This window comes from Oncorhynchus mykiss, chromosome 23, assembly GCF_013265735.2.
Source record: "Oncorhynchus mykiss isolate Arlee chromosome 23, USDA_OmykA_1.1, whole genome shotgun sequence".
NCBI classification, from domain to species: Eukaryota; Metazoa; Chordata; class Actinopteri; order Salmoniformes; family Salmonidae; genus Oncorhynchus; species Oncorhynchus mykiss.
This window is the reverse complement of record NC_048587.1, coordinates 10150552-10207322: the sequence shown is the minus strand read 5'-3', so window position 1 is coordinate 10207322 and position 56771 is coordinate 10150552. Positions and strand designations below refer to the sequence as shown.

General features: G+C 41.9%; 2 protein-coding genes across 7 annotated transcripts in view; both read left to right on the top strand.

Annotated features, from left to right (window-relative positions):
• Positions 1-1123: 1123 nt before the first annotated feature.
• Positions 1124-46844, top strand: LOC110502266 (phosphatidylinositide phosphatase SAC2). Of its 3 annotated transcripts, XM_036959703.1 has the most exons (21): positions 1450-1500; positions 4098-4178; positions 17941-18003; positions 18460-18596; positions 20071-20199; positions 20384-20569; positions 20788-20844; positions 24151-24349; positions 24483-24662; positions 24878-24945; positions 25086-25210; positions 26173-26250; positions 26407-26527; positions 26741-26869; positions 31232-31349; positions 36819-37017; positions 37559-37630; positions 37720-37793; positions 38042-38170; positions 38300-38387; positions 38586-46844. In XM_036959703.1, exons 4-21 carry the CDS (start codon positions 18510-18512, stop codon positions 39694-39696), a joined length of 3150 nt encoding a protein of 1049 aa, XP_036815598.1. In that variant the 5' UTR covers positions 1450-1500; positions 4098-4178; positions 17941-18003; positions 18460-18509; the 3' UTR covers positions 39697-46844. The 3 variants fall into 3 exon arrangements, with proteins under 3 accessions (XP_021435843.2, XP_021435842.2, XP_036815598.1); XM_021580168.2 differs by lacking the exon at positions 17941-18003 and having other exon boundaries at positions 1124-1500; positions 20402-20569; XM_021580167.2 differs by lacking the exon at positions 17941-18003 and having other exon boundaries at positions 1124-1500.
• A 6189-nt stretch (positions 46845-53033) lies between these two features.
• Positions 53034-56771, top strand: part of LOC110502268 (SEC23-interacting protein) — a 14193-nt gene continuing 10455 nt past the window's right edge. Inside the window, exon 1 of one of the 4 annotated variants that reach the window (XM_021580171.2) lies at positions 53034-53384. In XM_021580171.2, the coding sequence (XP_021435846.2) occupies positions 53252-53384 (133 nt within the window). In that variant the 5' untranslated portion in view covers positions 53034-53251. Of the gene's footprint in view, positions 53385-53717; positions 53866-55055; positions 55223-56771 lie in introns of those variants that run through there. The other 3 variants (XM_021580170.2, XM_036960056.1, XM_036960055.1) reach the window with 3 other exon arrangements.

Here is a 56771-nt window from a genome sequence, read left to right as displayed (position 1 = left end):
TACGGACTGATGTAAATGGACATGTGTTGGAGGAACTACTTGATGAGAAAAGTCTTGTGAGACTTCATGAAATCCGGGGAACCGGAGGGTGGAAGATTCAGTAGGAAATGGATTGAGGCGATATTTGAGAAAGCAGAGAGGGGTCAGTTTCAGGAGTTGAGTGAACAAGAGCTGTCTCAGGTTGATCTCAATTCAGATATAGAAACAGTCAATGATGAAGTAAGAGGAGCAATAGTAGGGGCCGCAGGGCAGGATATTCCTATGGGTACAGGGGGGACAAAGAGCAAGGCAGGTGAGTCCTATGGGTACAGGGAGGACAAAGAGTAACGCAGTCCCCTGGTTGAGTGTGGAGAAGCTGTGAAGAGCAGGAACAGGGCATTCAGAATGTTGAATAGGTCCCATAATTACCAGCACCTGATTCAGTATAAACAAGCACAATCAGTAGTAAGGAGGATCATTAGGACAGCTAAGAGGGAGTGTTGGTGCCGGTTCTGTGGAAACATAAAAAGGACCACTCCTGTGGGAGAGGTATGGTAGGTGATAAAGAGGATGAGTGGGGTCAGACGAGATTGGGATCTCCCTGTGCTGGATTAGCCCCCTGGGCTAAATTTTTTTAAAAATGTTATCTATGCCCAAGCCCTAAGAATATGTTGTGGAGCAATCAGGAGCTCCCCGGTGGCAGCGATGCAGGTAGAGTTGGTAGAGATGCCATTAGAATTAAGAAGACAACAGCTAACCATGATATAATGGGTAAATCTAAAAGGACATAAGGTTGCACATCCTACAAAAAAGGTACTCCTAGAGAGCTGGAAACACGAACGAAATCTGAACACAAGTTTTGGGTAGATAGGCAATGGCATGGCGAGAGAGATGGGGTTGTTTGGGAGGGAGTTTCGACCCTCTGTTGTTCTTCCTGCTATCCCACCTTGGTTGCTCCCTCAGCCAGTGATAGATCTAGGGTTGCCTGAGCAGGTAAGGAGTAGTTGTATTCACAAATAGATCAGGGGAAGACAGGTGGGGAGGACAGGTGCAGTTTGACCTTATGGCTTTGGTCCACACTCCAATCCAGTTGGTGGCGGTAATGCACATTAAAGGTGGTTGCCAACCGCGATCAAACATCCATAGAAGAAGTCACGTGTGATTGTTTCTGCAGGAAATCGACAGTCAGTTGGTCTTTCGACTGGAAATGAATAACCAGCTACATTTTCACACATTGAATAAGTGTCTCATTATGTCTACGTTTTGAATTAAGAAAGAATATTTAAAATAAGCAAAGCAAACGTTAGCCAACTTGCCAGGGCAACGCCCTGTCAGTAACGTTAGATAGGCGTGCTAGCTATAGCTAGCTAACCGGTTTGGACCACAGAATATTTACATGGTTTGACATACTGTACACCGATAAAATGGAGCTGTTTCAAGCCAAAGACCATTATATTCTCCAGAGTGGCGACCATGCTCTTTGGTGTAGCCGAATAGATGGGACCATGAGCGCCAGACCTGGTAGGCAAAATACATTTGTCATTTTTAAAATTCAGTTTCTCATAGCCATCAATTAGCTAGCTAACGTAACATCAGTAAGCTCGGACATCAAACCCATAACTAAATGGCTAGCTATAATGACGTCAAGCCCATAGCATGAGCATTTCCTCTTGTCTTAGCTATGTCTTCATTATCCAAGCAAGTATTGTTTTACACGTTGACAATGACAACTATATAGGACGCTGTGGATCCAACAACAGCGCACCTTACTAAAATTCGAGTGCCATTCCATTTTTGGTTGCAATAATTTAGCTATCTAAACAAACATCCTCATGTTAACTGCCAGTCCATTAAATGTGTATTATTACCATACTTTCATGTCCAGTGTGGCACTGCCCAGTTGACCTGATAGGGATATTTGGAATAAACAGACTGCGATGCTCGAGGGGCACAGTACAAATTATGTAGCAGGGTTCCATTCAAACAATGAGCCAGAAAACATACGGTGACATTGCTCCATATGTTTCCATGTTTAATTGTCTTTAAATTGTTTTGTATTGAACAAAACAGTTATTAGGGTTCATAATTCCTGCATCCTCCATCCATTTTTCTTCTTACATGAGCTTGCTTTATTGGATTCCTTTGGCTACATGGTTAACTGTTCATTTCCTGAAATGCCACTCAAGCATCTGTTGTGGTTCCTTATTTCCTTACACTGAATTCCACATATTTACAGACTAGTTACGGGCTCTCTGCTACACAACACACTACCTTGCGTGACTTGTTCTGCTTCTTGGGAGACGAGCATACTTAGGCCAGATTAATTGAGACAGATGGGTCCAGCCCAAAGTACCAAATGTCATAATGACACCTGTCTCGAACAATGAGAAGATTTTAAATAGACAAGATAGCGGTGTACACATTGTTGGATTACTTAATGGAGAACAAATAATTATTTTAATAACAGAGCATTTTCTAAATTCAAATGCACCGCACCTTGTAAGTCCCAGTAATGGATACCAAAAATCTTTGGTTAAATCAAATGATCTGGTGTAACAATCTGTAGCTACCTTAGGCTAGATCGTTAGCTCTTGTGCTCCTGTCTGACCTGCACCCGTGTCTTGCCAAAACACCTCCCCCTTCTCTGTGACAGAGTGGCGAGCTAAGCCGGGACAATTCACAGCAAAGCCAGTAGCTGAGCCGATGAACCGTTGTAACCAAAAAGCTGTTGAGAGGGAGCAGCCACTGTATGGATGTAAATGACTACCCTGTGGGCTAGCTGAGGTCACATGGGTGTGCAGCCAGCCTGAACAGGTTTAGGTTGCACTGCTCTTCCATTATTTAATTGGAAAAGGGTTTCCATTCCTCATTGGACTTGTTGACACTAGCACCGACACGAATTTCCACAATATTTCACATTTCTGAACAAATCTATGGTTGAGTTTGTATCATGGACAAACAGAGAGATGTGTGTGTGTATATAGGGGCAGCCCCTATTTTCCACCTCCCTGCCCGGGCTCCAGCGCTGAGGTCGGTACAGAGTTCTCTGGTCCATGGAACAGGAAGAGTTATTGTCTCAGCTACCTAGATGTTCTCCAATCTCCACCCTCTTTGTTGCCCATTCATGACTCAACTCTTCAACTGCTTGACATACCCTTCACGTCTAGTTTTCTGTTATACCAAAGTTGTTTTAGTTATCAGCATCAGTTAGCTAGTTGTGATGTAGTAATTTGGCATTGATGTAGTCATGCCTCAGTGCATCATGTTACTACACAATTATTTAAGAATGAAAACTGACATTAGCTAGGTTTCCATCCACTTGTTGAATAAAAAAAGTGTAATGATGTCACATCCTGAAAGTTCCATGTGTTTATTTTCTCATTCTAAACTCTATCGATGATGGGTTTGCCATAAAAAGTGTTGCCAGAAACATGGCTACTGTCTGTGACCCTCTGACCTGGTTTTTGTACCTCCGCTTCAGTCAAAGAAATTGTCATCATGTATTCTTTACATCCCTCAAACTCAACTCTGGACCACAAACCAGTTACACTGTGTTTTTTCATTATTCCCCTTTAATCGGGGACTGAATGGGACTCCAGGTGGGTGCAATTAATTATCAAGTAGAAAAGAAAACCAGCAGGCTCCGGACCTCGTAGGGTAAGAGTTGAATACTCTACCTCTACATGTATTCTTCCCAAGTGATAACACTTGTCTATTTGAACTGTGAAAAGAATCTCTTGATGTTTTAAGCACTGGATGCATTAAATACTTCTGAACTTGGCTGCTTGGTATCTAGATACTACTGTAATGTAATGCTTCATGATGATCCCTAACAGTATAATCAGAAACCCTCAGTCCAAACCTTGCATGGAAAGTGCAGCAAATGGTCCACAATGTAAATATTATTGGGATGGCATAAGACTGGCACAACCAGGGATAGCCTACAATCCATCAACTTGGTGCTCTGTTTTGAAAATAGGCTTATATGCATGTGCTGTTTATCATTAAATAACTTAATTGCTCTTAGTTTGTGGGGCGATTTTCTTAAATGTTTTTACTTTGTGTCCACTCCATAAGTCTTTATTTTCTCTGATTTGTCTCTTCTCTCTTTATTTCAGCAACAGACCTTCTGTTAGCTTGGAACCCAGTGTGCTTGGGCCTGGTTGAGGGTCTCATCGGGAAAATACAACTTCATACAGGTAAGTGAAATGGTGTAGGCATTGTGCTACAAGTACTGGCTTATTGGCTGACTGGAGAGGTACCATCGATCTTCAAAACAGCTGCAGTCTTCCTTACTGAGAAACACAACCTTGACCAGGACATCCTATCCAACTACAGGCCCATCTCCAACCTCCCCTTCCTATCAAAAGTACGGGAAAAAGTGTTTGCAACCAGCCTCAATCCCATCTATCATCTAATCAGTTGTAAAAGGGTTTCCAGTCTGGTTTCTGGCCTTTGCACAGCACCAAATAGGGATGGGCATGAGTACTCAAACAGACGTCAAAGCTCGATCTTTAACCAGAGATAACAAAAAAAAATCTGTATTCGGTGGAATGCGCTTTGTGGCTGCCCAAATGGGAAAGTAAAACGTTCTCTTGACAACAACATTAATTTGCTTTGACTCTAGTGTTCCATTTGTACATATGATTTGCGGGGCACCACAAAAAAGAAGCCAAGCATCACAATGTTTATCTCCCTAAATTCCTTTTCCCCTCCTTGTCTCATTCACTCAATTGTGTTCTGACCGCTCCCTCCACACACGCAGTGTGCAAACAGTCCTAAGTCCTATTAAAAAGGTATCTAAATGATTGGATACACAAGCTAAATGACGACAGTTTATCACAAATTCAAAATGGACTGGTTGATTGAAGTAGGAAAATAAGTGTTCTAACAACCATCTGCAGTTTCAGAATAATTGCGTCCCGTCTATTTTCTGTTTAAGGTACTTTGCCCACTGATAGTGCCATTTAGAATTGGTTACCCTAGGTCGCTGGTCATTTTAACTCTGGATTCTGCATTTTTCACACCAAAAAGGAAATAACTATCTTGCTGTGTTTTGTAAACGCAGATCTAAAATGCTTCTTATTGTAAATCCCGCTCAGCTTCAGTCAGTGTTTGCTCCAAATCATGAATGTAAAATATTTGTTTCAGTTGCACTTTTCCACTCGGATGAAATATATTTGCTCAGGTCATTGAATCACCAGATAGCGCTCTGATTTATGCGTAGGCTACTTTTCCCCCGGTACTTTCCTCCGGTAGCAAGTTAAAAGGCAAGATTAACTTAAAACAAAACAGAAAGAATGTACAGTGCCTTGCGAAAGTATTCGGCCCCCTTGAACTTTGCGACCTTTTGCCACATTTCAGGCTTCAAACATAAAGATATAAAACTGTATTTTTTTTTGTGAAGAATCAACAACGAGTGGGACACAATCATGAAGTGGAATGACATTTATTGGATATTTCAAACTTTTTTAACAAATCAAAAACTGAAAAATTGGGCGTGCAAAATTATTCAGCCCCCTTAAGTTAATACTTTGTAGCGCCACCTTTTGCTGCGATTACAGCTGTAAGTCGCTTGGGGTATGTCTCTATCAGTTTTGGACATCGAGAGACTGAATTTTTTTCCCATTCCTCCTTGCAAAACAGCTCGAGCTCAGTGAGGTTGGATGGAGAGCATTTGTGAACAGCAGTTTTCAGTTCTTTCCACAGATTCTCGATTGGATTCAGGTCTGGACTTTGACTTGGCCATTCTAACACCTGGATATGTTTATTTTTGAACCATTCCATTGTAGATTTTGCTTTATGTTTTGGATCATTGTCTTGTTGGAAGACAAATCTCCGTCCCAGTCTCAGGTCTTTTGCAGACTCCATCAGGTTTTCTTCCAGAATGGTCCTGTATTTGGCTCCATCCATCTTCCCATCAATTTTAACCATCTTCCCTGTCCCTGCTGAAGAAAAGCAGGCCCAAACCATGATGCTGCCACCACCATGTTTGACAGTGGGCATGGTGTGTTCAGGGTGATGAGCTGTGTTGCTTTTACGCCAAACATAACGTTTTGCATTGTTGCCAAAAAGTTCAATTTTGGTTTCATCTGACCAGAGCACCTTCTTCCACATGTTTGGTGTGTCTCCCAGGTGGCTTGTGGCAAACTTTAAACAACACTTTTTATGGATATCTTTAAGAAATGGCTTTCTTCTTGCCACTCTTCCATAAAGGCCAGATTTGTGCAATATACGACTGATTGTTGTCCTATGGACAGAGTCTCCCACCTCAGCTGTAGATCTCTGCAGTTCATCCAGAGTAATCATGGGCCTCTTGGCTGCATCTCTGATCAGTCTTCTCCTTGTATGAGCTGAAAGTTTAGAGGGACGGCCAGGTCTTGGTAGATTTGCAGTGGTCTGATACTCCTTCCATTTCAATATTATCGCTTGCACAGTGCTCCTTGGGATGTTTAAAGCTTGGGAAATCTTTTTGTATCCAAATCCGGCTTTAAACTTCTTCACAACAGTATCTCGGACCTGCCTGGTGTGTTCCTTGTTCTTCATGATGCTCTCTGCGCTTTTAACGGACCTCTGAGACTATCACAGTGCAGGTGCATTTATACGGAGACTTGATTACACACAGGTGGATTGTATTTATCATCATTAGTCATTTAGGTCAACATTGGATCATTCAGAGATACTCACTGAACTTCTGGAGAGAGTTTGCTGCACTGAAAGTAAAGGGGCTGAATAATTTTGCACGCCCAATTTTTCAGTTTTTGATTTGTTAAAAAAGTTTGAAATATCCAATAAATGTCGTTCCACTTCATGATTGTGTCCCACTTGTTGTTGATTCTTCACAAAAAAATACAGTTTCATATCTTTGTTTGAAGCCTGAAATGTGGCAAAAGGTCGCAAAGTTCAAGGGGGCCGAATACTTTCGCAAGGCACTGTACCTGCTCGTTGAACATCCCATTCCAAAATCATGGGCATTAATATGGAGTTGGTCCCACCTTTGCTGCTATTACAGCCTCTACTCTTCTTTTGAAGGCTTTTCACTAGATGTTGGAACATTGCTGTGGGGACTTTGTTCCATTTAGCCACAAGGGCATTATTGAGGTCAGGCACTGCCTCGCAGTCATTGTTCCAATTCATCCCAAAGGTGTTCAATGGGTTTGAGGTCAGGCCTCTGAAGGCCAGTCAATTTCTTCCACACCGACCTCGACAAACCATTTCTTTATGGACCTCACTTTGCACAGGGGTATTGTCTTGCTGAAACAGGAAAGGGCCTTCCCCAAACTGTTGCTACAAAGTTGGAAGCACAGAATTGTCTAGAACATCAGTGAATGCTGTAGTGTTAAGATTTTCCTTTACTGTGTTAGGTTCTGAACAGAGTAAAAACTCTAACGGACGACTAGAAAAAGCTCAAACCAAGTTTTTATTCACCCCCTGGGTCATACAGCTGCAAAGACAATGTATATATATATTTAGAACCTCCTACTAAGCGGGGTTAACTCCTTACACATCTAGACAGCCAATACATCTCTGTTGTTAGGCAGGAACTTCTTTGGTTTCTCTCACTGATGTAGTCATGGCCCTGCCTGATGCTAGACCCTTCATAGCCGTGGAAGTGTATGCATTTGACATAAGACTAGTAGGATGGTCGTTGGGGTGGGTCCCTCTGGCCCCACCCCGGAGGTTTCTTCTCACTTCATCTGACTTGACCTCGAGCCAAAATCCTCCCTAGTTCCGCAGCTCGCCTGCCTTATCAGGAACTGAAACTAGACTGTTGCCCTTTGCCTCCCTCCTTAGGAACATTGATATTCAACAATAACATGTTTGAACAGAATATGAACTTTCTGCACTTCACCTCGTCTCACTCAGTAACTTTCCATACATCAAGTTCATATCCACCCTTCATTGACCCCAACATACTTTCCTTATACATGTAAAGTAATTAATAACTTCTAGTATGGTAACATTAACAAGTATATTTCAAGCTAGAATCCAACTGAAACTAAGGGGCCAGCCCGAACCTATGAAAAACCGCTCCAGACCATTATTCCTTCTCCAACAAACTTTACAGTTGGCACAATGCATTCGGCCGGTAGCATTTCCACTGCTCCAGAGTCCAATGGCAGTGAGCTTTAAACCACACCAGCCGATGCTTAGCATTGTGCATGGGTATCTTAGGCTTGTGTGCAGCTGCTCGGCCATGGAAACCCATTTCAGGAAACTCCTGACGAACAGTTCTTGTGCTGATGTTGCTTCCAGAGGCAGTTTTGAACTTGGTAGCAAGTAATGCAACCAACTACAGAAGATTGTTATGCACTTCAGCACTCAGCGCTCCTGTTCTATGAGCTTGTGTGGCCTACCACTTCGTGGCTGAGCTGTTGTTGCCAGTGTTTGGTGGATACATTGGCACGGATGTGGTTAGGCCTGAGACAGACCGTGCCAATATATCCTCCAAACACCGGCTTCAAGGGCATTATCACTTTTATATAGCGGGTCTTTTTGTTCTGTATCTATGGACCCAGTTGTTCATTCTAAATGTTCCATTGCCACACTGGCTGGCAACGTTCTTATCCTTGGCTTGCTAGCTATCCAACTACGACTAGCTTACAGTCACGTCAAAAAGTGGAGCCAGAATAACCGCAAAGTAGCTGCATTTGCGTTTAAGCTATTTTCTAGTTACATTTAATTTGGATACATCCATAACAATAAGCTAATGATGCACGATTCCTCCTGGTATAGAATATGTGCTCTTGTCAGGACACTGTTGTTCAGAGCAGCTAGCCAACAACACAACTAACACAATCACTTCAAGCTGAAGCTGGAAAGACAGTAGACTAGCTGCAATTTGTTTATTTTGACCTGTTTTTCTATTGATAATTTTTAAGGATATATACAAAACTATACTGATTCAGGATTTTGACTGGCTGAGAAAAGCTGCCGCCTGCCTGTCTATCTCGTCCCAACTCCTGACATGTTCATTACTATGGGACAGCTGGAGATCGAATTTGAATGTTGAAACAATGTTGCAAATGTTAGACAGACGGCAAGGTTTATACAAATCTCCACTGTTAAACTAAATGTTAGTCTAAAATAAATGTGAGAATGTCTCGATGTGTTTTATAGTGGAGATCAAGTTTATAAATTGCCTGGCTGGGCTGATGAGACAGTGGATTGCGCAGTCAGATGGAACAGAGTAAATAGGCATTTTTAACATCATAGATTTAGCCGGTGGTAACTTGTGGAATTCACACCAGCTGGAATGCACTTTTAACCAATCAGCATTCAGGATTAGACCCAACCGTTTTATAATTCACAAAAACAGCACTTGCAGCTCTAACAGAGCAGACATTTTACGAAGTGACGTGTTGCAAAGGTGGCATCCTTTGACGGTGCCACGTTGAAAGTCACTGGGCTCTTCAGTAAGGCCATTCTACTGCCAATGCTTGTCCATGGAGATTGCATGGCTGTGTGCTCGATTTATACACCTGGCAGCAACGAATGTGCCTGAAATAGCCGAATCCACAAATTTGAAGGGGTGTCCACATACTTGTGTGTGTGTTTGTGTATATATAGTATATATTGGCCATATACCACAAACCTCCTAGGTGCCTTATTGCAATTATAGACTGGTTACCAACATAAAAATACATGTTTATTCATGCCTATGGTATACGGTCTGATATACCACGGCTTTCAGCCAATCCGCATTAAGGGCTCGAACCACAGAATTTTATAAATATATTTATACTCTGGACTCCTACATTTCTGAACCTAATATTTCTTAATTCCATTATTTTACTTTTTAGATGTGTCTATTGTTAGATATTCCTGCACTGTTGGAGCTAGGAACACGTGCATTTCCCTACACCCGCGACAACATTAATAAAATACTAATACTAAATATGTGTATGCGACCAATAAAATTTTATTTCATTTTGATTTGACCTACGGGGCATCAGAGGGCCAACCAACTTTTTGGTAGAGAATGCCGTGATGAGTATTAACACTGTCGCCCGTAATAAAGCACAGTGCATTGATGATGAACTGCATCGAACGTCTTTAATGAAGTGGCAGCTGCATTCAAATCTCCATAATCTAGGAACGATAGGAACCTCGACTGAATAATCTGCTTTCTGCTATTTAGTGAGAGGCAGGACCTATTTCTATAGAAGAAGCCAGTTTTTTTATTTTATTCTCAGCTTCTTAACTAACTCGTTAATATGCTTTTTAAAAGATGCCCAGGTATTTGTAAGCAGGGACACCAAAGTACGTACAGTGGGGCAAAAAGTATTTAGTCAGCCACCAATTGTGCAAGTTCTCCCACTTAAAAAGATGAGGCCTGTAATTTTCATCATAGGTACACTTCAACTATGACAGACAAAATGATTTTAAAAAATCCAGAAAATCACATTGTAGGATTTGTAATGAATTTATTTTCAAATTATGGTGGAAAATAAGTATTTGGTCACCTACAAACAAGCAAGATTTCTGGCTCTCACAGACCTGTAACTTCTTCTTTAAGAGGCTCCTCCGTTCTCCCCTCGTTACCTGTATTAATGGCACCTGTTTGAACTTGTTATCAGTATAAAAGACACCTGTCCACAACCTCAAACAGTCACACTCCAAACTCCACTATAGCCAAGACCAAAGAGCTGTCAAAGGACACCAGAAACAAAATTGTAGACCTGCACCAGGCTGGGAAGACTGAATCTGCAATAGGTAAGCAGCTTGGTTTGAAGAAATCAACTGTGGGAGCAATTATTAGGAAATGGAAGACATACAAGACCACTGATAATCTCCCTCGATCTGGGGCTCCACGCAAGATCTCACCCCGTGGGGTCTAAATGATCACAAGAACGGTGAGCAAAAATCCAAGAACCACACGGTGGGACCTAGTGAATGACCTGCAGAGAGCTGGGACCAAAGTAACAAAGCCTACCATCAGTAACACACTACGCCGCCAGGGACTCAAATCCTGCAGTGCCAGACGTGTCCCCCTGCTTAAGCCAGTACATGTCCAGGCCCGTCTGAAGTTTGCTAGAGAGCATTTGGATGATCCAGAAGAAGATTGGGAGAATGTCATATGGTCAGATGAAACCAAAACATACCTTTTTGGTAAAAACTCAACTCGCCGTGTTTGGAGGACAAAGAATGCTGAGTTGCATCCAAAGAACACCATACCTACTGTGAAGCATGGGGGTGGAAACATCATGATTTGGGGCTGTTTTTCTGCAAAGGGACCAGGACGACTGATCCGTGTAAAGGAAAGAATGAATGGGGCCATGTATCGTGAGATTTTGAGTGAAAACCTCCTTCCATCAGCAAGGGCATTGAAGATGAAACGTGGCTGGGTCTTTCAGCATGACAATGATCCCAAACACACCGCCCGGGCAACGAAGGAGTGGCTTCGTAAGAAGCATTTCAAGGTCCTGGAGTGGCCTAGCCAGTCTCCAGATCTCAACCCCATAGAAAATCTTTGGAGGGAGTTGAAAGTCCGTGTTGCCCAGCAACAGCCGCAAAACATCACTCTAGAGGAGATCTGCATGGAGGAATGGGCCAAAATACCAATACACTGTTCTTAACAGTGTGTGAAAACCTTAAGCTAGTTATTGATGGGGGCGGCAGGGTAGCCTAGTGGTTAGAGCGTTGGACTAGTAACCGGAAGGTTGCAAGTTCAAACCCCTGAGCTGACAAGGTACAAATCTGTCGTTCTGCCCCTGAACAGGTAGTTAACCCATTGTTCCTCATTGTTCCATCATTGAAAATAAGAATTTGTTCTTAACTGACTTGCCTAGTTAAATAAAGGTAAAATAAAAATAGCAACTGGCTAACTCATGTAGCGCTAATGTAACGTTAACAGGCTAGTTGGCTAGCAACCTTGCAAGTTACTTTAGGACTTGATTGTTATAAATCATTTACTTGTAAGTTGGCTGAAAATGCTATTGAGACCAGTAGTCATGATGATTGATTGAACGGTGATTTGTGGTGCTCATGCTTCCTATCACTCAAAGTTATGTAACAAGCTAAGGTGACAATGCCTGCCATGGAAAATGTCCAAGTTGCTTTGAATGTTCATAGTGTAAGAACACTTTTTTTTAAACCCTCAAAGGATAACATCATCCAACTTTCAAAACAAGTCATTTTTGGCTAGCTACAGCATTCATCGAGTTAGCTAGGTTGCTGTTTAGCTTTCTAGCACGTTCACTAATTTGTTTGTAAACAATTAACAAGATAGTTACCTACCACGTCTTGTCCAACTGTCTTTACACATCTATATGCACATAGTCTGGGTAGCCATTTGATTAGATGTTCAGGAGTCTTATGGCTTGGGGGTAGAAGCTGTTTAGAACCTTCTTGGACCTAGACTTGGCGCTCCGGTACAGCTTGCCGTCCGCGTAGCAGAGAGAACAGTCTATGACTAGGGTGGCTGGAGTCTTGGACAATTTTAGTCCTGGATGGCAGGAAGCTTGGCCCCAGTGATGTACTGGGCTATACGCACTAGAGGTCGACCGATTAATCGGAATCGCCGATTAATTAGGGCCGATTTCAAGTTTTCATAACAATCGGTAATTTTGGACGCCGATTTTTTTAAAATTTATTATTTATTTATTTATTATTTTTAATTATTTATTTGATATATATACACTGCTCAAAAAAATAAAGGGAACACTTAAACAACACAATGTAACTCCAAGTCAATCACACTTCTGTGAAATCAAACTGTCCACTTAGGAAGCAACACTGACAATAAATTTCACATGCTGTTGTGCAAATGGAATAGACAACAGGTGGAAATTATAGGCAATTAGCAAGACACCCCCAATAAAGGAGTGGTTCTGCAGGTGATAACCACAGACCACTTCTCAGTTCCTATGCTTCCTGGCTGATGTTTTGGTCACTTTTGAATGCTGGCGGTGCTTTCACTCTAGTGGTAGCATGAGACGGAGTCTACAACCCACACAAGTGGCTCAAGTAGTGCAGCTCATCCAGGATGGCACATCAATGCGAGCTGTGGCAAGAATATTTGCTGTGTCTGTCAGCGTAGTGTCCAGAGCATGGAGGCGCTACCAGTAGACAGGCCAGTACATCAGGAGACGTGGAGGAGGCCGTAGGAGAGCAACAACCCAGCAGCAGGACCGCTACCTCCTTGTGCAAGGAGGAGCACTGCCAGAGCCCTGCAAAATGACCTCCAGCAGGCCACAAATGTGCATGTGTCTGCTCAAACGGTCAAACACTCCATGAGGGTGGTATGAGGGCCTGACGTCCACAGGTGGGGGTTGTGCTTACAGCCCAACACCGTGCAGGACGTTTGGCATTTGCCAGGGAACACCAAGATTGGCAAATTCGCCACTGGCGCCCTGTGCTCTTCACAGATGAAAGCAGGTTCACACTGAGCACATGTGACAGTCTGGAGACGCTGTGGAGAACGTTCTGCTGCCTGCAACATCCTCCAGCATGACCGGTTTGGCGGTGGGTCAGTCATGGTGTGGGGTGGCATTTCTTTGGGGGGCCGCACAGCCCTCCATGTGCTCGCCAGAGGTAGCCTGACTGCCATTAGGTACCGAGATGAGATCCTCAGACCCCTTGTGAGACCATATGCTGGTGCGGTTGGCCCTGGGTTCCTCCTAATGCAAGACAATGCTAGACCTCATGTGGCTGGAGTGTGTCAGCAGTTCCTGCAAGAGGAAGGCATTGATGCTATGGACTGGCCCGCCCGTTCCCCAGACCTGAATCCAATTGAGCACATCTGGGACATCATGTCTCGCTCCATCCACCAACGCCACGCTGCACCACAGACTGTCCAGGAGTTGGCAGATGCTTTAGTCCAGGTCTGGGAGGAGATCCCTCAGGAGACCACCTGCCACCTCATCAGGAGCATGCCCAGGCGTTGTAGGGAGGTCATACAGGCACGTGGAGGCCACACACACTACTGAGCCTCATTTTGACTTGTTTTAAGGACATTACGTCAAAGTTGGTTCAGCCTGTAGTGTGGTTTTCCACTTTAATTTTGAGTGTGACTCCAAATCCAGACCTCCATGGGTTGATAAATTTGATTTCCATTGATAATTTGTGTGATTTGTTGTCAGCACATTCAACTATGTAAAGAAAAAAGTATTTAATAAGAATATTTCATTCATTCAGATCTAGGATGTGTTATTTTAGTGTTCCCTTAATTTTTTTGAGCTGTGTGTGTGTGTGTATATATATATATGTATGTGTGTGTGTATATGTATGTGTGTATATATATATATATATATATATTATTATTATTATTATTATTATTATTATTATTATTATTATTATTATTATTATTATTATTTTTTTTTTTTACTTTTTTTTTTTTTTTTACACCTTTTATTTAATCTTTATTTAACTAGGCAAGTCAGTTAAGAACACATTCTTATTTTCAATGAAGGCCTAGGAACAGTGGGTTAACTGCCTTGTTAAGGGGCAGAATGACAGATTTTTACCTTGTCACCTCAGGGATTCAAACTTGCAACCTTACGGTTAACTAGTCCAAAGCTCTAACCACCTGCCTCACGAGGAGCCCGCCTGTTACGCGAATGCAGTAAGAAGCCAAGGTAAGTTGCTAGCTAGCATTAAACTTAATCAATCATAATCACTAGTTATAGCTACACATGGTTGATGATATTACTAGTTTATCTAGCGTGTCCTGCGTTGCATATAATCGATGCATTGCGCATTCGCGTGAAAGGACTGTCGTTGCTCCAACGTGTACCTAACCATAAACACCAATGCCTTTCTTAAAATCAATATACAGAAGTATATATTTAGTTACTAGAAATCCAGGTTAGCAGGTAATATTAACCAGGTGAAATTGTCACTTTTTAAAAACCTTTATTTAACTAGGCAAGTCAGTTTAGAACAAATTCTTATTTTCAATGACAGCCGTGCAGTCATGAGTGAACAGGGAGTACAGGATGGGACTGAGCACGCACCCCTGAGGGGCCCCCGTGTTGAGGATCAGCGTGCCGGATGTGTTGTTACCTAACCTTACCACCTGGGGGCGGCCCGTCAGGAAGTCCTCGATCCAGTTGCAGAGGGAGGTGTTTAGTCCCAGGGTTCTTAGCTTAGTGATGAGCTTTGAGGTCATTATGGTGTTGAAAGCAGAGCTGTAGTCCATGAATAATACATTGGTTTTACCAGAGAAGAGCATGTATATACCTCTGATTCTAACGAATCAATTGAATTTGAATGCTTGAAATTTCAGTTCGTTTAGCTAGATGCTGTGTTTCACCACAGACAGACAGTGAGAGAGAGAAAAGGTGAATAAGTCACGACTTGGGTGGTTTATGTACCATATACGGCCATTTGGAAATGGCCCTGGGAGGGTTTTTTCAATACCATGTTAATATTAGCTACATTAAGTAAATACCTTCAGTCAACTTGTGCAATATGTTAGGCGATCCGCTTCATTTCACCTGTTCCATTATTTTACATTGTGAAGCTTACCGTAGTTCCCCAGAACATTTGACCCAGTCACATGTTTGTTTGTTTGTTTGTTTGTAAATAGCACAACAGGAGAAAGCGAGAGCAGGTTGAGTTCAGCTGTGTATTGACTGAGGTCACGTTTTATATTGAAGTGTATTCAAGTGTTTTTCTTCAATCGAGTGATCAGGGACGGGCACGTGCAACTACACTCAATTAGTATTTGGTAGCATTGTCTTTTAAATTGTTTAACTTGGGTCAAATGTTTCGGGTAGCCTTTCACAAGCTTCCTACAATAAGTTGGGTGAGTTTTGACCCATTCCACCTGACAGAGCTGGTGTAACTGAGTCAGGTTTAAAGGCCTCCTTGCTCGCACATGCTTTTTCAGTTCTGCCCACACATTTTCTATAGGATTGAGGTCAGGGCTTTGTGATGGCCACTCCAATACCTTGACTTTGTTGTCCTTAAGCCATTTTGCCACAACTTTGGAAGTATGCTTGGGGTCATTGTCCATTTGAAAGACCCATTTGCGACCAAGTTTTAACTTCCTGACTGATGTCTTGATGTTGCATCAATATATCCACATAATTGTCCTACCTCATGATGTCATCTATTTTGTGAAGTGCACCAGTCCCTCCTGCAGCAAAGCACCCCCACAAGATTATGCTGCCACCCCCGTGCTTCACGGTTGGGATGGGTTCTTTGGCTTGCAAGTCTTCCCCTTTTCCCTCCAAACATAACAATGGTCATTATGGCCAAACAGTTCTATTTTTGTTTCATCAGACCAGAGGACATTTCTCCAAAAAGTACGATCTTTGTCCCCATGTGCAGTTGTAAACTGTAGTCTGGCTTTTTTATGGCAGTTTTGGAGCAGTTACTTCTTCCTTACTGAGCAGCCTTTCAGGTTATCTTGATAAAGGACTCGTTTTACTGTGGAGATTTTACTGTACTTTTGTACCGGTTTCCTCCAGCATCTTCACAAAGTCCTTTTCTGTTGTTCTGGGATTGATTTGCACTTTTTGCACCAAAGTACATTCATCTCTAGGAGACAGAACACAACTTCTTCCTGAGTGGTATGATGGCTGCGTGGTTCCATGGTGTTTATACTTGCGTACTATTGTTTGTTTGTACAGATGAATGTGGTACCTTCAGGCATTTGGAAATTGCTCCCAAGGATGAACCAGACTTGTGATTAAATGTTTTTTTTTAATCTGCGGTCTTAGCTGATTTCTTTAGATTTTCCCATGATCAAGCAAGCAAAGAGGCACTGAGTTTGAAGGTAGGCCTTGAAATACATCCTCAGGTACACCTCCAATTGATTCAAATGATGTCAATTAGCCTATCAGAAGCTTCTAAAGCCATGACATCATTTTCTGGAATTTTCCAAGCTGTTTAAAGGCACAGTGAACTTAGTGTATGTAAACTTCTGACCCACTGGAATTGTGATACAGTGAATTATAAGTGAAATAATCTGTCTGTAAACAATTGTTGGAAATCTTACCTGTGTCATTCACAAAGTAGATGTCCTAACCAACTTTTCAAAACTATAGTTTGTTAACAAGAAATTTGTGGAGTGGTTGAAAAATGAGCTTTTATGACTCCAACCTATGTGTATGTAAACTTCCGACTTCATCTGTATGTATTAATTTGTAGATGGCCTCACCCATTTCGTATGATATGAATTACGATTCGTATTGTATGTTATGAATTTGCAACAATTACAATGTTACGAATTTGCATAACGTATAATATGTTAAATTCTAGCTTGGTGACTAACGTTAGCTAGCTCGTTAAATGTTAACTCCTTGCCTAGCTATGTTAAAGGTTTAAGGTTATGTTTAGGGGAATTGTTAGCTAACATACTAAGTAGTTGCAAAGTAGCTAAAAAGTAGTTCAAAAGTTGCTAAAGTTGTCCGTGATGAGATTCAAACTCGCAACCTTTGGGTTGCAAGACGTTCACGTTATACGCCCATCCATCCCGACTTTAGTTTTTGCCTTAACTAACCATCTGTCTTATGTAACCATACGAGTGTCTCGGATTTACATGCAGAATAATATGAAATGCTCTGAGACCAGGTTGAAACAATGCATGGCCATCATATTTCTAATGTTTATCATAGAAAGAATGTAGCTCCATTTCCTAATTTTTTGTTTAAAGTTAATCTTTCATTTTACCCGGAGAGAAGTAGGCTGGCTACACTGAGAAAAGCACAGGAGAAGTAGCTACACATTAGTCAGAGCACTGTCTGCTGATAAAATATTTGTGTTATCTTTTTTTTTGCTTGAAAAACACTGAATTCTGCGTTAATGCGACCCCCAAGTTTAACTTGCTAGTTATCTAAGTGGCTCAGTTAATGACGGGGCATCATATTGTGTTAGCTTTCTGCCATGTTTGAAAAGTCAACTCATCCAAAGGGCTTTATCTGTACAGTTGCCACTGCTAACTTCATTTTCTTGTTTTTTTCTCCTCTCCATACTCTGCCTGTTTGCTACTCCCCCATGTTCTCTGAGCAGGCCTGTTGCCCTAGCGACTTCACACAGACACAGCCTGTACATACACATGCTGCTACAGAGCCAGTACTGTTTTTCCATCAGATAAGCATGCCTCAACTTAATTATTTTGCACAATGTCTCTCGTTCACATTCACTTGTAAATGTCCAAACTCACCAAAATTGATATTAGGTAGCTCCTACCTATATATGTGTAACTTTATGATTTGGATTGCCTGTCATTTGCAATTCGTTTATTTTAGTTTACGCTCGTTAGCATATTTAGCTAGCAACCTCCATGGAATTTCGCCATAACTTGTGCTATAATAATGGTAATAAACGCCAAGTGGGCTGTTTTTTTTTTGGGGGGGGGGGGGGCGCACCCTTGGGTACTAAACCGGTAATACTGTAAATTCCTGTGAGAGAAGGATGATATGACAATATGAAAGTCTGGATACCGCCCAACCCTAGAAGTCAAACCTTATGGAATGTGTGGAATTGTGTGCCTTTGATGATGTCCCCCTTACCCCTTCTTGTTGGCAGATCTTCCTCTGGGTCTCATACTGATCCGCCAAAAAGCGCTGGTTGGCCAGATGCCAGGTGACCACAAAGTCTACAAGATCACCAAGATAGCTGTCATTCCTCTGTCTGAGGAAGAGCCAGTGGATCTGGAGCTGGAGGTGAGAGATTGTCTGTGAGGCACGTTTTATCTTTGAGGTTAATGGAGCTCTGAGCATTCAAGCAGTACTGTGACTTTAAGTGTGAAAATGCAGCGGTAATCACATTAAAGTAGCCACTGATGTGCTATTGTCTCCTTTTTTAAAGGTGCAATATGTAGCTTTTTTGGCGACCCGACCAAATTCATATCGAAATGTCTTATAGAGCTGTCATTCTCATTGAAAGAAACGGTAGATATGTTCTATGTGCTCTATTTCTATGCTTCCTGTTCTTAAGTTTCGTTTTTATGGCTTTTACCTTTGGTTATGTACACCAGCTTCAAACAGCTGAAAATAAAATAGATGGTACAATGCTTCTCTACACTATACTTGCTTGTTTTGTCACAAACTAAAATTTGTCAAACTATTAGAATTTTAGCAACCAGGAAATGGCGTAGAGATTTCTGCATAGTGCATCTTTCTTTAATCTAGGATGCAGCCATGATGAGATGAAAACCATAGTTTGCCGCTATAATCTAGGCTACCCTTAGTGTTTTTCAATTTTACGATTTAATTTCAATGTTTCTAGTAAGTATCTCAATTGCCCTGTTTTGATTGACACCTTGATGAGTCCAATTAATCACCTTGTAAGATGAACATCCAAGGTACACTACATTAGTGTTATTTTTCTGCATTGCCAATGTTAATCAGAATTGTTTAATTAGAAACCAAAGTAATGTGATTTTGCTAAATGATCTCAGAGAAATCGGGATTTTGCTTAGATGCCAGTCTTACAGGTGAGCCATGATGATGATACAGATGATACTGATCATGAGAAAGTAAGTGAAACATTTCCAGTAAACGGGATGTGTTGGATAATCATGTCTCTGGTATGTTTCTAGAACCTAGCCCTACATACTGTCCATACCACAGAATTATTATTCCATCCCGTCTAGGAATTCAGTAGCCCTGTGAAGTTGTTTTAGAGTTTTCTGAACCACTTGTTTTGGATGTTTTTGACTGTTGGTAGCGAGTAGCTTTGAATTGATGTAATTAGCTAGCAATCACATTGAGACTGAACCAATTAACTCAGACACCATAGTGATTAGCTGTCAATCAACCTCGTAGACATGTCCACCAGTATGATCCCAATTGTCTATCATTCCCTTTAAATATATTTGGAAAACTTTAATCATGAACTAAATTATGAGGAAGTCTTATAGAGTTGGGGTCAATTCAGAATGCTTTGGTATACTCAATTAGCCTAAACTGATCTGAATTAAGGGTAATTTTTAAATTTTTAATTGAACCTTTATTTAACTAGGCAAGTCAGTTAAGAACAATTTTATTCAAATTCTGCTTTCAGATGGGTTGGAAAAGTGAGCGTATTTCTCAGAGTTAATTTTTAAATTCCTGTTACACATCACTACAGGGGATGATGATGTTGGTATGTTAGCAGTGTACAATTTTGATAGAAAGTCTGTCCTTTTTCTTTTAGCTTTGTAAGAAGCATCACTTTGGGATCGACAAGCCAGAGAAGCTTGCACCGTCTCCAGATGAGTCGAAGTACCTGATGAAAACTCTGAGTCAGATCAAGTCCAATGTTGGGGCTCCCACTAAGAAAAAGGTTATAGAATTTGTAGTTCTGTGCTCAGATATCCCATGTAATTATCATCTTACATGCCTCTTGTACATTTTTTAAATTGGTACATTTGCTTTTATTTATTTATTTATTTTCATTTATAGTTTATTTGTTAGTTATTTTTCTATATTATTTTGACAATTTAATACCATCCCTGTCCACCACCCAGTATTCCCCTGCCTTTCAGGTTAAGGAAAACAAAGAGAAGGAACGTCTCGAGAGGCGGTTGCTCGACGAGCTGTACAAGATATTCATGGACTCCGATTCCTTCTACTACAGCATGACTTATGACCTCACCAACACTGTGCAGCGGCAGGGAGACACAGAAAAGTCCAACTTACCCCAATGGAAACAGGTAAGTGGTTATTACTACGCTCAAAGCACACAGGTCGCATTTACTAAATTAGATCGCTGGTAACGTTTGGCCTGGGGTTCGCCGGTTTGAGATGCCTGGTTTAAGTACAGTAGTATTTTACCACACATTTCCTGTCTTTTAAGATAAGTTTAACCAAGCTTAAATAATTAAAATAAAGTAATTGTGTTTGACTGATAATAGTTATTTTCCTCTTCAAGGTGGATGACAGATTCTTCTGGAACAAACACATGGTCCAGGAGCTAATTGATCTGCAGGTAACTGATGCATTTCAAGACTGGTTTGACAGGAATGGATAGACTAGATATTAATTTGTGAATTGTCAGATACAGTGCATTCGGAAAGTATTCATACCCCTTATCTTTTTCCACATTTTGTTACATTACAGCCTTATTTTTTTTTTTAAATCCTCAAAGCAGGACTAGCTTCGCGATAATAACCCATAATGACAAAGCGAAAACAGGTTTTTAGAAATGTTGGCAAATTTATATATATTTTTAAACAGAAATACCTTAGTTACATAAGTATTCAGACCCTTTGCTATGAGACTTGAAATTGAGCTCAGGTGCATCCTGTTCCCATTAATCATCCTTGATGTTTCTACAACTTGGAGTCCACCTGTGGTAAATTTAATTGATTGGACATGATTTGGAATGGCACATACCTGTCCATATGAGGTCCCACAGTTGACAGTGCACGTCAGAGCAAAAACCAAACCATGAGGTCAAAGGAATTGTCCATAGAGCTCCGAGACAGGATAGTTTCGAGGTACAGATCTGAAGGGTACCAAATAATGTCTGCAGCATTGAAGGTCCCCAAGAACACCGTGGCCTCCACCATTCTTAAATGGAAGAAGTTTGACTCTTAGAGCAGTCCGCCCGGCCAAACTGAGCAACTGGGGGAGAAGGGCCTTGGTAAGGGAGATGACCAAGAACCTGATGGCCAATGTGACAGAGCTCCAGAGATACCCTGTGATACCCTGTGGAGATGGGAGACCCTGGGGAGACCCTACCATCTTTGCAGCACTCCACAAATCAGGCCTTTATAGTAGAGTGGCCCAACAGAAACAACTCCTCAGTAAAAGGCACATGAAAACCCGCTTGGGGTTTGCCAAAAGGCAACTAAAGGACACTCAGACCATAAGAAACCAGATGTTCTGGTCTGATGAAACCAAGATTGAACTCTTTGACCTGAATGCCAAGAGGCACGTCTGGAGGAAACCAGGCGCCGCTCATCACCTGGCCAATACCATCCCTACTGTGAAGCGTGGTGTCAGCAACATGCTGTGGGCATGTTTTTCAGCGGCAGGTACTTTGATACTAGTCAGGATCAAGGGAAAATGAACGGAGCAAAGTACAGAGAGATCCTTGATGAAAACCTGCTCCAGGGTGCTCAGGACCTCAGACAAAGGTTCACGTTCCAACAGGACAATGACCCTAAGCACACAGCCAAGGCAATTAAGGAGTGGCTTCGGGACAAGTCTCTGAATGTCCTTGACTGGCCCAGCCAGAGCCCGGACTTGAACCTGATCGAACATCTCTAGCGAGACCTGAAAATAGCTGTGCAGCGACGCTCCACATCCAATCTGACAGAGCTTGCGAGGATCTGCAGAGATGAATGGGAGAAACTCCCGAAATACAGGTGTGCCAAGCTTATAGTGTCATACCCAAGACTCGAGTCTAATCGCTGCTTAAGGTGCTTCAACAAAGTACTGAGTAAACTGTCTGAATACTTATGAAAATGTAATATTTCTGTTTTTTTATTTTTAATAAAATATCCAAACATTTTAAACCTATTTTTTTGCTTTGTTATGAGTTATTGTGTGTAGATTGGTGAGGGGAATAATAAAATAAAAAAAATTCAGAGTAAGGCTGTAACGTAACAAAATTCGGAAAAAGTCAAGGGATCTGAATACTTTCCGAAGGATCTGTATAAGAGTACAGATGGTCATGGTGCACTGGTGTGACACTGAACGCTTCTGCAGAACCCTATCTGAACAATAGGGAAATGTTCTAGCAAGGAAACACTTAGTGGCAGGTATTTTTGGAGTGATTTGAACGGATAGCAATCATACTCCTTTTAATCGATGTTAAATATACAGTACCAGCCAAAGGTTTGGACACACCTACTTATTTAAGGTTTTTCTTTATTTTTCCTTTTTTTTTTTTTTTTCCTTCTACTATTTTCTAGAATAATAATGAAGACATCAAAACTATGAAATAACACATGGAATCATGTTGTAACCCAAAAAGTGTTAAACAAATCAAAATAGATTTTAGATTCTTAAAAGTAGCCACCGTTTGCCTTGATTACAGCTTTGCACACTCTTGGCATTCTCTCAACCAGCTTCATGAGGAATGATTTTCCAACAGTCTTGAATGAGTTTCCACATATGCTGAGCATGTGGCTGCTTTTCCTTCACTCTGCGGTCCAACTCAACCCAAACCATCTGTTGGGTTGACGTCGGGTGATTGTGGAGGCCAGGTAATCTGATGCAGCACTCATCACTATCCTTGGTCAAATAGCCCTTACACAGCCTGGAGGTGTGTTTTGGGTCATTGTCCTGTTGAAAAACAAATGATAGTCCCACTAAGCGCAAATGAGATGGGATGGTGTATAGCTGCAGAATGCTGTGGTATCCATGCTGGTTAAGTGTGCCTTGAATTCTAAATAAATCCCAGACCATGTTACCAGCAAAGCACCCCCACACCATCACTCCTTCTCCATGCGTCACGGTGTGAACCACACATGCGGAGATCCTCTGTTCACCTACTCTGCGTATCACAAAGACACAATGGTTGAAACCAAAAGTCTCAAATTTGGAATCAGACCAAAGGACAGAATTCTTGGCCCAAGCAAGTCTCTTCTTCTTATTGGTGTCCTTTAGTAGTGGTTTCTTTGCAGCAATTTGACCATGAAAGCCTGATTCATGCAGTGTCCTCTGAACAGTTGATGTTGAGATGTGTCTATTACTTGAACTCTGAAGCATTTATTTGGGCTGCAATCTGAGGTGCAGTTAACTCTAATGAACTTGATGGACTGTCATTTCTCTTTGCTTATTTTACCTGATCTTGCCATTATATGGACTTCGTCTTTTACCAAATAGGGCTATCTTCTGTAAACCACCCCTACCTTGTCACAACACAACTGATTGGCTCAAACACATTAAGGAAAGAAATTCCACAAATTAACTTTTAACAAGGCACACCTGTTAATTGAAATGCATTCCATACCTCATGAAGCTGGTTGAGATAATTACAAGTGTTCAAAGCTGTCATCAAGGCAAAGGGTGACTACTTTGAAGAATCTCAAATATAAAATATATTTTAATTTGTATAACACTTTTTTTGTGGTTACTACATGATTCCATATGTGTTATTTCATAGTTTTGATGTCTCCACTATTCTACAATGTAGAAAATAGTAAAAATAAAGAAAAACCCTTGAATGAGTAGGTGTGTCAACTTTTGACTGGTACTGTATACTGAACTACTGCATTCCATCTTTATACATCTCAAGTTAGCATCACTGTACAGAGTTGTAACTTTTCTTGTTGTGTTGCAGGTTCCAGAGGTGGACTTCTGGGTGACACCCATCATTCAGGGCTTTGTGCAGGTGCAGGAGCTGGTAGTGAATTACAACGAGAGCCCAGAGGAGGAGAAGAGCAGCCCCGATACGCCGCTCCAGGAGCTCACCTGCGTGGACGACATCCACCCGCGCTTCACCGTGGCCCTCATCTCCCGCCGCAGTCGCCACCGTGCAGGTACAGTTTAGAGGTCATGGACACCCAGGCCAAATTGCTAGGGTCTATTTGCAACACTTTGATTAAGTCATAGTTACATTCTGATCATTATTGGAGGGTGAATTTAATGATCATAGTTTTCTTCTCCCCAAAGGGATGCGGTACAAACGCAGAGGGGTAGACACAGATGGACACGTGGCTAACTTTGTGGAGACCGAGCAGCTGATACACGTGCACAACCACTCACTGTCCTTTGTGCAGAGCCGCGGTTCGGTGCCTGTCTTCTGGAGCCAAGCAGGCTACCGCTACAACCCCAGGCCTCGGCTGGAGAAAGGTCAGTGGGATATTTACAATCCAAAATACTGCCTTGGGAATAATGGGTGCATTCGTTTAAGCATGTCCAGTGCCCCGGGTGGGCCGAATGTATTTTTGTGACTAATGCAATGGGCTTAAATATGCATACTCCACCCACCCAGGGCACTGGGCAAGCTAAAATGAATACGACCCCATCATATACTTTTTCCCGTTATGTTATAATCATCTTTTCAGGAGAAAAGGAGACCATTCCTTACTTTGCGGCTCACTTTGACGAGCAGCTCAACCTTTACAAGAAGCAGGTGAGAATCGTATGCCAGACAGCATTGGCATTACTTTGATATCACTACCAAAGCTTGAGTTTTCGTTTAACTTAGACTTGTCTATGTAAAGACTTATCATTATAGTAAAGTTGATACAATTTGCAACTATGTTTTGACAGGTCATCATAAACTTAGTGGACCAAAGTGGGCGTGAGAAGATTATTGTCGACGCATATCTCAAACAAGTCCTTCTGTACAACAATCCTAACCTTACATATGTCTCTTTTGACTTCCATGAGCACTGGTAAGAAAATTGATACACAGAAACAATCAGCTCTTGGCTGCACAGGTCATTTAATACTGAACAAAAATATAAACACAACATGTAAAGTGTTGATCCCATGTTTCATGAGCTGAAATAAAAGATCCCAGACATTTTTCCACATGCACAAAAAGCTTATTTCTCTCAAATTTTGTGCACAAATTTGTTTATATCTGTGTTTGTGAGCTTTTCTTATTTGCCAAGATAATCCATCCACCTGACAGGTTTGGCATATCAAGAAGATGATTAAACATCCTGGTCATTACACAGGTGCACCACAGGTGCTGGGGACAATAAAAGGCCACTCTCTAAAATGTGCAGTTTTATCACACAACACAATGGCACAGATGTCTCAAGTTTTGAGGGAGAGTGCAATATGCATGCGGACAGCAGGAATGTCCACCAAAGCTCTTGCCAGAATGGAATGTTCATTTCTCTATGATAAGCCACCTCCAACGCCATTTTAGAGAATTTGGCAGTACGTCCAACCAGTCATACAACCGCGTGTAACCCCGCCAGCCCAGGACCTCCACTTTCGGCTTCTTCACCCGCGGGATCATCTGAGACCAGCCACCCGGACAGCTGATGAAACTGAGGAGTATTTCTGTCTGTAATAAAGCTCTTTTATGGGGAAAAACTCATTCTGACTGGCTGGGCCTGGCCCCCCAGTGGGTGGGCCTATGTCCTCCCAGGTCCACCCATTGCTGTGCCCCTGCCCATTCATGTAAAATTCATAGGGACTTATTAATTGATTTCAATTGTCTGATTTCCTTGTTTGAACTGTAACTCACAATTTTTTGGGAAATTGTTGCATTTTATGTTTTTGTTCAGTATAATAAGTAACTCTAATAAGCAAAGAATAACCTAAACTACAATTCTTGTATTTATTTTTGTATTATAGTATGCACTTCCCCTGTATTTTAATTGGTCTTTTGTCTTCTCAGTCGAGGTATGAAGTTTGAGAATGTGCAAACGCTGACAGATGCCATCTCTGATATTATCGCAGACATGAGATGGGGCTGGTAAGTGTGCGTGTGGGAGTGTGTTATTGCCAACCTCAACAGACTTTTTTTAGGGCAAGTAAAAAATCTTGAATTAATCATTAATTGATTGCATATGTTGATCAGAAGCTCCATATCTACATGTAGTGCATCACACAGTGAATGTTCCTCTGTCAGGGTGGACCAGGCAGGAGTCATCTGCCATCAGGAGGGCATTTTCCGGGTCAACTGCATGGACTGTCTGGACAGGACCAATGTAGTCCAGGCTGCCATAGCTCGTGCAGTAATGGAGGCACAGGTGAGATTCCCCCTACTTCGAACATGTCAACTTAAAGCTGATGATGTAATGGTAGACATAGTAATGTGGTAATGGATGGCATATTACATATGAAAAGGTAAAGAATAAAACATCAAATTTAAACTTTTTCAGTGGAATTCTCGTGTAAGTGTAGTTTTCTGGCAAACGTTCGATGGTGACTGATGCCTAGCTTTATGTCTCTGCGTCACTCAGCTGAAGAAACTAGGTGTGATGCCCCCTGAGCAGCCTCTGCCGCTCAAGTGCTACAGGATCTACCAGGTCATGTGGGCCAACAACGGCGACACCATCAGCAGACAGTACGCCGGCACAGCCGCCCTCAAGGTAAAATCATTTGCACGTGTAAAGTTTTAAGCTAATATTAGGTTTGCTATATTCGGTTTGCATCTGCCAACAGGATACTGTCCTGTTACCCCTCAGTTAGTAGGCCTCCACGGCAAACTGATCAAGTAATTAAACTAGAAATGAGGGAGGCAGACAGCCTAGTGGTTAAGAGCATTGGGCCAGTAGCCAACTACAGTTGGAAGTTTACATACACCTTAGCCAAATACATTTAAACTCAATTTTTCACAATTCCTGACATCTAATCCCAGTAAAAATTCCCTGTTTTAGGTCAGTTAGGATCACCACTTTATTTTAAGAATGTGAAATGTCAGAATAATAGTAGAATGATTTATTTAATATTTTATGTCTTTCATCACATTCCCAGTGGGTCAGAAGTTTACATACACTCAATTAGTATTTGGTAGCATTGCCTTTAAATTGTTTAACTTGGGTCAAACGTTTCGGGTAGCCTTCCACTTTGCTTCAATATATCCACATAATTGTCCTACCTCTTGATGCCATCTATTTCTCAGAACAAAAATAGACTGACAAGTTTCAGAAAGTTCTTTGTTTCTGGCCATTTTGAGCCTGAAATTGAACCCATAAATGCTGATGCTCCAGATAGTCAACTATTCTAGAGGGACAGTTTTATTGCTTCTCTAATCAGGACAACATTTTTCAGCCGTGCTAACATATTTGCAAAAGGGTTTTCTAATGATCAATTAGCCTTTTAAAATGATACACTTGGATTAGCTAACTCAACGTGCCATTGGAACACAGGAGTGATGGTTGCTGATAATGGGCCTCTGTACGCCTATGTAGATATCCATAAAAAAATCAGCCGTTTCCAGCTGTAATAGTCATTTACAACATTAACAATGTCTACACTGTATTTCTAACCAATTTGATGCTATTTTAATGGACAAAAAAATGTGCTTTTCTTTCAAAAACAAAGAAATATCTAAGTAACCCCAAAGTTTTGAACGGTAGTGTATATTTTAGGAAGTTGTTCCTAATGTTTTGTAAACTCGGTGTATGTCGACTTGGAAATATCCAGGAAAAAAAGTACACCAGGAGGATGGAGAAAGTAAAGAAGAGTCCTACAACTTTTTCCCCCCACTTTCTTTTAGATTAGTGCAGGCTGTATCACAACCTGCCGTGATTGAAAGTCCCATAGGGCTGCGCACAATTGGTCCAGGTTTGGCTGGTGTAGGCTGTCATTGTACAGTGCCTTGCGAAAGTATTCGGCCCCCTTGAACTTTGCGACCTTTTGCCACATTTTAGGCTTCAAACATAAAGATATAAAACTGTATTTTTTGGTGAAGAATCAACAACAAGTGGGACACAATCATGAAGTGGAACGACATTTATTGGATATTTCAAACTTTTTTAACAAATCAAAAACTGAAAAATTGGGGGTGCAAAATTATTCAGCCCCCTTAAGTTAATACTTTGTAGCGCCACCTTTTGCTGCGATTACAGCTGTAAGTCGCTTGGGGTATGTCTCTATCAGTTTTGCACATCGAGAGACTGAAATTTTTTCCCATTCCTCCTTGCAAAACAGCTCGAGCTCAGTGAGGTTGGATGGAGAGCATTTGTGAACAGCAGTTTTGCGGTTTTGCAGCGGTTTTGCTTTATGTTTTGGATCATTGTCTTGTTGGAAGACAAATCTCCGTCCCAGTCTCAGGTCTTTTGCAGACTCCATCAGGTTTTCTTCCAGAATGGTCCCGTATTTGGCTCCATCCATCTTCCCATCAATTTTAACCATCTTCCCTGTCCCTGCTGAAGAAAAGCAGGCCCAAACCATGATGCTGCCACCACCATGTTTGACAGTGGGGATGGTGTGTTCAGGGTGATGAGCTGTGTTGCTTTTACGCCAAACATAACGTTTTGCATTGTTGCCAAAAAAGTTCAATTTTGGTTTCATCTGACCAGAGCACCTTCTTCCACATGTTTGGTGTGTCTCCCAGGTGGCTTGTGGCAAACTTTAAACAACACTTTTTATGGATATCTTTAAGAAATGGCTTTCTTCTTGCCACTCTTCCATAAAGGCCAGATTTGTGCAATATACGACTGATTGTTGTCCTATGGACAGAGTCTCCCACCTCAGCTGTAGATCTCTGCAGTTCATCCAGAGTGATCATGGGCCTCTTGGCTGCATCTCTGATCAGTCTTCTCCTTGTATGAGCTGAAAGTTTAGAGGGACGTCCAGGTCTTGGTAGATTTGCAGTGGTCTGATACTCCTTCCATTTCAATATTATCGCTTGCACAGTGCTCCTTGGGATGTTTAAAGCTTGGGAAATCTTTTTGTATCCAAATCCGTCTTTAAACTTCTTCACAACAGCATCTCGGACCTGCCTGGTGTGTTCCTTGTTCTTCATGATGCTCTCTGCGCTTTTGACGGACCTCTGAGACTATCACAGTGCAGGTGCATTTATACGGAGACTTGATTACACACAGGTGGATTGTATTTATCATCATTAGTCATTTAGGTCAACATTGGATCATTCAGAGATCCTCACTGAACTTCTGGAGAGAGTTTGCTGCACTGAAAGTAAAGGGGCTGAATAATTTTGCACGCCCAATTTTTCAGTTTTTGATTTGTTAAAAAAGTTTGAAATATCCAATAAATGTCGTTCCACTTCATGATTGTGTCCCACTTGTTGTTGATTCTTCACAAAAAAATACAGTTTTATATCTTTATGTTTGAAGCCTGAAATGTGGCAAAAGGTCGCAAAGTTCAAGGGGGCCGAATACTTTCGCAAGGCACTGTAAATAAGAGTTTGTTCTTAACTGACTTGCCTAGTTAAATAAAGGTTAGATAAATAAAAAAATATGCCTCAACCATGGCATGTAATCTAGCTCTTATACTGAGCGACTTAATTAGTGCAGTCATCTAAGAGCTAGGTAAGACAACCACATATCACAGTCAATTGGTACAGATTTTCATGCAAATAGTCAAAAATCTGCATAAAAATTATATGTGCATTTTCCCACTGGCGACATTTCCATAATTGTCTTGTTGCAGATAAAATGCTGTGGATGATGACGTAGTGCACATAAAAATAACTTTTGCGGTTAAATTCCCATGTACAGAATAAAACATAAGAAAAATGTTTTTCCATCAGATTTTCAACTCTGCTGATGTTTTGTTACGAAAAATTGCATTGTACAGCGATTGTGCCCACTCTGGTATTGGCAAGTGCGCTCTAGCGAGCAGCTAACATATACAATGCGGGTATAGCCTACATGATGAGATTATTATGGACAAAAGAAGATGATTATTTTTATTTGTCAAACGGCAACCAAGCATCGATCATCATGTCACCAGAATAAGACCCTCGATATTTATTGGAAAGGAGCATCAAGCTCATCACCTTGCATTTTCACCAGCCTGTAAAATTCATCATAACTTATTTCATCTGTAGCCTATAAATGTTATGCTTTCCTGAGTCATACTGGGAGGGCCACACAATATAATAGCCATCATTACTTCGATATCATGGCATACTTAATTTTACAGACACAAAAATATCCCTCCTTTTTCTAGCGTATATTGCAGGGTTCCCCAACTGGCGGCCCCCGGGGTAGGTTTTAATTGGCCCCCAAGTTTTCTGAGCAACATTTTGTTATATATTAATTGTATTTGGAATTTATTGTTGTGCATATTACTGTAAAAAATACCAGGAAATCAGCTCCAAGTGATTGTAATTTCAGAAATCTGTTCCCAATTATTCCCACACATAAGAGATGTGACCGAATAGAAATAATAATTTAATAATAATTGACTGGATTTATATAACGCTTTTCTAGCAACTGAGGTACTCAGAGTGCTTTACATAGGTGGGGGAAACTCACCTCATCCACCATCAATGTGTAGCACCCACCTCTGTGATGCATGGCAACAAATGTTCTGCCAGAATGCTCACCACACAATAGCTATCAGGTGGAGAGGTGAGGAGTGATATGCCAATTAGGAATGAGCAGGATGATTAGGTGACAATGATGGAATGTGGTCAGGTTGGGAATTTAGCCATGATACAGGGGTGAATACCCCTAATCTTACAATAATGAATGACCACATAGAGTGACCAAATTAGCTGTTTCCATCAGGCCTGATGTTAGATTTTTATTCGGCATGTACTTTATTCACATCAAAATGTTGGATGGAAATCTAGTTAGAGGAAGTAAAACTTTTCCTCAATAAAGCCAATAACAGCCAAGTGTTTACACTACATAGTCCTAAGTCATGAAGAGTATAACATCTTTTTCCAGCCTACTACTTTTGTGGAACGGATCAGACATTGACTGTGCAATATCTTGCTTGTTTTTGACATTCTCTGTCTGTAATCCCATATACAGGGAGACTTCACCAGAACGGGGGAGAGAAAACTGGCCGGGGTGATGAAAGATGGCGTGAACTCAGCCAACCGCTACTATCTGAACCGCTTCAGGGACGCATACAGACAAGCAGTCATTGGTAAGAAGTGACCTGTAATACTTTACTTAAAGCCTGCAGGTATGATGCAGTTATAATTCATTCTAAGACGTGTAATAAGCATGCATGATCCCCTTATGTGTTATTAATCATATCATATCATTGTGTGTCAGGAAAACAAAATATATACACTACCGTTCAAAAGTTTGGGGTCACTTAGAAATTTCCTTGTCCAAATGTTTTGTCCATTAAAATATCATCAAATTGATCAGAAATACAGTGTAGACATTGTTAATGTTGTAAATGACTATTGTAGCTGGAAACGGCTGATTTTTAATGGAATATCTACAGAGGTCCATTATCAGCAACCATCGCTCCTGTGTTCCAATGGCACATTGTGTTAGCTAATCCAAGTTTATAATTTTAAAAGGCTAAATGATCATTAGAAAGCACAGCTGAAAACTGTTGTGCTGATTAAAGAAGCAGCATCCTGGATGCTGATGCTCCAGATACTACACTAGTCTAAAAAAGGCCAGTTTTATTGCTTCTTTAATCAGTGCAACAGTTTTCAGCTGTGCTAACATAATTGCAGCTGATATCTCAAAGTGCTGTACAGAAACCCAGCCTAAAACCCCAAACAGCAAGCAATGCAGGTGTAGAAGCACGGTGGCTAGGAAAAACTCCCTAGAAAGGCCAAAACCTAGGAAGAAATTTAGAGAGGAACCAGGCTATATGGGGTGGCCAGTCCTCTTCTGGCTGTGTCGGGTGGAGATTATAACAGAACATGGCCAAGATGTTCAAATGTTCATAAATGACCAGCATGGTTGAATAATAATAAGGCAGAACAGTTGAAACTGGCCATGGCACAACCCAAGGGGGGGCGCCAACCCAGACAGGATGACCACATCAGTGAATCAACCCACTCAGGTGACGCACCCCTTCCAGGGACGGCATGAGAGAGCCCCAGTAAGCCAGTGACTCAGCCCCTGTAATAGGGTTAGAGGCAGAGAATCCCAGTGGAAAGAGGGGAACCGGCCAGGCAGAGACAGCAAGGGCGGTTCGTTGCTCCAGAGCCTTTCCGTTCACCTTCCCACTCCTGGGCCAGACTACACTCAATCATATGACCCACTGAAGAGATGAGTCTTCAGTAAAGACTTAAAGGTTGAGACCGAGTTTGCGTCTCTGACATCGGTAGGCAGACTGTTCCATAAAAATTGAGCTCTATAGGAGAAAGCCCTGCCTCCAGCTGTTTGCTTAGAAATTCTAGGGACAATTAGGAGGCCTGCGTCTTGTGACCGTAGCGTACGTGTAGGTATGTACGGCAGGACCAAATCAGAGAGATAGGTAGGAGCAAGCCCATGTAATGCTTTGTAGGTTAGCAGTAAAACCTTGAAATCAGCCCTTGCTTTGACAGGAAGCCAGTGTAGGGAGGCTAGCACTGGAGTAATATGATCAAATGTTTTGGTTCTAGTCAGGATTCTAGCAGCCGTATTTAGCACTAACTGAAGTTTATTTAGTGCTTTATCCGGGTAGCCGGAAAGTAGAGCATTGCAGTAGTCTAACCTAGAAGTGACAAAAGCATGGATGAATTTTTCTGCATCATTTTTGGACAGAAAGTTTCTGATTTTTGCAATGTTACGTAGATGGGAAAAAAGCTGTCCTTGAAATGGTCTTGATATGTTCTTCAAAAGAGAGATCAGGGTCCAGAGTAACGCCGAGGTCCTTCACAGTTTTATTTGAGACGACTGTACAACCATTAAGATTAATTGTCAGATTCAACAGAAGATCTCTTTGTTTTTTGGGACCTAGAACAAGCATCTCTGTTTTGTCAAAGTTTAAAAGTAGAAAGTTTGCAGCCATCCACTTCCTTATGTCTGAAACACATGCTTCTAGTAAGGGCAATTTTGGGGCTTCACCATGTTTCATTGAAATGTACAGCTGTGTGTCATCCGCATAGCAGTGAAAGTTAACATTATGTTTTCGAATAACATCCCCAAGAGGTAAAATATATAGTGAAAACAATAGTGGTCCTAAAACGGAACCTTGAGGAACACCGAAATTTACAGTTGATTTGTCAGAGGACAAACCATTCACAAAGACAAACTGATATCGTTCCGACAGATAAGATCTAAACCAGGCCAGAACTTGTCCGTGTAGACCAATTTGGGTTTCCAATCTCTCCAAAAGAATGTGGTGATCGATGGTATCAAAAGCAGCACTAAGGTCTAGGAGCACGAGGACAGATGCAGAGCCTCGGTCCGATGCCATTAAAATGTCATTTACCACCTTCACAAGTGCCGTCTCAGTGCTATGATGGGGTCTAAAACCAGACTGAAGCATTTCGTATACATTGTTTGTCTTCAGGAAGGCAGTGAGTTGTTGCGCAACAGCCTTTTCTAAAATTTTTGAGAGGAATGGAAGATTCGATATAGGCCGATAGTTTTTTTTTATTTTCTGGGTCAAGGTTTGGCTTTTTCAAGAGAGGCTTTATTACTGCCACTTTTAGTGAGTTTGGTACACATCCGGTGGATAGAGAGCCGTTTATTATGTTCAACATAGGAGGGCCAAGCACAGGAAGCAGCTCTTTCAGTAGTTTAGTTGGAATAGGGTCCAGTATGCAGCTTGAAGGTTTAGAGGCCATGATTATTTTCATCATTGTGTCAAGAGATGTAGTACTAAAACACTTGAGCGTCTCTCTTGATCCTAGGACCTGGCAGAGTTGTGCAGACTCAGGACAACTGAGCTTTGAAGGAATACGCTGATTTAAGGAGAAGTCCGTAATTTGCTTTCTAATAATCATAATCTTTTCCTCAAAGAAGTTCATGAATTTATCACTGCTAAAGTGAAAGTCATCCTCTTGGGGAATGCTGCTTTTTAGTTAGCTTTGCGACAGTATCAAAAAGGAATTTCAGATTGTTCTTATTTTCCTCAATTAAGTTAGAAAAATAGGATGATCGAGCAGCAGTAAGGGCTCTTCGGTACTGCACGGTACTGTCTTTCCAAGCTAGTCGGAAGACTTCCAGTTTGGTGTGGCGCCATTTCCGTTCCAATTTTCTAGAAGCTTGCTTCAGAGCTCGGGTATTTTCTGTGTACCAGGGAGCTAGTTTCTTATGAGAAATGTTTTTAGTTTTTAGGGGTGCAATTGCATCTAGGGTATTGCGCAAGGTTAAATTGAGTTCCTCAGTTAAGTGGTTAACTGATTTTTGTCCTCTGGTGTCCTTGGGTAGACAGAGGGAATCTGGAAGGACATCAAGGAATCTTTGTGTTGTCTGTGAATTTATAGCACGACTTTTGATGGTCCTTGGTTGGGGTCTGAGCAGATTATTTGTTGCAATTGCAAACGTAATAAAATGGTGGTCCGATAATTCTGGACTATGAGGAAAAACATTAAGATCCACAACTTTTTTTCCATGGGACAAAACTAGGTCCAGAGTATGACTGTGACAGTGAGTGGGTCCAGAGTCATGTTGGACAAAACCCACTGAGTCGATGATGGCTCCGAAAGCCTTTTGGAGTGGGTCTGTGGACTTTTCCATGTGAATATTAAAGTCACCAAAGATTAGAATATTATCTGCTATGACTACAAGGTCCGATAGGAATTCAGGGAACTCAGTGAGGAACGCTGTATATGGCCCAGGAGGCCTGTAAACAGTAGCTATAAAAAGTGATTGAGTAGGCTGCATAGATTTCATGACTAGAAGCTCAAAAGACGAAGACTTCATTTTTTTTTTTGTAAATTGAAATTTGCTATCGTAAATGTTAGCAACACCTCCGCCTTTGCGGGATGCACGGGGGATATGGTCACTAGTGTAGCCAGGAGGTGAGACCTCATTTAACACAGTAAATTCATCAGGCTTAAGCCATGTTTCAGTCAGGCCAATCACATCAAGATTATGATCAGTGATTAGTTCATTGACTATAATTGCCTTTGAAGTAAGGGATCTAACATTAAGTAGCCCTATTTTGAGATGTGAGGTATCATGATCTCTTTCAATAATGACAGGAATGGAGGTGGTCTTTATCCTAGTGAGATTGCTAAGGCGAACACCGCCATGTTTAGTTTTGCCCAACCTAGGTCGAGGCACAGACACGGTCTCAATGGTGATAGCTGAGCTGATTACACTGACTGTGCTAATGGCAGACTCCACTATGCTGGCAGGCTGGCTAACAGCCTGCTGCCTGGCCTGCACCCTATTTCATTGTGGAGCTAGAGGAGTTAGAGCCCTGTCTATGTTGGTAGATAAGATGAGAGCACCCCTCCAGCTAGGATGGAGTCCGTCACTCCTCAGCAGGTCAGGCTTGGTCCTGTTTGTGGGTGAGTCCCAGAAAGAGGGCCAATTATCTACAAATTCTATCTTTTGGGTGGGGCAGAAAACAGTTTTCAACCAGCAATTGAGTTGTGAGACTCTGCTGTAGAGCTCATCACTCCCCCTAACTGGGAGGGGGCCAGAGACAATTACTCGATGCCGACACATCTTTCTAGCTGATTTACACGCAGAAGCTATGTTGCGCTTGGTGATCTCTGACTGTTTCATCCTAACATCGTTTGTGCCGACGTGGATAACAATATCTCTATACTCTCTACACTCACCAGTTTTAGCTTTAGCCAGCACCATCTTCAGATTAGCCTTAACGTCGGTAGCCCTGCCCCCTGGTAAACAGTGTATGATCGCTGGATGATTCGTTTTAAGTCTAATACTGCGGGTAATGGAGTCGCCAATGACTAGAGTTTTCAATTTGTCAGAGCTAATGGTGGGAAGCTTCGGCGTCTCAGACCCCGTAACGGGAGGAGTAGAGACCAGAGAAGACTCGGCCTCTGACTCCGACTCGCTGCTTAATGGGGAAAACCGGTTGAAAGTTTCTGTCGGCTGAATGAGCGACACCGGTTGAGCGTTCCTACAGCATTTCCTTCCAGAAACCGTGAGAAAGTTGTCCGGCTGCGGGGACTGTGCCAGGGGATTTATACTACTATCTGTACTTACTGGTGGCACAGACGCTGTTTCATCCTTTCCTACACTGAAATTACCCTTGCCTAACGATTGCGTCTGAAGCTGGGCTTGTAGCACAGCTATCCTCGCCGTAAGGCTATCGTTCTCCTGTATATTAGGAGTACAGCGACTGCAATTAGAAGGCATCATGTTAATGTTACTACTTAGCTTCGGCTGTTGGAGGTCCTCACGAACCGTGTCCAGATAAAGCGTCCGGATTGAAAAAGTTGAGGAAAAAAAACAAAAATATAAACGGTAATTAAAAAGTAAAGTTGTCAGGTAGCAAAATAGGTTGGCAACAAAACGCACAGCAACTCGAAAAGTCTGCAAGTTGTGACAGGAAATGACGTCACCTCAGGAAAAAAAACTAGGTCGGTAACGGCCGAAGGGGAGGGGTGCTCACATGAACTTTGTCAGGACTTTGGTCTGAAGAAGAGTATGGTTTGCACTGTTCAATGACAGTTCATTTGTTTAGTCTTAAAACCGTGACTCAATCGTTCTTCCCTCCCACCTCTCTCTCTAGACCTGATGATGGGCCATCCTGTGACAGAGGACCTGTACTCCATTTTCAGTAAGGAGAAGGAGCATGAGGAGAAGGAGCAGGAGAGCCAGAGAGTAACCCAGGAGCAGGTCAGCCTCCTGCTACAGACTTACATGCAGCTACTGCTGCCCGACGACGAGAAGTTCCATGGTGGCTGGGCACTCATCGACTGTGACATGAGGTTGGTGCTGGAACCATCCACAAATCACAACTCTAAACTTAAAGGGGCAGTGCAGTCAAAAACATGATTTGCCTGTGTTTTTTATATATTTCCACATCATGATAATACACTTTTTGTGTAAGAGCTATTTGAAAAGATAACCTGTAATTTCAGCTTATTTGGTTGGGTGGGGTTTTTAAGTTAATAGACATATAACAAAGAGAGTTTGAACTCCTCTCTGTCAATAACAGCTAATTTTCAGGTTACACATCCCTCCCATTAGGCTCCTCCAATTAGGTCCCACTCCCAGACAGTCCTAGCAAAATTCTTGCTTGAGAAATTGCATTTAGCTATTTTTTTTTCATTGACTGAATCCTTTCATGAGTTGGCTCTCAGTGTTTGTTCTCCCAACACTGTTAGTGTGCATCAATTAAATGCAGCTTTATTTATTTCCTCAGGGGAAATTAAGATGCACTTCAAAATCAACACCTTGAAAGTGTTTGTTCCTCAACAAATTGTTCATGTAGAAAGCTCATCGTCACATTTTTTTCCTACTCAACAGCCTTATTGACGCAACCAGCAAAGACGTGGATGTTCTCCTGCTGTTATCCAACAGTGCATATTACATTGCATAGTAAGTGCCTACATTTTATTACAGAAGAGTCAATTACATGTTTTAGCTGTTCATTATATCATCGTTTTTTTTTGCTTTTGTTTTTACAGCTATGATGAGGAAGCTGACAAAGTCAATCAGTACCAGCGCCTCAACTTGGAGGGTTTGGAAAAGATTGAAATAGGTGAGTGTTTCCCCTTAAGAGGAATATAGCTCCACAAAGTGAAAATTCCAAAGTGTAGACAGGGTCGAAATCAGTCCTTCACAGCTTCAAGATTTATTTCACCCTGTAAATCTACTAAGCACACACTTTGGGCATGGTTTTCATTCATTGTACACAAATTCTGAATGATGCAACTACTGTTTTTGATTTACCACAAACATCTAAGTAATGCATCAATAAAGCTCACAACATGTCCTGTTCTTTTTTAGGCCCAGAACCTACTCTGTTCGGGAAGCCCAAATTCTGCTGTATGCGTCTACACTACAAGAATGAGGAGACAAGTGGGTATTTTCACACACTGAGGGCTGTCACAAGGAATCCTGAGGATGACGGTAAAGGTATGGGAAGATTACCAGATTTTATTTTATGAAATAAATAGACTGGAAGCACACTGCCCGTATAGCCACAAAATTACTTGAATTCCTTGTCCTGACCTCCCATTGTGGGAATGATTCATTATATTTCAGACACGTTACAGTGCATAGCTGAGATGCTTTGCATAACAAAGCAAGCCATGGGACTTGACATGCAGGTGATTGAAAAGAAACTGGAGAGGTGAGTTGGAATTCATTATCACTCTTTCTAGATCTTCAGAATATTCTTCTCTCATAGTTACTGTATTTTACACTTGTGCAGTATGCCTATACTAGCCCTTTTACAGTTCTAGAACAAAATCTCATTGACATGGATATGCACTATGAATAGAAGCCCTGGATAAAATACTAGACTATATTGTCAATCCATTTGTTTCAGAAGGCACAGTAAACCTCACGAGGACATCATGGGCAGACACCCTGACCAGGTCCTTGGCAGCTCTGGTCTGGCTCAGGGAAAGAGCTTCCTCCTCAACAAGTTCTCCTCTCTCAACCAGAGGGTGAAGAAGTCCAATGTCAACATGGGCTCCTTCAAGGGGAGGCTGGGCAACACCTTCTCCACTAAGCCCGACGTGAACTTCCTGAAGCCCACCATTGGGATCACCCTCTGGAAGTCTGACAGCAGCTTGGAGACCTCCGAGGGGGCAAACACCGGCCCGGCTCTGAAGGACCTCTGTGACAACCACTCAGAGATGTCGTCCGACTCAGATTCGTACAACTCGGATGAACACCTGCGCGCCGGCTCCTTGGAAAATGTGGACTATGTGCTGCCCAGCTGCGGCATCGTGGCATCAGCTCCTCGGCTAGGCAGCGTGGAGCTTAACATCAGAGTCACTGGCAGTGACAGTAAACAGGGGGCTCCGGCTCTAGCCGGTCCTGAAGACCAGTCTCCCGACGCTACCTCAGAGGGTGAGGAGGCCATCCTGATAGACTTTGGAACGCCCATTGATGCCTATTGCCACCAATTCATCCAAGATGCGCAGACCAAACCTGTGGAGGTATTCGGGGAGCAGATGACTGGTGGCGTCCCAACACAGAACCCACATGTCCCTTCACATGCTAAAGGTCCCCTGGCCCCAGACGAGCACCCAGGTTCAGATCAGAAGATGCAGGCGAAAGAGCTCCAGCTCCCTTCCAGGCCATCCCAGCTAGATGTTACCTCCAGACCCAATCTCCTGACTGCCCAGAAGCTCAGCTCGGCAGCTTCTGGCAGCTCCCAGAGGAGCCTGGGCTCTCACATGGAGGGCAGCCTGGGCCCCTTGCCCGCCGACGGCAACAGCAGCCGAGTGGTTTCCCCCTTTGCCAAGATCAAGAGCTCAATGGTGCAGGTGGCCAGCCTGACCCAGGCCGGACTTACCCAAGGCATCAACTTTGCCGTGGCAAAGGTGCAGAAAAGCCCAGAGCCAGAAATGGGCGGTCTCAATGAGACACAAGAGAAAGAGCTGAAGGCAATGTTTACACAGTGCCAGACAAGGATCATACAGATCTAGCACTTCTAAAGTTGTAGCCTCTAAGCAGGTTTTTGTACAGTTAGTAGTATAGTATGTGACTTCCAGTACAGTAGCTAGCAGTAGCATAAGCTTGCACAAGAAGGGACCCACACTGACTTGACTAAGAACCCTGCTCTTCAATTCCCCTTGTAGTTGACCTGACCATGTTTACAGCCAGTGTTGTGTAGTATATAATACCCCAGCTCAATACACGGCGTACTTAATCCTAATGCAATTCCTTTCCGACTACCGCAAAGCATTATATTCTGCCAATATGAACTAATTGAACTAACCATAGCCTAAAGAAAATGATTTAATGAAAAGCAGCAAACAGACAACATTCTTTAATAAGACTCAAACAGAAAAAGGCAATAGCTACACCTCGTTTCAATTTCCCACCCAAATACAGGGAAACTCTACATATTTCAATGTGTTGAGTGCGCAAGTGGGTCTGTACTCTGTACGCAGCGTAGTACCTTCGTTGACGTGTTTTGCTCGACAAAGACTGAAGCATTCCTTTCAATTGATTTTCCAGCTACATTTGCATGTCAGGCTATTGTTGATAACTGAATTAGATAAGGTAGGCAATATCCAGTGCATGTTGAGAGATGAGCTCTGAATTGATTACTTTTGTGATTCCATAGGTGCAGTGCACCTATTGGCGTTTATGATATAGGCCTAGTTCATAGCTCTGTTTCAAAAACATTAGTAGAAGTATCCGACCAAATGTCCCTATTGATTTTCAAAGGGCAGCTCAATGTTAGATATTAGACCTACCCTAGGCTAGTAAGAAAACAAACATACAACTCCTAGATAAATGGGGATCAGTAGCTCGGTTTCCATCAAATTGGTGACAGATTTTCATGCAAATATTCAAAAATCTGCATTAAAAACAATATTCTCATTTTCCCACCAGAGATGTTTCCATCAAATTGACTTGTGCATGATAACGTAGTGCACATAAAAATTACTTTTGCGGTTACATTCCTGTTCCGAAAAAAACTAAACTAAATTGGTTTCCATCGCATTTAACTCTGTTTTGTCACAAAACAAATTGTTATACAGTGGGGTCAGAAATTATTGACAACTTTAATAAAGATGAGCAATGACTGTGAAATAATTAAAATACTGAACTATATTGTATGCTCAATTTTTTGGGGGGGAAATTATATTAATACAATTACTCAGAAAATAGATTGTTTAAACAAGTAATATAAAAAGATCTAAAGAAGGTGGGGTTCAAAATTGACTCCACTAAAGATTCTTGTAAATAAAGTAGTCAAGTTTAGTATTTGGTCCCATATTATTAATGGTAAATAATGTATTGTGTTATTTTGGAGTCACTTTTGTAAATAAGAATGGAATATGTTTCTAAACACCACTTGATACCATGATTACAGCTAATCCTGAAATGAATCTTGAGTGAGAAAGTTTGACCTAAGATCATACCCCCCCAACAAGTTTGAGTCACACGCTTAATGTTGTCATTGCGTGCTAGGAATATGGGACCAAATAGAAACACTTTTGACTACTTTATCTTTACGGATGACAATGATGACCCCTAACTTTGAGATTTTTTTTAATGACTTGTTAAACAAAATCTCGTTCTCTGAGAAATTGTATTAGTATAAAATAATTGCATTCATTATTGCTCATATTTATCAAGGTTGTCAATAATTTTGGACCCCACTGTAACCTATGTGCCCACACTGGTCTTTGCACGTGCTCTCTAGCCAAAAGCTTGCAGATAGTGCAGGTAGGCTACCAACATGATGAATTTCCTATTATGGACAAAAGAGCAAGATTATTTTTACTTGTCAAACGGCAGCCAAGCATCGATCATCATGTCACCATAATAAGACTCTCGATATTTATTTGAAAACAGCATTAAGCTTATCACCGTGCACTTTCTCCATCCTCATAACTTATTCCATCTGTAGCATAATACACTCCATGCTTTTCCGAGTTGTAGTGGGTGGACCACACATGTCATTGTGTGACTCCAAGTTCGATATGATGGTTATTATATCAATATTTGCGTATAATTAATTTTACTGACACAAAAAGATCCCACCTTGTCTAGCAGATTCTGTCGTGAATTATTTTATTTTTCTATCCCACATGTACTTTACTCTCATAAAAAAGTTAGTTGGAAACCTGGTTATTGTTGTCGAGTTTATTCCCCATCAATATAGGACATTTAGCAACGTACAAGAATTCCGGTAAGAGTATATACTGTTTGATATGTAAGTATTGTACTGTATGTATATCTGTTCCCTAAGTTATAACCTTTTCATTGACCAACAAGTATTTATGGACATATAACTATATCTCCGTACACTTTGGCTTTTGATCATGTTGATGCTAGAGTTAGATGCACTGCTGCTGAACATTTCCGAAGGGGTTTGAGCATACCCAAAAGTCACTATTAACTGACAGCTTACCAAAATCATTTGAGATTCTGTAAGCATTGGTGGATTGATAGGATTTAATTGAGTTTTCATACAAATGGTTGTATGCATTAGGTCTATGAGCCCTAAGTCCGTCACATGTTCGACAAATACTGTACAGTAGCATATAGAATATATGCAATGTGGTCCGTCCAAAGCTTATTAAAAACACACTTCGATGCTTTATGCACTCCTGAATCTAAAGTGTAAGCCTTAAAAGGACATGAAAGTGGGAGATTGTATCAGGTATTTATGGCAAATCTACCTTTAGAGTTAAGTTTATTCCATCATGATGTTGCATAATTGGTTTGATCTTGGTACTGTATATTAGATCATGTTCAGGGTAATGTCAGCTTTGTCTTGGGATATTCCGTCCTCTGGCCTATGTTTTTAAATGGTGTTCAATGCTCAGGACATGAGCTCCATTGCTGTGTTTTCAACTTTGTGGCAACAGTTTGGGGAAGGTCAATACAGAAATGGTTTGTTGAGATTGGTGTGGAAGAACTTGACTCCATATTAATGATAATGATTTTGGAATGAGATGTTCAATGAGCAGGTGTCCACATTGGCCACGTCGTGTATAAACGCAACATGTAATAATTTCAAATATTTTAATGAGTTACAGTTGTTATAAGGAAATCAGTCCAATTGAAATATATTCATTAAGGCCCTAATCTATGGATTTCAAATGGGAATACAGATATGGATCAGAAAACCAAGAAACTGTCCTCGGAATTGTGGATGCCGAATGATTTCCTAGTAGCCTGCTGATATTGTTTGGCACTGCCAAAGCTTTAATATGACATCCTCAATGCAATAGGAATATAAGGCTTTAAGCAGGGCTACGGGTTGTATTTCATGTTGTATTTAAGAATGCATGCACTACACTGGAGCAGTTAAATCGGAGCAGAAACCGTTCTTACCTGAATTAAATACCGATTTGTAAAACATGATTATTTTATAGTGTAAACACTCCTTTCATATGGAGTTTTAATGTTAGGAGGGGGTATAGTCCTTACATTTGCCAGATGGGAGTTTTTTTTTTTTTTTTTTTTTACACTAAGTGCTTTTGAAACAACCTTTTATTTGTCATCAATGGCTGATGTCACTTGCCAGATATGTACCAGTAAGGATTCTGCCCATAGACAAAGTACAGTTCTATTTCAAATATATTGTTTCGATATCTCACAATGGCCGTTGTCTTAGATGGATTCTCTAATGGAAGAACCAATCACAGCAGAGCTATTGAGCCTACTGCTACGCAAAACCCCCAGCTACGCAGCAGGCTGTCAACCGACATTTCGGCCTTTCCCAGAGGCCGACAGTGGGGGAAGCGTTCGATCGCTGCGACTGCATCGAGGTCCCGCCCAACTGGAGGGGCGTCTGACCTAGGGGTACGTGCCCGGCGGTAGATGCAGCCAACAGATCACTATGGGGCAGAGGCACATCTCTACTCCTAAAACCCCACCACTCGTGCAGCAGTGCTCTTCTATGCATCTGCTCACAGGGACCGCCACTGGTGAGCAAGAGTCATCTGACTTGTGAGCAACTCGCTGCAGGAAACTGGCGAGCATGTGCAGTCAATGCCCGCCCTATTCTGGATCTACGGATCCTCAACAGATTTCTGAGAAAGTCCATATTCTGTATGCTTACGCTCAACGTGCTGTCTCGCTCTGTTAAGGTCGACTGGTTCATTTCAGTAGAGACCGTAAGAGAAAGACAGATTGGAGAGCTGTTTGTACCAGATTCGAACCCACGCCAGCGGCCCTAACTGCTAGGCTGTCGCAGGACGCTTATTTTCACATAAGTATTCTGCCGACACACAGGAGGTTTCTCAGGTTCGCCTTTCAAGGCAAAGCTTCCGAATACCTCGCTGTTCTCTTCGGGCTAGCGTTGGCTCCCTGAACGTTCAAGTGTGTAGAGGCGGCGCTAGCACCCCAGAGGGGTTAAAAGTATCCTCTTACATAGACCATTACCTGCTTTGCTCCCCTACACAGAAGCAAGCGGTACTAGACATGGCTTCTCTTGTATGCACTCTTGTAAACACTTCACCGAGCTAGGGTTCAAGGTCAACCAGAAAAAGAGCTGTTTGGTGCCCACTCAGAGAATAGAATACCTTGGCGTCAAGCTGGATTCTCTCTTATCGGGCTACACTATTGGACAGCCACGCTCAAAACATGTCTCAGAGTTCTTGGGTTGATGGCGTCCACCTCAGTAGTACCACTAGGACTACTGAGAATGACACTTCCAGAGTTGGGTAAAAATTGTCAACGTTGGCACCTCAATCGAAAGATGAAGGTTTCCACGGACTGTCTCAGCTCTTCGTCACTGGAAGATCCCCTCAATCTTCTTTTCAGGCACCCCCTTAGGGGTAGTGTCATCGAGGAAGGAGGTGACGACAGATGCATCAGTCAAAGGATGGGGCGCAGTTCACGAGGGAAGAGCAATAAACAGACTGCGATCCCCACAGCTCCGCCACGCTCGTAAAGGACCTCAAACTGCTGAGTGTTTCATTTGAAATTGTCACATCCTGGTCAGAACAGACAATATTACTGGAGGCATACATCAACCACCAGGATGGCACTTTCTCGCTGCGCTTACACAGACTGCCAAGAGTATTCTGTGGAGCAGTGCACATCTCTCATTATGCGTGACTCATGTCCCGGGTGTACTGAATGTGGGAGCAGACTTGTTGTCCAGGGGGAATCCCAGATCTGGGGAAGAGTTACCGTAGATCGCTTCACAGAAAGACACGTTGTCCCTTGGCCAAGAGTGTTGCTCTATGCTTGATCCTCCCCTCTCTGAACAGAGTGAGGGAACAAGGCTTATCCCTGATCTTGATAGCCCCTCGATGGCCAGGAAAGCTCTGGGTAGCAAAGCTCACTTTACGACGAGCCCTGGCAGCTACCATTACGCAAGGGATCTACTGACCCAAGCGAACAGAGAGATTTTCCACCCTTACCCGGAAACCATGACCCTCACTGTATGTGAACAAGTGGTGCGTATTTGAGAGGTGGTGTGACCAGAAACAGAATTCCTTACCAATGCTCTGTATCCAAGGTTTTATGCTTCTTGCAGGATTTTAGACGGAGGGGAGGCATTCTCCACTGTTAAGGTTTATTTAGCCGTCATATCTGCCTGTCGTATAGACTTCAACAATCACACAGTAGGGAAACGCCCTCTTATGTTTTATGAAGAGAGTGCGTCGTTTACGCCGTCGCCAAGCCTTTAACTCAGTCTTGGTACTTTGCTTGAGGCAATTTCCCAGCAGTTGCTGGAAAGTGTGGAGATGAAATATCTCTGCCCAAAACGAGTGAGTGAGTTGCATGCACTGTCAGTTTTTTTTTTTTTTTTTTTTTTAACCAGGTAAGTCAGTTAAGAACAAATTCTTATTTTCAATGACGGCCTAGGAACAGTGGGTTAACTGCCTGTTCAGGGGCAGAACGACAGATTTGTACCTTGTCGGCTCGGGGGTTTGAACTTGCAACCTTCCGGTTACTAGTCCAACGCTCTAACCACTAGGCTACCCTGCTGCCCCAGTTCAACATTCATGCCTACAGTTTGCCCCAGGGTTATCCAAGGTAACACTGTAACTCAACCCTGCTTTCATGCCTAAGGTCAGCGGCAATTACAATTGTCTAGTCTTGGAGTTTATGGCTTTCCACCCGCCGCCCTTCACTTCTATGGAAGAAGAGCATCTCCACCGTTTGTGTCCAGTACGAGCTTTGAACATCTATTCTGAACAGAAATATAAAGCGCAACATGCTAAAAAAAATGTTGAGTTAAAGTTCATAAGGAAATCAGTCCATTTAAATAAATGAACTATGCCCTAATCTATTGATTTTACATGACTGGGCAGGGGTGCAGCCATTGGTGGGCCTGGGAGGGCATAGACCTCATGCTGTTTAATCAGCTTCTTGATATGCCACACCTGTCAGGTGGATGGATTATCTTGGCTAAGGAGAAATGCTCACTAACTGGGATGTAAACAAATGTGTACAATTTTAAATGAAGAAGCTTTTTGTGCGTATTGAATGTTTATGGGATCTTTTATTTCAGCTCATGAAACCAACACTTTATATGGTGCATTTATATTTTTGTTCAGTATACTTGGATAGAACGAGAGCATGGTAAGAGTGACCAACTCTCCATCTCCTAGGTGTCCCCCCTGCAAGAGGGCCCCTCTCTTGTCAACGACTATCCCATAGTGGAGGCTATTAAAATAGCAAGGGTTTGCAGCCCCCTGGGGGCTTGAAGGCTCATCCCACTAGCTCTTTGGCACTGATTAAGGGCATTTGTTTGCAATACTGCACGTTGGGCCACCCCTCATACATTTGAGGTTTTAACAGCTGGATGTTTCTGCTCCTTCGTTTGTGCCTCAGGGGTGATATTGTTGGGACTAGTCTGGCTTCGGAGAGCAAGTGGGCAATCTATATCCCCATTGTGAGAAAGTGAAGCGATATATTTGAAATAGAACTTGGGGTTACTTACGTAACCGAGATTACGAAGTTACATTTACAACATTGTGAGTGACTAGACTAAACACGATTGCACTGCATTTAAACACATTTTCCAGCGATAATCCCATGTCTGAATGTCTGTGGTTGTACTTCACCTCTCAAACAACTGACTTGTCATTTTTTTATGTTGTACTCAAATTTGATTGAATATTAAAATATATTTCTTATTTCTACCGTATAAGTTCTTTGTCCTGGGTCTATGAAAAATACTATCTACACAAAGAATTTCAGTAAATTAAAGATTTGAAGATATGACAAATATTTTACATGTTCACTTGTGTCATCATGAATGCTTTGAGAGGCAAGTTAAGGATCATATCACCTCTAGCTTACCTGACACCCTAGACTCACTTCAATTTGCTTACCCCCCTAATAGATCCACAGACAATGCAATTGCCATCACACTGTCCTACCCCTTCTGGACAAGAGGAATACCCATGTAAGAATGCTGTTCATTAACTATAGCTCAGCATTCAACACCATAGTACCCTCCAAGCTCCTCATTAAGCTCGGGGCCCTTGGTCTGAACCCCTTCCTGTGCAACTGGGTCCTGGACTTCCTGACGGGCCATCCCCAGTAGTGAAGGTAAGAAACACCACTTCACTGATCCTCAATACAGGGGCCCCACAAACGTGTGTGTGCTCAGCCACTTCCTGTTCACCCATGCCTCCAACTCACGAATCAAGTTTGCAGACAACCGTAGTAGGCCTGATTACCATCAATGACGAGACAGCCTACAGGGAGGAGGTGAGGGCCCTGGGAGAGTGGTGCCAGGTGAATAACCTCTCACTCAATGTCAACAAAACAAAGGAGCTTATCGTGGACTTCAGGAAACAGCAGAGGGTGCACACCCCTATCCACATTGACGGGAACGCAGAAAGCTTCCATTTCCTCTGCATACGCATCACTGACGATCTGAAATGGTCTACACAGACAGTGTGGTGAAGAGGTCAGGAGGCTGAAGAAATTTGGCTTGGCCCCTAAAACCCTCAAACTGTTAGATGCTCAATTGAGAGCATCCTGTCGGGCTGTATCATCGCCTGGTACGGCAACAGCACCGTCCGCAAGGTTCTCCAGAGGGTGGTGCGGTCTGCCCAACCCATCACCGGGGGCAAACTACCTGCCCTCCAGGACCCGATATCATAGGAAGGCCAAAAAGATCAAGGACAACCACCCTCTCCACAGCCTGTTCACCCCGCTATCATCCAGAAGGCGAGGTCAGTACAGGTGCATCAAAGCTGGGACCGAGACAGAAGCTGTTTTTCAATCTCAAGGCCATCAGACTTAAATAGACATCACTAGCCATCTTCCATCCGGTTACTCCTCCTGCACCTTAGAGGCTGCTACCCTATATACATAGACTTGGAATCACTGGTCATTTTGATAATGTTTAAATACTGCTTTAGTCATCTCATAAGTATATACTATGTTTTAGTCAATGCCACTCCGACATTGCTCAATCTAATATTTGTATATTTCTTAATTCCATTCTTTTACTTTTAGATTTGTGTGTATTGTGAATTGTTAGATACTACTGCACTGTTGGAGCTAGGAACACAAGCTTTTCACTACACACACATACTTATCAGACGGTATTGCGGATGTGGCCAATAAAATTTTATTTGACGCCTTTGTCCTCACCGGTAGCAGGGATCTGCCCTCTGACGTGATGAGCACATTAATATTGCAGGGGAATTCCATCTTGTGGTAGTTGAAGTCATAATCAACCTTCTGCCAGGAAATCAGGTTCCCCAGAGCCGGGATGTTCCAGACACCTAAAACGGGACACATTTCTATGAACATATTACCACAACACAAGGCTATTCAATGGATTAAATGACATTGCACTACAGCAATTGGTATAATAAATGAGTGAATATACCATGGCTGTTGCACAAAAAGCTAGAGGCACTTCTGTGGGTATCTTAAACCAGTTCACAGTCCCTGCAGCACAGTACATCTTTCAGCATGCCCAGAAACAACCCTTCTCCCAACCCCCCACTTGGAGATATGAGTGAATAAGACGGGTATAAGCAATGTCTAAAATTCTACCCAGCCTATCAGAGAGCAAGGTGGAGCAACTACCCCAATGTGTACACCTATCAAATACTCTCTGGTCTACACAAGTGTTAGAGGTTGTTTCTGGGCTGGGCCTAGTGGCTCAGGGTCAAACTCTGGCCCTAGTTGCTTCTCAATGTGCCCTGTGGTTCCCAGAGCCCCCTCCTCTTACCTGAGATGTCCAGTTGACCCTGCTCCAGCTGCATCTCATCCAGGAAGAGGGCGGTGTCCCTGGCCAGCTGCAAGGCTCCACTCACCAGCTGGTTAGCCACTGCGTCCTTCTTTGGGCACCAGATGCAGGCTGTTCATGGTGTGGAGGCTCATACTGAGATTACTACCGGAGAGAAGAAAAAAACAGTAACCAGAGTTACTTTAACATACTTTGATAAACTGTCTGTACAATTAAGTCTTGTGATGTCTGTTGTGCAACACAATTAAACTGTCAATCTTCAAAGCCACTCCACTCAGATTTGGAACACCCAATGTTACTCTCAAACCCATGATTCCCTAATCCATACGCACAAAAATCTTATTTCTCAAAGTTTTTGCACAAATTTGTTTACATCCCTGTTAGTGAGCATTTCAAGAAGTTGATTAAACACATCATTACACAGGTGCTCCTTGTGCTTGAGACAATAAAAGGTAACTTTAAAATGTGTTGTGTGACAAAACTACACAATGCAACAGATGTACCAAGTTTTGAGGGAGTGTGTAATTTGCATGCTAACTGCAGGAATGTTTACCATAAACTGCCTCCTTTTAGAGAATTTGGCAGTACATCCAACCGGCCTCACAACCACAGACCACGCACCAGCCCAGGACATCCATATCCAGCTTCTTCAACAGCGGGCTTGTTTGAGGGGTGTGCTGGGGAGTATTTCTGTCTATAATAAAAGCCCCTTTTTGGGGAAAAACAAATTGACTGCACCCCTGCCCAATCATGTGCAATCCATAGATTAGGGCCTAATGAACTAATTTCAATTGACTGATTTCCTTACATGAACCTCAGTAAAATCTTTCAAATTGTTGTTTATATTTTTGTTCAGTATAGATATCTACAAAGTATGCATTCTTTCAGTATTGTCAGAAACAAATCTAATACTGGCCTTAAGTGGAGGGCAAAATTTATTTAGTCGTGACAATGAAGAAACTATACTGCAGGCCAGAGTTGCATATTAGTGTTCTATTCAATTTTCATCTCAATTACTAAAGTGGCACCCACATATGCTGTTAACCCTAAATTCAAATCTCAAATAACAGTCAACTCAATTTTGATTTGATATGGAGCATGATACAATATATTAAACACACCCAAGGCACCAGCAGTTGGATGATCTGACATGAGTCGCTCTGTGTATGAGTTGAGCAGACAGCCACTGAATTTACCCAGAGGCAGGACATCTCACCTGTGATGAGAGACCCACACAATCACTATCAGGAACCACTTGTATTTTTATTTATTTTTACTTCCAAATGGGGACTCTTTCGTTCGACCCCGGAGAGATCAGGTGCGCTGCACTCTTCTTTTTAAATGTTTTTTTATGGAGAGGAGCAGGGGCAGTGTGGCACTAAGATAGAAAGTAGCTAAACAGACAGACTAGTGTTGCCAACTAGTTTTCAGGGTAAGTTGCTCGAGGCAGGTTGATTTGTTGCTAAAAGACGTTGTGGTTTCATTGCGTAATAGCGTAAAACTGTGTCATTACGTAAAATATACAATAACGTTACTCAATTTGACTGGCCATCTCGAAAAAAAATATGATTTGACATTTGTTCAGGTACAGACTCCCACTATTTTCTGTACAGTTTTGATTGATGTTGTAAGTTCTGTTCAAGATCAAACATTCATGACCAACTATATTCATTGGGTTTGGCTCGTCGAACCCGTACTACTACTGCTGCAGTCAGCCAATAATGATCTGAAATTGCTGCTGACGTCACTCACAATGCACTTTTGCAGCCAGACACGTGTGTTGTGACAGATAACATCGTTGTTTTGTCATTTAGAGGGAAATTGTGTGCATTTTAGTGTTTGAGTCACTTTTCAAAAGTAGCTAATTTGTTGCTAGGTGCTGTTTGAAAATAAAGTTGCCAGGGTAGTCCTGAAAAGTTGCTAAATCTAGCAGCAAGATTGCTAAATTGGCTTTCACTGAAACCGACTCACGCTAGACAAACTTTTTGCTACCATCGGTCATCTTGTGAGGATTTAAAATATGCTTGGCTTATCATGAGGGTGTCTGTGTATGTTAGAAGTAACATTTTGCAACATATGGTGTGACTAGCGGCAAGGCTGTGGCTGTCCTTGGGTGTAGGCAGTTCTCATGAGTTGTTGGGGGCACATACAGAACATAGTGTTGCGAGAACAAACGGTCTTTTGTTAGCTAACAGGAGCCAGATGTGTGATAACTGTATCGAGAGTATGAGCGCATAGATATTCTACACAGCAACAGTTACATCTATCAACTGGAGCGCCTAAGGGGCTGGGACCAGCTCGTGCGCCAACAATCAACGATAGGTTGAGTAAATTTAAACCACACTTGGCCTCTACTCTGACAGGCCAGCTCGGAAGCAGGAACTACTTCTGTCAGAGAATAAACCACATCCTCATAATGCATGCTGATCAGGATAAATTCACATGGCTGTTATGGTTGTAAAGACGAGATGTAAACAATGTGTATTGACTAATCATAAGAAACAACAGCAACTATCACAATACAAAGATAATTCCACACTAAATATTAATTAACTCCCAATTAACCAGTGTTTATTGAAACACGACTAAAGCAGTTCCATGTAAGCAAGCTTAGTAACTCATTCCAGTCTGATACGTTTGTTTACTCTGATAAGCCTTATTGGTCTGTTTACCTAGAAGAATCCGTTTTTTTCAAACGCCTAGCTAGCTTACTGTGTTTTGTACTCACTAGCTAGCCTCTGGGGGATCGTTGTCCCTAAACCTGGACGGTTGTTGCTAACATGTGCTAATGAGACTAGAATGAAGTTGTATACAACAGCCAACTTTCCAGGACATAGACATGTCTAATATGGGCAGACAACTTAAGTTCTTGTTTCTCTAACTGCAATTAACAGTAGCTTGTATCTCTAACTGCAATTAACAGTAGCTATTACAGTGAAAAAATAGCAAGCTATTGTTTGAGGAGAGTGCACAACAACAAAAAACTGGTTTGATACATTCACCTCTGAAGGTAAATAATGTACTTTACAGTCAGTAATCTTGCTCTGATTTGTCATCCTGAGGGTCTCAGAGATAAAAATGTAGCATAATTTTGTTTGATAAAATCCATTTGTATGTTCAAATGTAGGAACTGGGGTCTACCGTTTGACCCCACTGCGGTCTCTGGCTCCACACCCACCCCACCATCTAGATGTGTGACAGTGAGTGTATAAGCTAATGATCCATCATCTATGTCATTCCTGGGAGTGTGTAAACTTTTTTATTACCATAGCATTTTTGTATGTTCTCAATCTCTATAGTTATGTACTTAAATGTATCAAATGACCAATTCGGCATATTTGGGCAAACTCCTGACAGACTTGATACAAAATATTGTGCAGGAATGTAATTCTAAATTACACCTAGACTCATATCTTAAAGTATTGCCTTTCTCTTACATTTCAAAGATGGAACAACATTTTTTATAGAAAATGCATGTTTTTTTTTAGTTTGTATGATCTTTTACCAGATCTAATGTGTTATATTCTCCTACATTAATTTCACATTCCCACAAACATCCAAGTGTTTCCTTTCAAATGGTATAAATAATATGCATATCATTGCTTCAGGTCCAGAACTACAGGTAGTTAGATTTGGGTTTGTCATTTTAGGTGAACATTTTTTTTTAAGTGTCCAACCCTTAAGAAGCTAGCCAACATTAGTTAGCTATTGAGGTGGCTAGCTAACTAGCTAAATTCCCGAACAAACATATTCTCGTTAGCACCACATCCACAGGATTTGTTTGCTTATCAAACATCCCTTTGACAACGCTCAAGTACATCCTTAATTATGCCTCAATAACTTTATCACTCGACTCGCTCTCTCCTGGCCCGGGTTATACCTCACTGGTTCACAGTGGCGGGAAAACTGCGTAATATTTTCGAGAATATATTTAATATTATTGCATTTTAAATAAATATTCTGTTAATAATGTTGGCTGTCGACTAGAGAGTAAAGTCAATCAGAAACATTGTTAACCTTTTTTTTAATTTTTTTATGTTTTTTAATTACAGTACCTCAGCCACAGCAGTAGATGGCAGCACTGAATCTTACTCATATATTTATTCCCGTACCCGGTCCATCAAGACGGCAAAGAACTTGCGGAGATTCAGCGCCTACTTAACGAGGAACGATTGACCACGTATTTGTACTGTTTTTGGCTTGAGTTTATCACTTGTATAACAGATCAGTGAATTTGTGCAAACGCCAGCACTGAGAACTACGTCTGACATCCGGGTTGTGAAATGATGCTGCTCCGGCAGTAAAATAAGCTTTGCTACGTGTAATTTGGGGTGAAAATGGCTGATAGGAAAACCAATAATGTGCCGAATTCCAGCGCAAATCTACTGTTTTCTGCGGCACCGGAGTTCAACTTCAATTTACCTGTCATACCTGTCAGCCAGGCCAGTGGTCCAGCGGTGTTATCAGGAGGTAAGATAACGCTAAGCCAGGCACAGCAGGGCCCCTAGGAATTCAATGACTAACATGACAGCTAGCTAGCCAACTAACTACTGGTTAGTTAGCTGTCAACTAGCCCTTGATCATGCTTTACTCTCAGTTACATTACTCATAAGAGTCATTGGACAAAGGTGTCTTTTGCAGGAATGGTTTGTTAGATCCCGACGCTCGCTCTGAACATGCATCGCTGGCGGTATAGTTTTGGAACTTTATCGTTCAAATAAGCTATATATATTAACTTGATACACACCTTGATAGGGTTAGGGGTAGTGTTCCCACACGGCCTTATCTCCATGTTACAACGTTTGTTTACGGAAAAAGAGAACACCTGTGCTAATTAGCTATCTAGCATGTTCTGAACACCTGTGTGTAACCTTAACCCTGGTGTAGCGTAAGTGTCGTTTCGTTGGATGGAGGCGCCCATAACTGTATTGATCTGTGCAAAACTGGTACAGTAAGTGTATATTTTTATTTATTTAAAGGATTCTTTCTCGCTGATTATTGACGTTTCGAAACGTTCAAACACAGCATGGGGATTGTAGTTCACATGACGTGAGACAAAGAAATCTGTAGCATTGGGCAAAGCAGTGGTTGATTGTAGGGGTGCCCATGGGGCTGGGGATCAGACATGGCCCGGGCAGGTTTCAAGGGTTAGAGTAGTGCAGAAGTTGTTATATGCTGAGGCAGTGAAGAAAGTAGGTAGGTCAAGGGGCGGCAGGGTAGCCTAGTGGTTAGAGCGTTCAAATCCCCGAGCTGGCAAAGGTACACATCTGTTCTTTCCCTGAACAGGCAGTTAACCCACTGTTCCTAGGCCGTCATTGAAAATAAGAATTTGTTCTGACTTGCCTAGTTAAATAAAGGTTAAACAAAAAAAAAAAGGATGAGGGATCTTGAGAGGAGTGGTGTGAGTAGTAGATATGTACCACTACAGAGGGATAGGCCAACAAGTGATATGTTTCAGTAAGATTGGATTTTTTGCATTTATAGAAATGGTTATCAACTGTACTGCAGAGATGGAACCTAAGTTGTAGAAAACTGAAGCAGCTGCCGAGAGGTATTTGTGTGTGTTAAGTGGTGGTGTTACATCCTTTCAGGTTGACCAGAGGTAGTACTAAATAGATATAAATAGTGGTTCTTTTTTATTATTATAAAAATAAATGTGTAGTGTTAGATGGTAGGGTATTTGCTTGAAAAATAAACAAAGTATAAGGGAGTTGTACTCCAGTCTAGTAGGTGGCGGTAATGCAACATTTATTGGATGCCAACTGCCGTTAAACCTCATCGAAGAAGTAGTAGTTCACATGTAGCAGTAGTCGGCTGCGAAGCTGGCTGAGAACTGTTGGTAGAATGCCGTCTAGAGTTTGAGAGCTAGCTGTCCACAAGCCCATTACACATTTTAAACGTGTAGATAAATCTCTGCAATGTATTAGATATCAGGACATTTCTTTGGGAATTGTTTTAATAGCTTGGTAAATAAGAAGAATAACAGTTGCTACAGCTAAGCTGAGGGACGCTTAGCTCTCAAAGGAGAGATTGTTTTCATCTCTACATGTATTTGTGAAACGTATTGACATGTTGGATAATAATTTATTACATTTCTATAGCACTTTTTGTAGAATCTCAGTGCTTCAAGAGCAAAAAAACAAACAAGCAATATGTCATGATGGGTCAACCAGTAGTGGCCAAATCTTTGAAAGCTGCATCCTCCGAAGATGGAGAGGGTCTGTTCATGGCTTGAACTGAAGCATAGAGAGGCAGCCTTGAGGTACTATGCCCCCAGCATCTGGAATAGCCTACCAGAAAAACCTATGGTGAGCTGAAACTGTGGACTTATCTTAAAACACACCTTTTTAGCTTTCTTTCCATAGGTTGCTTTTTAGTCATTCAGTTTTTGTTATTCTTTAGTTTTGTATCCTCTAATGCTTGTTGTGTAGTAAATATTCATTTGTTTTTATTTGTATTTTTCCTGTGAAGCACATTGCATGGCATTCGATGTCTGAAATGTGCTGTAGAAATAAAGCTTGATTTGAGCGGAGAGAGCTGGACAGAGGATGGTAGATGATGATGGAGTCTGCTGATGATCTTGTAGAGGGCAAGTCTGGGAACCAGCCTAAGTCTTACAGTTACTGGACTTCTCTTCCACTCTGTGTAGCACCACTTGGGTGACGCCTCAGCAGCTCTGGGCGCCAGAAAGGTCCCCACATAAAGTTCAGAATAGTAGTCAGTCGTCCTCTTTACAAGTCCTCTCACTCAGCAATGCTGTATTCCTCTATCTCCCATTCATCTCATGCTTTATGCCACTACTCAAATGATGTTCCCAAAAGATCAGGTGAAACAAAAAAGATGGTACTGTGTCCAGATGCATTTTTCAAACAAAAGCTAGCTAGCCAAGCCCAAAAGTATTAACCTGTCAGTCAATCTGCAGAGCCGTGGCTCAAAAACGGCAGATGTATGCAATAAAAACGAAACGTTATCAAAAACAAAAGAGCGCATGAAAAAACAAAAAAATATATACACATTTACAGGAGCTCTGTGCACCGAGCTGTTTGTTTAAACTACTAGCACACAGCTCAGACACAGCGCATACCCCACAAGACATGCGACCAGTGGTCTCTTCACAGACCCCAAGTCCAGAAAAGACAATGGGAGGCGCACAGTACTACATGAAACTCTATTCCACATCAAGTAACTAACTCATGCAAGTCGCAAAATCAGATTTAAAAAACATATAAAGATACACCTTACATGGTGTCACTACCATGGCAGGAAAATACCATGGTATTTACACCAGTACCATGGTATTTACCTGCTAAAAAATAAGGCCATTTTTTTTTATTGTACTAGCTACCATGGTACCCAAATTAACCATGGTAGTACAAAGAAAAAAATACCATGGTTTTGTATTAGCAGCATGTAGTAAAACATGTAAGCATGGTAGTTGTTTACATTGTATGATGAGGGCCTGTGTCCCACCGTTTTTTGGTTAAGTGACCAAAAGCATAGTAATTTATGGTACTCATAATGCAATGTTGACTACTTGCTCTGCAATGTTAAAGTATAGGCCTAGTACCCTCTTAAACCCCTTTTTAGTTCAAACTGAAAAACCCCAACACACATGATGTAGTGCACCCTCTTAAACCTTGGGACCTGGGTAGGGTGAGAAGAATGGAGTCTGAAACCTTGAAGATTTAAAATTAGTTAGTTTATCTGGTGCATCTTCAATACAGTTTTCAGTTCTCTCTCTCTCTCTCTCTCTCATTCAACTGACTTGGCTAATCTTATACAATTCTAAATAGCCAACATACAAAAAAATAGCCAACCTCCACCAAATTTCACAGTGGGTGTGAGACACTGTGGCTT

What these genes read in the sequence shown, in the direction of transcription:
- LOC110502266 (XM_021580167.2), top strand. Translation starts at nt 1,404, where the DNA reads ATGGAGCTGTTTCAAGCCAAAGACCATTATATTCTCCAGAGTGGCGAC. An exon ending in GGGCTCCCACTAAGAAAAAG is followed by an intron (nt 20,200 to 20,383) that starts GTTATAGAATTT and finishes TCCACCACCCAG; the next exon opens with TATTCCCCTGCCTTTCAGGT. An exon ending in TTTGGAAAAGATTGAAATAG is followed by an intron (nt 37,794 to 38,041) that starts GTGAGTGTTTCC and finishes GTTCTTTTTTAG; the next exon opens with GCCCAGAACCTACTCTGTTC.